At 40.7% G+C, this 61,866-nt stretch overlaps 6 protein-coding genes and 1 non-coding gene across 7 annotated transcripts; 3 read left to right on the forward strand and 4 right to left on the reverse strand.

Annotated features, from left to right (window-relative positions):
* The first annotated feature begins 7,291 nt into the window (after nucleotides 1–7,291).
* Nucleotides 7,292–11,368, forward strand: LOC126697904 (uncharacterized). The gene is made up of 4 exons (XM_050395037.1): nucleotides 7,292–7,593; nucleotides 7,666–8,422; nucleotides 10,343–10,485; nucleotides 11,185–11,368. Exons 1-4 carry the CDS (start codon nucleotides 7,292–7,294, stop codon nucleotides 11,366–11,368), a joined length of 1,386 nt encoding a protein of 461 aa, XP_050250994.1.
* Nucleotides 11,369–18,073: 6,705 nt separating this feature from the next.
* Nucleotides 18,074–18,977, reverse strand: LOC126713429 (late embryogenesis abundant protein At1g64065-like). The gene has a single exon (XM_050413182.1). The coding sequence runs from the start codon at nucleotides 18,877–18,879 to the stop codon at nucleotides 18,235–18,237; it is 645 nt and encodes a 214-aa protein (XP_050269139.1). The 5' UTR covers nucleotides 18,880–18,977; the 3' UTR covers nucleotides 18,074–18,234.
* A 9,311-nt stretch (nucleotides 18,978–28,288) lies between these two features.
* LOC126697916 (late embryogenesis abundant protein At1g64065-like) lies at nucleotides 28,289–34,691 on the reverse strand. Its single transcript, XM_050395048.1, has 3 exons — nucleotides 34,522–34,691; nucleotides 29,190–29,199; nucleotides 28,289–28,693 (listed from the first exon to the last, which is right to left on the reverse strand). Exons 1-3 carry the CDS (start codon nucleotides 34,689–34,691, stop codon nucleotides 28,289–28,291), a joined length of 585 nt encoding a protein of 194 aa, XP_050251005.1.
* A 1,678-nt stretch (nucleotides 34,692–36,369) lies between these two features.
* LOC126716242 (small nucleolar RNA snoR20a) lies at nucleotides 36,370–36,465 on the reverse strand. Its single transcript, XR_007652055.1, has one exon. It is a non-coding gene; the product is annotated as a small nucleolar RNA snoR20a (small nucleolar RNA).
* Nucleotides 36,466–41,440: 4,975 nt separating this feature from the next.
* LOC126697925 (uncharacterized) lies at nucleotides 41,441–42,436 on the forward strand. Its single transcript, XM_050395066.1, has one exon. It carries the CDS (start codon nucleotides 41,441–41,443, stop codon nucleotides 42,434–42,436), a length of 996 nt encoding a protein of 331 aa, XP_050251023.1.
* A 787-nt stretch (nucleotides 42,437–43,223) lies between these two features.
* Nucleotides 43,224–44,143, reverse strand: LOC126713427 (late embryogenesis abundant protein At1g64065-like). Its single transcript, XM_050413180.1, has one exon. The coding sequence runs from the start codon at nucleotides 44,023–44,025 to the stop codon at nucleotides 43,378–43,380; it is 648 nt and encodes a 215-aa protein (XP_050269137.1). The 5' UTR covers nucleotides 44,026–44,143; the 3' UTR covers nucleotides 43,224–43,377.
* A 5,696-nt stretch (nucleotides 44,144–49,839) lies between these two features.
* On the forward strand, nucleotides 49,840–50,457 carry LOC126697937 (uncharacterized). The gene has a single exon (XM_050395074.1). It carries the CDS (start codon nucleotides 49,840–49,842, stop codon nucleotides 50,455–50,457), a length of 618 nt encoding a protein of 205 aa, XP_050251031.1.
* The last annotated feature ends 11,409 nt before the right edge of the window (nucleotides 50,458–61,866 follow it).

Raw genomic sequence — 61,866 nt, forward strand, 5'->3', positions numbered from 1 at the left:
GAACAGTCATGCTAGTTGGAGCACTACAGGACAAAACAGGACAACTGGCCATATGGTTAACTCGCGACTGGATCTCGCGACTTAGTCAAGCCGCGAGCCACCCCTGTTTTGTAAAACCTGACGTTTCACATTCCTCTCCCACTCCAGTATAAATACCCCTTTTACCCACGATTGAAAGAGAGCTTCCAGAGAGAATTTTGAGAGAGAAACCCTAAAGAAAAACCCTAAAGAAAAACCAGATTGCTTCACCCACAATCTCTACCTTAGAGTCTCTTCAAATTCCTCAACTCTCTTCCTCTCCATTGTCAAATCCTTGAGAGGCATTATACCAAACCTGGTTCTCACCATCATCATCACTGTGAGACAGTCGTTTGGATTTCTGGGAAGCAGTTAGGAAGGAACCAATCTTCATTGGTTGATGCTATGGTCTAGTAGCGGAATCCGGGAAGCTAGAAAAGAAAAAAGTTCGGCGCAACCTCGTTGGAGCAAGAAGCTTGGAGGGTTTAGGTGCACTGGGTAGATTAGGCTTGGAGGGTCTATTGCTGTCCTTGTATCCCAACTGTATTTTCTAGTGGATTGTTTACCGCTTGGAGGGCGGCGGAGAGGTTTTACGCCGAGGGCTTCGGTTTCCTCTTCGATAACACATCGCTTGTTGTCTTTGTGTTTGCATCTTCCTTCCTCTCTATCTTTGCCTTTATATTATCTGCTGTGGATTTTATTCTGTTTTGGCTTAGATAGTTTTTAACCAATTTCATATTATAGCATATGTTAAGTTTCCGCACACTAGTTGTTTGACATATTGCTTGAATTGGTTAAGTTGTATTTTGGGGGTCTAAACGTTCAAAGGTGTTTATACACATATTTGAACTTTCAGTAGTTTTTTGTTTTTGAATTTTGTTGAATTACAATTTTAACCCTTTTTTTTTAGGAATAAAGGTTATCTAATTATAAGTATTTGTGAGGTGTGGGGGGTAAGGACCAGAGTTCAAGTCTCTAGGATATAACTTCACACACATATACACTTAAATTAAGTTATAATAGAATTTTTATCTATTATAAAAATAAATAAAAAATCAAATTAGATTGGAGCATTTTTTACATTTTTTGAAATCATAACTAACTTTCTAAATACACTTAATATATATATATATATATATATAATATTAAAATTGTTATCAACTAAATAAAAAATTGCAAATTAGCATAACAATGGTTATGATTGGTGTTGTTTGAACAACATGTTGAATAAACGGCTACATTACTATTTTGTGTTTGGTGAGTGTTGGAAAAAAATAAAAGCAACCGGATGTTTTATCATTTGAGAGAAGAAAGTCCTTAAAATGCAGAGAATATTTAGTATTTGGACATTGCATGAAGTGTTCTAACTATAAAATCCCTTGTCAACATTTTTGTCCTAAAAGCTTAGAGATGAAATCTCCCATGCACACCATCAATGACACATAGTTTGCATAATTTTTAGGACAAAATTTGTAATATCTTTAACATCTTTCAAAACTTAATTATAAATTGAAACTGGCAGTAACTCTAATGGGTATCAAATCAATAATACAATAAAAAAATTAAATTCTTAATTACGTTTTTTCTTTTATATTTAAAATTTGACACACTTGTTTATGAAGTCTACATAGTAAAATACTATATAATATCTTTAACATCGCTTTATTGATAAGAAAGAATTCAAATGTCATCCTAACCGACTATGGGCACCACCATTGATCAATTCATCTCTACAACCGCAGGCAACTAAGCAGAATAATTAGTAGAAACAGCTTGAAAGAATGATGGCACTATCTCTTTTTTCTTTTTTCTTTTTCTCTTTTTTTTTTTTTTTTTTTTTTTTTTTTTGAGGAACCAATGATGGCACTAGCTAGTTGTTGGATTTCGACCCAATTGAATGGCTCCAAATGATCCAAGGGATCCTTTGACCCGTTGTAGGCTTCTATCTGTGGCATACAGAATTTTGGCCGAAGGGGGAACGAAGTGACGAGTGTAGTAAAGGGTGAATTCGTCTAGTGGACCAACTCGTTGAGGTCATTTGACACTCGTCCCCTGAAGGCATTCATCATGAAGTCCATCCGTCCCTTCATCATCTGCATCTTTCTAACCATGTATGGCGATGCCATATCTGCGATGGATGGACGGCTGGTGTCTTGTCGCTCTTGTCTACTCAGGGTGTTGCTATCTTCTGGTCCTTCTTGGTCCCTTCTTTCAACGCTAGTACCCTCTTGCTCCTCCCCATGATTGTTGGGTCCCGCATTCCTTCGGCGTAGTTATTCCTATAGGTCATGGTTTTGCTTTGTAAGACATTCTATAGCCACGACGAGAGTCTGTACTTGTCTTTAAAGGGCAGCAGTGCGTGGTTCATCTCTGTTATTGTTGTTGGTTGCCATCAAGCGAATACCATAAAGCTATTTGTCTGGGAAGTGGTAATATGGCTTGTTTTCTCATTCTCCCCACAGACGTTGCCAACTGATGATGCCAAAAATCATCAGTGAGCTACACAATCCTTACGAGCTCTAAACAGAACTTGCGAAACAGAAATAAAGAAGACCTTGCAGAGAGTACCAGTCAAATTCCCTCCAAAGGTTAAGTTAGAGAGAATTTCTACAACTTTAGAGTGTCAGAGCTAGAAAAATTACGCGTACCTTGATTTGTGAGGGTTTTCGGGTTTTTATAGTAGTATAGAGCCAATCTTAATTTCTTGGTAGAGAGAGTATTTCCTTGTAGGGAAGATCTTCATTAATATTCGCAATTTACAAGATTATTTCCTTACAGAGATTCCTATAATTATGGTGGGGCATGAAGCACAAGACATTTCCATACCAAAATCATTGGAGACAACCCATGCCACATGGGTGCCATGTAGATGCCATAAGGGTGACACGTGGCTTTAACAGACCGTCTCCTTTTTATCCGTTCACTTAAAAGTGTCTATCCATCTCCTCATCTTTCCGTCCGGGTCGCGGATTCGTCTACCAATTTTGTTAGACCAACTATATCGTCTCTTTTGGTCACCTCGTCTTTAAAGTCTAACTCCGTTAGTTCAATCCTTCTACCCTGGGATTTAGCCCTATCAATTCTCTTTTTGTGTGTGGAAAAGAAGTCTAGTCCTTCTTGATTTTGGATATACTAGCCGACTCAAGTCTCCTATATAAGCATAGTGCTACTACAGAAAATTAGAGAGAAAGAGATGAGAGGATGTGAGAAAAAGAGGCCTCCTCTTGGTTTGGTTATTTGATATTTGTAGGTTGCAATTTGGAATAGTGAGAGAGGTTTGTTGCCATATGGTTTTGGTTCTGCAATTTGGTGATTTGCTCTCTCTTGGTGCGTTGCAACTTTTGGATTTAATTTGTGACTCTCTCTTTGGTTTGTGCGCAATTCGTATTTAGTATTTGGTATTTGATATTCGTATTTAGTATTTGTGAACCTATGGTTTTGTATTTGTGAGAGAGAGTTATTTGGGTGTATTTGAGATTTGGGTTTGTGAGAGTGCTTCTATACCAATTTGTATTATCCCAAATTTGTTATAGTGAAATTTGTTCGACGTCACCCGTAGATGTAGGTTATTGTCGAACCACGTAATTTTTGGTGTTTTGTGTTTATTTTCTTTTGCATTAATTTTCTTCGTTCCTATTGTTAGTTTGAAAATCTTTCACTGTTTAAAATATTTTCACAATTAATCTTGATAATTTGAGCTTCCGCTATTTTACAACAACTCTTCGTCACTTCTAGGTTGCTTAGCTGCTGGTGAGAAAGGGAACACCTGCTAGTTCGTTTTCTCAGCCATTTTCTTCTTTGGGAATAGTGAATGGAGAAGTTTTCTCTTGTTTATTGATGCTAATTCTTCTCTGAAAAAGGAGTTTAGGATGCTAGGATTTGTTTGTGGAAATGGAAGCAGAGTAGTGTGAGTTTGGATAGCATTAAATGCACATTTCAGTGCGTTTGGCTTTTTTTAGGGTCTCACGGTATTGTTCATAGGACCACCAAATTTAACAAAATGCACATATTTATGTATTTTTTGGTCCTACAGCACTATTCACACTTTAAAAATTATTTTATATAATATCAATAATAAATTTTCAATTTCTAACAAATAAACAGTATTTATTCAAATAGAAGTTAGTGTGAATTAATAATGTAGCTAACAACCGCGTCTTAGGGTGGTTGAATAGTGACGTCTTGAAGAAGGTCCCTCGTTTTTTAAAGAATCAATATTTTATTTAAAGGAAATGCTGCTATGTGTCCTTTTGCTTACGGTAACGGACTTTTTAAGGTTCTTTTAAGAGTATTTTAATAAGCTTCTAGAGGAAAACGTAGACTTTTGTGTCGTTTATCTCTTTCTTCTGTGGTAACATTATTTTTTTTTTAGAGTAAATCAGTGAATATTAGAGATGAACCAGCAAAACATGTCAAAAGGGACTACAATAAACTAGAGATGAACCCCTCAGAACAACTTTAACCAAGACAGACCCAAGCTAGATACCAAAAAATAGCACAATCAATCAGTGATTTAAAGCACAATCTTTCGGTCTTCTTCAAAATCTGCCGCACAGTCCAGACAGAACCAGCATAAATAATTGCAATTGCTTTGCAGCCTGATGCTATAGACATTAGACAACAGGCCACCATGCCAGTTTACAAAATAGAAACTCTCAAGCCGTTACCTTTCGGACGAGTGATCCCCCAACTACCAAATCTTCCCATTATAAATAGCATCAAAGATAAGGCAAAGTTGCATTTCATAATCCCAGAAGAGATGGTCCCTGTCATCAAGACAATTTATGGCGTTGCCTCACTATTGCAATAACCCTCTCTTTAATGGATGGTGTTGCTTCACTAACGCAAATGAATTAATTAAACATTGTTTAATTGAACATATATACCTTTTAGATGAGACACGTCTCTTTATCATGAGACAAGTCTATCACCGAAAGGTATGAGAGACTATAAATATCTGGCGTCTCATTTATTTCAAGACAATTAATTTCTTTATTTAGGTACGTTAGTGATCACCACCTTAACAGGACTGTCATCATTTAGGGACCAACAAATCCCCCGAGTATGTAGCTCCATTTAGCCTTGTAATCTCTTGTTGTCAGCCTATTTTCGATGGCTAACCACCCTATGAAAGCATTGCTTGGGTATGATCAATTGAACCAGAGTAGTTTCCCCCAATCCATCACATGAGATTTCTCTCTAAGCTCACGTGGCTGCACCGTGTCCACTTTGGCTGGAAAATTGCATATAGTATCATATACGACCTTAAACCCATATTTTGGAATTAAGGGACTAGCGAGATGCCTGTGATCATGCCGAAGAAATATGTTCTTTCCATCACCCAACTTAAATTTAAATCAAATTATGAATTCACGATTTTCTCCGAGATCAGCTGAACACTTAGAAAAACAAATTAAAAAATAAGATAAAGATAAAGAAATTAACAGAATGAGATAATGTGAGGAATGATGGAGCACTTCTTGAAATCCTTGTGGAACTAAAAATTGCCAGTCAGATCTTAAAACCATAGACTGTTAGCGGCTAAAAAATTCAGGCAATGTTATGTTTTTGGAATTGTATTTTGGTAGGAATTTTTTTCTTTATTTTATGTGGGATTGTAAGCACGGAAGCAGAGAATATGACTAAGTGAGGAGTCTATTTATATATGTTGGGTAACTATTATTAAATTGGATTAGAACTTGTATATTTGTTATTTGACATGTCTTATTCCATACCTATATGATAAGGATAAAAAGAGATTGGTCAAGTAAGAGATATGGGTGACGGTACCTACTGTGCCGTCAGCCTTTGTTTAATGACTGACGGCGGGATGAAGTTGTAAAGAGCACCACAGGCCGACGGGATAACAAAGCTGAAGGTTATCCTGAAGCTGACGGTATGAAGACCGAAGGCACAATATAGACTGATGGCACTAATCAAAGAATGCTTGCTAACCACGTTTGCGTGTATAAGTAAATGACTTGCCTTCCACGTTTCGTGAAACCTAAGAGGGATTCCTATATGGAAAGGATCCCGCGAAATACGCCCAAGGAGACTCCTATAAATAAAAGACTTCTACTCCAAGGAAAAGGGATCAAGCCCTACTACTATAAAAACCAAGCACCCTCACGAATCAAGGTACGCATAATTTACCCTCTCTAGCACTCTAGAGTAGTGAGAATAGTTCTAACTTGACCTTCGGAGGGTATTTGGCCGGTACCACACCGGTGCTCTCTGTTAGGTCCTTTCTTTTTACTGTGCAAGTGCTATTTGGAGTGCGTGAGGACCGTGTGACTTACTGGTGGTATTTTCGGCATCATCAGTTGGTGCCGTCTGTGGGAAATCGTGTAGTGTAAAGTCATATTACCGCTTCCCGGATAAAAGTTGCGTGGTGCTCACCCGCTCAATGGCAACCACTAACGACATTCAAGAAGAGGAACCACCCACGACCGCCCTCAAGAAGCAAGTTAAGACTCTCACCGCGGTTGTGGAACACCTCACCAGACAAAATCACGACCTAGAAGAGCAGCAGCGCTAGAAGGACGCAGCACCGGACAACCAAGGAGCTGATCAAGAAGGAACCAGCACTGACAGAAGACACTAAGAGGGACCCCAAGCCAGTAACGCCCTGAGCAAACTGGAGCGGCAAAATGTGAGCCTCCCTTCCCTCGCAGATACAGCTCCGCCACCTATTATCGCAGAGATGCAGGCGATGAAGGAGCAAATGGAGATAATGATGAACGCTCTCAAGGGGCGAGTGTCCAGTGATCTTGACGACCTTGTCAACCGAACAGACTTACCGTTCACCGCCACCATCAACTCCTTCCCCCTATCGAGTAAGTTCCGCATGCCACAGATAGACAGTTTTGACGGGGTCAGGGACCCTCTGGACCACCTAAAGACATTCAAGACCCTGATGCACCTTCAAGGAGTGGCAGACACGATCATGTGTAGGGCCTTCCTTACAACGCTGAAGGGTGCGGCGAGAATTTGGTTCTGTCGACTGATACCAAACTCCATCAGCACCTTCAAAGAACTTAAAGCTCAATTTACTGCGCACTTCATCGGAGGCCATCGGTACAAGAAGTCTACGGCTTGTTTGATGAGTATCAAGCAGCGAGAGGATGAAACTTTAAGAGCCTACATATCTCGTTTCAATAAGGAGGCACTCTCGATCGACGAAGCTAACGATAAGATACTTGTCGCAGCATTCACGAATGCGCTGAAGAAGGGTAAGTTTTTGTTCTCCCTGTATAAAAACGACCCAAAGACCATGTCGGAAGTACTTTATCGGGCCACAAAGTATATGAACGCCGAAGACGCGCTATTGGCGCGAGATAAGAGGCCAAAGAAAAGAGAGAGGCAGGAAGACACTCGGCAAGACCAAGGCCAAAAGAAAGCAAGGACTGGAGACCAAAGAGATGAGAGGCGCCTTAAGCCCCTAGGAGGAAGATTCACGAGCTTCACTCCATTGACTGCTCCGATAGATCAAGTCCTTATGCAAATCAAGGACGAGGAGGCTCTGACGTTCCTGGGAAAGCTGAAGAGCGATCCTAACAAACGTTCTAGGGACAAGTATTGCCGCAACCATGGTCACGATACGGCTGATTGCTATGACCTAAAGCAGCAGATTGAGGCCCTTATCAGACAAGGAAAACTGCAGAAGTTCGTTAGTAAGGAGAAAACGAATCCACCCCCACAAGACCAACACCCCCGATGGGATAATGAGCAACCTAGGCCCCCGATAGGGAACATAAGGATGATCGTAGGAGGAACGGCTGTCGCTGGGTCATCCAAAAAGGCCCGCAAAACCTACTTTCGGATGGTACAAAATGTTCAGATGATGGGAGTTGTGCCGAAGATAGCACGAAGAGAAGGCCCCATAATCGGGTTCTTAGAAGAGGATGCACGACGCTTTCACCATCCATATGATGATGCGCTCGTCGTCAGCCTACGGATAGAAGACTACAACATGCATCGGGTGTTGGTCGACAACGGCAGTTCAGCAGCTATTTTATACTACCCGGCGTTCCAGCAGATGAGGATCGACAGGGAGCGATTAATTTCGACAAATGGCCTGCTCGTGGGCTTCGGAGGGAGCCGGGTATTCCCCCTGAGTACGGTCACATTATCTGTAATGGTAGGAGATTACCCTCAGCAGATAACCAAGGACGTAACATTCTTGGTGGTCGATTGCTCGTCTGCCTACAACGCCATCCTCGGACGACCCATGCTCAATTCATGGAAGGTGGTAACTTCGACTTACCACCTAATGATTAAGTTCCCCACTGACTACGAAGTAGGGGAGCTGTGCAGAAGTCAGATGGCCGCGCACGAATGCTACGTAGCCATGATGGAGATGGAAGATCAGTTTCAGGCTTTGAGTATAGAAGAGCACCGGACGGTGATGGAGCCAATAGAGAAGCTAGAAGAGATACCCCTTGACAGTTCCGATCCTAGCAGAACGACCAAAATTGGAACACTCGCTAAACCCGCAATCCGTCAAGAGCTCATAACCTTCCTCAAAGGCAATTGAGACGTATTCGCTTGGAGTCATGATGATATGCCAAGAATAGACCCTTCAGTCATGGTGCACAGGTTGAATGTATCGCCCGCCTTTCCACCTGTCCGACAGAAGAAGAAAGTGTTCGCCCTCGAACAAAATTGGGTCATAGCAAAAGAAGTCCGAAAGCTACAGGAAGCAAGCTTCATTAGGGAAGTATACTATCCCGATTGGCTGGCGAACGTAGTAATGGTCAAAAAAGCTAGCGGGAAATGGCGGATGTGTGTGGACTTCACCGACCTTAACAAAGCCTGCCCCAAAGATAGCTATCCCCTCCCAAGGGTCGATGTCCTAGTAGACTCAACGGCCCGACACCAGTTGCTGAGCTTTATGGACGCTTTCTCGGGGTACAACCAGATTTGAATGCACGAAGCTGATCAGGAAAAAACTTCATTCGTGACCAGCCAAGGCCTCTTCTGTTACAAAGTGATGCCCTTCGGCCTGAAGAATGCAGGCGCAACGTACCAAAGACTTATGAGCAAAATGTTTGCGCAACAGATTGGGAGGAATGTCCAGGTCTACGTTAACGACATGCTAGTAAAGTGCCGAAGGGAGGAAGACCATCTGGAAGATCTCAAAGAAACATTCAACACTCTTCGCTCCTACAACATGAAGCTCAATCCAGGAAAATGTGCCTTTGGAGTGACGGCGGGAAAATTTCTAGGATTTATGGTGTCCTAAAGGGGAATCGAGGCAAACCCGGACAAAATCCGGGCCATTATGGAGATAGCACCACCATGAAATGTGAAGGAGGTGCAAAGCCTCAACGGAAAAATAGCGGCACTGAATAGATTCGTGTCAAGGGCGGCGGACAAATGTTTGCCCTTCTTCTGCACGCTGAAGAGATCATTTGAGTGGACTACCGAATGCCAGCAAGCATTCGAGGAATTAAAGGCTTATCTCTCCTCCCCACCACTGTTGAGCCCGTCGCAGCCAGGAGAAGAGCTTTTTCTCTATCTAGCCGTCTCCCTCGTAGCCATCAGTGCTACCTTAGTCAGAGAAGAAGAAAAAGTACAAAAGCTCGTGTACTACGCGAGCCGAGCACTTCACGGTGCTAAAGAAAGATACCCGCCTATGGAAAAACTTGCCTTTGCATTAGTTACGGCGGCCCGCAAGCTCAAACCGTACTTTCAAGCTCATACGGTAAACGTCCTAACTGACAAGCCCTTGCGACGGGCGATGAGTAATCCTGAGGCTGCGGGTCGATTGGCGTTATGGGCCATAGAGTTGAGCGAATTTGATATCCAGTACGGCCCACGCACTGCAATCAAGGGAAAGATCGTTGCAAATTTCATAGCAAAATTCACTCATGACGAAGACAAGGGGGCAGAAGAGTCCCCTCATTGGAGCATATATACGGACGGGTCCTCCAACCGACAAGCCGGAGGGGCCGACATCGTGCTACTATCGCCCGAAGGAGATACAATTGAATGTATGGTCCGTCTTGACTTCCCCGCTACCAACAATGAATCAGAGTATGAAGCACTGATAGCAGGACTCGACCTCGCCAAAGCAACAGGAGCCACGAGGGTAGTCATCTATTGCGACTCTCAGGTCATTACTAACCAAATAAATGGAGACTACGAGTGCAAGGGTGAAAGGATGAAAAAGTACCTTGATCAAGTAAGGGCGAGAGTGGATGACCTAGAAGCCAAAATCGTCCAAATTCCCAGAGGAGAAAACGAGCGAGCCGACCTCCTCGCAAAGGCCGCTTCAGCAGAACATATGGTCATCCCTGGTAATGTACTCTCTTTCGTTCAGCTTTCTCCGCTAATAGATCCCAACAACGTGCAGGAAATATGCTCCTACAGTAGTTGGACCGCGCTGTTAGTTTCATACTTGAAAGACGGGGTATTACTAGACGGAAAGGAGGTTGCAAGAAAACTGAAGGTCCAGGCGGCAAGGTTCGTCCTAATAAAAGACGTCTTATACAAAAGAGGCTTCTCCCGACCATATCTGAGATGCTTGGGTACGGAAGAGGCAGACTACGTCATGAGAGAGGTACACGAAAGAATCTGCGGAAACCATTCAAGGTCTAGATCATTGGTACACAAGCTTGTGCGAGCGGGGTATTATTGGCCCACCATGTAGAAGGACGCTGAAGCCTATGTTAGGGCTTGTGACAAATGCCAGAGGTTCAGCAATATTATTAGACAACCAACCGAAGAGCTGACCCCGATAACGGCCTCATGGCCGTTCGCACAATGGGGGTTAGATATTATGGGACCATTCCCTATAGCAGTACAACAGCTGAAGGTCCTGGTGGTGGGCATTGACTATTTTACAAAATGGGTGGAAGCTGAAACTTTGGCCACAATTACAGAGAAGAACGTGCAAAGCTTTGTCTAGAGATGCATCATATGCAGGTTTGGCATTCCTAGAGTCTTTGTCTCGGACAACGGGAGGCCATTCGACAACGACTCCTTCGGAGATTTTTGCTTACAGTTAGGAATAAAGAACCACTACTCCTCCCCCGCCCACCCTCAAGCTAATGACCAGGTCGAAGTCACGAACCGATCCTTACTCAAGATTATCAAGACTCGGCTCGAGGGGGTAAAGGGTATATGGTCAGAAGAATTGCCAAGCATACTATAGGCATACAGGACGACGGCAAGGCCACCCACAGGAGAGATACCGTTCCAACTGACGTACGAAGGCGAAGCAGTCATCCCGGCCGAAGTTAGGCTCACGAACTACAGGGTGCACAACCATGATGAGAACAAAAACGACGAGGCTATGCGACTACAGCTCGACCTAGTGGACGAGATCAGAGCAGCAGCAGAATAAAGGCTCGCTAGGTACCAAGACCGCATGGCAAACACTACAACTCTCGGGTCCGACACAGAGACTTCCAAGTTGGAGACCTTGTTCTTAGAAAGGTCATGGGCGCCGCTAGGGACCCTACCCAAAGGAAACTCAGCCCCAATTGGGAAGGACCTTACCGAGTTACGTCGTGGCAGAGGAAAGGCACTTACCACCTGGAGACGTTGGAAGGACAGAAGCTGCCACACCCATGGAACACCGAGCACCTACAAAAGTATTACCAGTAGGAGCGGCAGCATGAAGACCAACCTTTCGTTTTTACATTTCAGCAAATTTTAGTCTTACTCCTCAGCTTTATCATTTACTTTAGTTTTTTGCAACAATACCTCTTTTTTTGTTTTAAGCCCAAAAGGCAGGATTTGGTTTTAGAATTACTTTTATTTACAAATGGATGACAATAAGAGGAGTTCATTCAAAATTGTTGAAATATCTATTTTAGAAATCTACGGTTTAAAGTCCACAGAAGTGGACAACTAAGTTCACAAAAGTGAACAACAAAAACGACAAGGTCCATAACACACGAACTAAAAAGCTGACAGTCCTAATAGATGAGACTATCATCATATGGACGAGGTCCAAAAACTAACGGGCCTACAAAAGATGACAAGCTCATCAAGCCCATGACAAACCGAAGCTAAAAAGCTTACAGTCCTAATAGATGAGACTGTTATCATATGGACGAGGTCCTAAAACTAACGGGCCTACAAAAGATGACGAGCTCATCAAGCCCATGACAGACCGAAGCTAAAAGGATGACGGTCCTAATAGATGAAACTATCATCATATGGACAAGGTTCAAAAGCCAACGGGCCTACAAAGGTGACAAGTTCATCAAGGCCATGACAAACTAAAATTGAAAAACTGACTGTCTCACCAAACGGATTGGGCCGTTGTAGAACCAACGGACTTACATTAAGTCCATAAAGATGACTGGAAATTAGGAAATTGACGGCCCTAAAAACAGTGCAACTAACGGGCGAAGCCGCAAAGGCTGACAGGCTTCAGGCGACAGAACCAGTACTTGGATTCATCATCCAAGAGGAAACCCGTGAAACTGACAAGATAAGAAGGATATACACATTAGTCGCCAAAAATCTATACCGACGGAGTCTTCCAACCAGTTCAAAAAACTGACGGGTTTGCAAAACAGACTGGAATGCTTACCAAGACTTCGTATGGCTCAATCACTGATTAACAGATATGAAAGCGACGGAAATAACATAAATACAGTTGTATACAGACAAAAGCCCGAGAAAACCAAACGAGCACTTAACAATTGTTTGCAAAATAATTAAAACACAACGATTGTTTGCAAAATAATTGAAATACAAGGTTGAAGTACAAATAAAAGAAAACTAAGGAGCAGGAACGTCAGCAGGGTTCCCGTCAGCTTGCTGATCTTCAACGTTTATGATCACAGCTGGAGTATTGGAAGCAGGAGGAGAAGGGTTAGCAACGGGTTGGGCTAGGACAACAACACCGTCAGACTCAAGAGTAGGAGTAGGCTGAGAGGAGCCATCACCTCCATCATCCATTGTAATTCCGGATAGGTCCAGCTCTGGGAATGCTGACGCGACCTACTTAAGGCAATCGTCAAAACTAGTGCCATAATACTCGGCGCAAGAGTTAATAAACGATTGCGTCGCCTTAAAGTCTCGAACCGCGTCAGCCCCAGCCGTCTGCAGCCTTTGGCCTAGATCTGTCACCTCCTCTTTGAGCTTGTCATTCTGACGGTCAACCTCTACCAGCTTCTCCCTGACTTCCTTCAGCTCTTGGTTCAACGTACGAATGACATCCTTGTACTGAGCTTGTTCATGCATCAGATTTGTATTGTGCTTCCGGACCCGAGTGACGACTCCCTCCTTTGCAACACAACGGTCTTGAAGGGCCGTAACACGCACCAAGGCCTAAGAAAAGAACACAGCCGTCAGTCAAAGTTCATCAAAGCAAAATAAAATCAAATTCGACCAAAAGGTAGCAAGCATACCCTAGTGAGATCAAAAAGGGCTAACGCCCCTAAATCCTCCGTCTCCAACAGGTCACAAGGCTCTATTTCCGTTGTCTTTGTGAAGGACTTAACCTCTCCGACGGCATAGTCCTTATGGGTCAAGAGACGATAAGGGCCCTCGCTGACGGGACCCAATGAGGTCATTGTCCCTTTACCCACACCATGGCTCGGCTTAAGAGGTGATTTCTCCTTTGCAACATCGTCCCCAGGAGTGACGGCGGCCTTTTTGGACGGACGGCCGTCACTCCCGTCGGGCTTCCTCTTTGCTTGCTTACTGACGACCTTAGGGGTTGACGAGGTCTCGCCCCCCGCCTCCTTTGCCCTTTTCTCCTCTTTCTGACGGGCCGCGGCAGCCCTTATCCTCTGTTTGGCAAATTCCATCTCTACAATACAAAGAAAAGTCGTTAGAATAAGAGACGGAGGGGTAAACTGGTGAAACCAATAAGAAATCTACTCACGTCAACGTGAAAATTCCTCCAACCTTCGAGCTTCAGCTGACGGCTCTAGACCCCCACAGTATAAATGAATTGTGTCAAGGGTGATCAAATCCCTACACTTACGTTCCTCCAAAGGGATTTCCAGAACCCGACGGATGAACTCCTCCTATTCGTCGGTTATGTGGGGACGGGTATAAGCTAAAAAGGAAAAAGAGAAGGAATGTTAGTAGCATCACCTCAAAAACAAAATGAACATAGTTGACGGGATTAACCTGAATCCCTAACAAAAGCCCAAGTGTTGTCAAAATAACCGTGGGGCATCGTCGCCCATTCCTCCTGACGGCAAACTCAATCCGTCCCTTCAACAAAAAAATACCTACTTTTCCAGTTCCTATTGGAATCTAGCATATCTGATACCAGCCTCAAATTTTTCTCCCGGGCATTAAAATGGTATGTCCCCTTAGACGAGGCGATATGATGGGGCCTGTAGTAGTAAAAGAATTCGTCTAAAGTAAGCTGACGGTTTCCTCCACTTAGATGGCCCCAGAAGATCTCAGCTCCTATGAAAGTCCTCCAGGCATTTGGGGCAATTTGAGTGACGGATAAGCCCAGGAAGTCAGCCAACTGACGGTGTAGGGCCGTCAATGGTAATCTCAGACTCGTAGCAAACATGGCATCATACATGCCCACGTCAGCGGTTCTTCCTGAGTAACAACTCTTATTCTCCTAAAGGAGACGGATCAGGATATGGTCTGGGATTTGGTAACGAGTGCGCAACTCCCTAAAAACCTTATCACTCATCCTAGGTAAAAATTTGTTGATGGCCCAATCCTCAGGGAGAATGAAAGGACGGTTATCTCCAGGACCATCTAAAGTTCCTTCACTTGGTCCCTCATCCCCGTCACTATCATCTCCGTTGCTATCATCGCCATCAACATTTATATCACCCCCGTCACCTTCACCCTCTCCTCTTCCCTCTTCTACTTCATCCTTATCTCCCTCGGTGTAACTCTCATCACCGTCAGGAGATCGAGCTGACGTCTCTCTCTCTGACGAAGGCGAGAAGTCCTCTAACTCATCGCCGGAATCAAAGGTCTCGTCGTAGCCTGCTCCTTCGCGGATTGACGACTCCTCACACGACACGTCACTTGACATCTGACTACTTACAAGTGACGAATCCAATCTAAGTACCTAGGCTGACGTCCTCACAAAGAAATAGGCAAAAATGAAAAAGAAGAGGAGATGGAACTTACTGATAAGATGACCTTCTGGATAAGAACTGCTTCAAGGATAAGTGACAGATAAGTTGACGGAAGTAAAGGTTGCGTTGACGAAAATAAGGGCGACGATCTCTCTCTCTCAAAGATCAGCAAGAATGAAATAGAGAAAAATGATGAGGAGGTGCTACTTATATATGGGATAGAAGGGCGCGAAAGATGAAGCGACGCCCTTGTCAGAAGCAAAGCCAATAAGAACATGCCACCTGTCCAAAGCATTAAGTGCGCGGTGGCTCGAGGAAACCCTTGTAAATAATTTTCCCGCCTCTTTAAAAATAACACAATTGACAAAAACATGTACTCCATAACCCGTCAGTATAAAAAGTGACGAAGATATGGAGTAGGGGGCAACTGATAAGGATAAAAAGAGATTGGTCAAGTAAGAGATGTGGGTGACGGTACCTACTGGGCCGTCAGCCTTTGTTTAATGACTGACGGCGGGATGAAGTTGTGAAGAGCACCACAGGCCGATGGGATAATAAAGCTGAAGGTCATCCTGAAGCTGACGGTATGAAGACCGAAGGCACAATATAGACTGACGGCACTAGTCAACGAATGCTTGCTAACCATGTTTGCGTGTATAAGTAAATGACTTGTCCTCCACGTTTCGTGAAACCTAAGAGGGATTCCTATATGGAAAGGATCCCACGAAATACGCTCAAAGAGACTCCTATAAGGAAAAGACTTCTACTCCAAGGAAAAGGGGTCAAGCCCTACTACTATAAAAACCAAGCACCCTCACGAACCAAGGTATGCATAATTTACCCTCTCTAGTACTCTAGAGCAGTGAGAATAGTTCTGACTTGACCTTCAGAGGGTATTTGGCCGGTACCACACCGGTGCTCTCTATTAGGTCCTTTCTTTTTGCTGTGCAGGTGCTATTTGGAGCGCGCGAGGACTGTGTGACTTATTGGTGGTATTTTCAGAATGATGGAGCACTTCTTGAAATCCTTGTGGAACTAAAAATTGCCAGTCAAATCTTAAAACCATAGACTGTTGGCGGCTAAAAAATTCAAGCAATGTTATGTTTTTGGAATTGTATTTTGGCAGGAATTTTTTTCTTTATTTTATGTGGGATTGTAAGCACGGAAGCAGAGAATATGACTAAGTGAGCAGTCTATTTATATATGTTGGGTAACTATTATTAAATTGGATTAGAACTTGTATATTTGTTATTTGACATGTCTTATTCCATACCTATAGATTTCCTACTTGTGCAGTGTCTTACATCCTTTTGAAAATGGGACAAAATGAGAGGAAATTTAATGGAAGGGGAGCCGGACCCTACTTGTGGAGCACTAAAGATTAGTGAAACGAGGAAAAAAATTAAAAAAAGTAATCCTGATTTTTCATGTCATCATAATAAATTACTTGCCATTTAGTGTCCGGATAATTGGAGTGATGAAAAAGTGGGAGAATAGAAAATAATGAGATGATGGGAAATTTGGAAGATAGAAAAGATTTAATTTTTTCTCATTTGTGTTTGGTTAGAGAAATGAAAATGTGGAGGGATGAAAAACTATTTTATTTGATTAAAGAGAAAAGTAATATGATAGAAAATAGAATTTGTATAAATTTACTCTCTCATGTCCCTATTAGATTAAAAAAATTGTGCATTATATTTGTATTAAAAAATTGTATATAGATAACTTCATTAATAAAAAAAAAAAAAAAAAAACAGCCAACCAACCAAAACAACAAAGACAAACGTTCAATATATAAATAAATAAAAATAAAGACAAAGACAAACGCGTATAACAGTAAACAACAAAGACAAACATTTCTATAATAATAATAATAATAATAATAATTTAAAAGACAAAAACAAACCTGTACGCATTATACAATTGACTAAGAAGTGTGTGTTTTAGTAGGCAGGATAGAACCCCACACCTAAATCACTCAATTTTTCCACCCTCCACCACATAACCACAAACGTACTATTATCTCTCTACCATTTTCTATCCTCTTTATAATCACTCTAACGAAACAAAGCCTTAGTTTAGTTATTATGTTCAAAACAGAACTTGATCTGGTGTAGCTAGCCTTTGGATTAATAGATCATTGGTTCAATCAACGGGTCACTAGTGGAGAGAACAAAAGAATTCACATAAACCTGTACCTGTTTTCTAAGTTCTAATCCCTTGCCATTTGCCAAAGTCACAATTAACAACGTCGGAGTCTAAGACAAAGAAATCCAACAAGGCTAAGCCTAATCTTGAAGAGATAGTATGCGTTAGTGATGAGCTTGTGACGTCAACCTCACTTGAAATAGAGCTAGACCGTCTCATATGATCATATCTACCATTGACGAGAGTTTTGCATCCCCATTTTTACCGCTGGTGCTATTGAGGAGCTAGCTGATGAAAATTATTTTAACTGAATACTACTTTTAATTATGACTGTTATTAAAATCAATTATTTTTTCTTTTCCTATTATTTTAGAGCATCTGCGAACAAAATCCTATAATTATATTAAATTCTTTCTTTTTGTTTTTAATTTTTCAATGCTAGTGCGCTAATTATATTCGTAGAGTACAAGGCCACCATTCCAATATGTGAGCCCGTGTATTTGTGTGAGTGATAGAGAGGGATTATTCAGCAAAAAAAATAAAAAGATAGAGAGGGATTAAGCTGTCAGTTATTTTTCATGGTGGTCTTGTACTTTACGAATATAGTACTGAATATATCATTCCATATACCAAAAAAAATTTTTTTTTGACAAATTTGGTTTGTTTTGCACCATTAATTTTGACAATATTATCATTATAACATCCCAAAAAAAAACAAAAACGATATTATTTTAAGAGGATTAACAACATTTTTCAAATGAGAATTGAATGAAAAGACTAAAATGATATCCTTAAAAGTTAACGGACAGAAAATAATAAAATTTAAAAATAAAAGAACTAAAATGAGAATTCACCAAATTTAAATTTATAGACGGTAAATTTAAATTTTGCTAAAATATATTCTAATTCTCTCACAGTAAATAAAGGTCAATACAAATATTTCCAAACAACTATAATAATAAGAAGAACAAAACAATTACAATACCATTCAAAAAATAGAATTAAAAGAAATGAAATTAAACAGCTTCTATGTTTACTAGCAAATAATAGATTGGACCGCCTTCGCTGACAAATCAATAGTCATACTGCAGTTCATTTCGGCTGACTTTTTCTTCTTCATTACAAACATCAATTCCACTTTCCCACTAAGTTTGGCATCGCTGTTCAGAGTTAAGACCCCACCACCTAACTCACTTCCAAGATTGGTAGTACTTGGCAGCGCATTTGAATTCACATTTACTGTGACACCAACTTTTTTGGTCGATTGTAGCCCAGCCTTACCCTTAGGAATAGTGACTTGCCCCACTGACACACCCTGGTACATGAACGTGGCAGTGGTGCTATCAAATTTGTAGGGACCAAAGTTAGTGTTCTTAACCCTAACTTGGGTTGTGAAACTCAAGTCAAAGGAAGGTGAAGCTTGGGTACCAACGCTGAAGTTCTGGAACGTGACATCAGTGCCCAATCTGACCTTAGGGGTCTTAACACGCATCACAATGAGTGCAAACACCAAGATGACAATGGTCTGAAACACAGCAAAAGCAGCAATATATATGGCCAACTTGATCCTTTTCTTTCGACGGAGCTCCTCAGATGTTAAAGTGGCAGACTCTTCATCACTTCTGGGTTGCTTAGTTGCTGGTGCCATGGGGTATGCCTGCTGGTTCGTTTTCTCTGCCATTTTCTTCTCTTGGAACAGTGAATACAAAAGCTTTTTCTGTTTCTTTACTCTCTTGCTAGTTAGTTTTTTGAAAGTAGTTTATGGAAATGGTAGCTGATTAGGTGGTTATATATAGTGCCCGGACAAATTGGCTGATGGAGTGAATTAATAATGCAACTAGAGCTTCTTGGAAAATGTGGCAAACGCGCCTCAGCGTGCAATTGCTGACGAGGTGCTCTCTTATTTCAGAACTAGTTAAACGAAATGCTGCTACGCGTTTTGCTAAAAGACTTTCAGCTGCTTGAGAAAAACTAGGATTCTCCGGTATCTTTGACTTTCTATACCAAAATGACTAAAATAACTTCCTTCTAGTTAAGGGTAGTTGATGGAGAAAAGATCACTATGACCTTCCTAAACTCAACTCTCACGCTTGTTTGAAATTATCGCGTAAGGCAAAAATGTACTAGTGGAAATCATGGTTTCGAAGTCTGAATTGCGTGAAATTTGACAACCTGAAGCGAAATGGCATTCTATGCAATAATCATAGCTTTGCCACGCAGTACCCCCGAAAATAGCGAATTTCTTCATTTAGACCCTGAAAACTGCAGTTTTGCCGTTTATAATAATTTTTGTTTCCTTAATAACTTTTTACTCAAAAATCAGAATAAAGTACCGCTTGTTTTGGGACAACCCTTAAAGTTAGTAATTTATGATTTTGCATTTAACTCAACTTTGCCATTTTTCAAAATTTTCGTTATTTTGTCAACTAATCGTGTAATTAGTGTGAATTAGGATTTCAAACGTTTTTCTTAGCATTTATATGTTTTGTAGCTGTTAGAGGCAAATTAGACTATTTTTTCAATAAGCACAGACTTTTGTCAAATTCTTTCTCTGGTAGATTCCAGTTTATATCCTTGTGGATTCAGGAAAAACCCTCGTGAATTCGAGGTTTACACCCAAAAGTTAATAGTTTAATTTCTATTCTATCAAGAAAGTATTGTGTGTGCTTTCATTAGGCTTCCGCGACATCAATAGTTAAGGAGTGAAAATTATAATTAATATTTAATTTTTTTACATTAGGCTTAAGTGTCTTTGAGTGTTGGCAACCCATATACAAAACATGTCTAAAGTATGTCTTGAGATGAAAGTGTTTGGAGTTTCTTAAATTGTGAATGAATATCTCTATTGAAGACTTGAAAGACTGCTCAAGAAGTTAAGTCTGTTGCCTCGACTGCTAGCTTGATTGATCAAACTTCGTTAAAGATCAATACATAGCTCAACTGCAGTCAACCAATTGAACAGTTGGAATTCAATTTCACATGCATGTTTAGTCCATTGGAATTCGCGCCATAGTCACTCAGATCATATTAAAGGCTTGCCAAGGTCATCATGTACTTAGAGAGAATGTGAAGAATTAAGGAGATATTGCTACGACTTGGGTGTGACAAGAAAAATACAAAAATACAGACATATGCTGGCATTTCTAAAGCATCGCTATATAGTCTAGAAAGTGTTGGTATAGATCCAAATGGGCTATCTTGGCGTTTTTATTGTCGGCGCTTTCAACCACTGGCCAATAAGTATGATAATAGCCCAGGGTGAGCTACACCCAAGGTTGTCAAAATCGGGATTCTACGTAGGATCGTGGGAGGGAGGTGGCATCGTGGATCATAAGATCTTACATTATTTGCGAAAAAAAACATATTGGTATATTAAATAATCACATAAATTATACATTCATTCATAAAAAACCAAAAATGTGCATCCATTTGATGTAATTACCTACATTCATTTGTAAGCATCATTTAAAGAGACCTAAAACCTCAAAACGCGACACTATTAGGATGTTAATTTTCATTTTAGTCCAACTGAGCCTTCTGTCAAGTTAAAGAAGATTATAAAAAATTAGGATCGTTTGGGATCATCAAAATTGTACTATCTTATCGATCTCAAATGATCTCAAAGATCCTTAAAAGATACAGATTGTTTTGGGCAGGTGGGATAGAAAATCATAGGATCGTAGGATTTAGATCGAGATTTTGACAACCATGGCTACACTAGTAGTTTGAAAAATGTCAGTTTAGGTCCCAGTGGTTTTGTAACCCTATAGCGGCGCTTTTTCGAAACTGAAAACCGTTGTTGTAGGTTGAACCTATACCAACGGTTTTAAACCACCGCTATAGGCATTTTTATATTTTTCTAATATAGCTTTTAGCAATGGTTTTACAACCCTATAAAGATGCTTTTTAGAAATTGAAAATCACCGTAGTAGGTTAAACCTATACCAGCAGTTTTAAACCGCCACTATAAGCATTTTTATATTTTTCTAATATAGCCTTTACTGACGATTTCAAAACCGCTACTATTGGTCTTTTTTCTTTTTCTTTTTCCCTAGGCACATAAATTTTCTCTGTTTTTTGCTTTCACAACCTGTTTATAGCTAAATAAAATAACATGCTAAATACAAGAGTTGATCTAGTTTAAACAATAATTTTTTATGCACGCAATATACATTACCAAATTAAGATTAGGATAACAAAATAAAAGTTTTTACTATAATAACAATTATGCCCAAAAGAATACACTCCAAATGTCTAGAATGTTATAATAAAGTTTCCAACTTTGATATATATCAATGTTTGAAACTTTAAAATATATTGAGTATAACAAAAAAACCCATCAACTACATATTTCCTAATGCGGATCCCCCCGATGATAAATTTACAGCAACTAGAGAATGGTCATCCGCATCATCACCATCCTGAAATATAATAAACCCACAACAATAAGTTTATTTAACAACAATGTTACTAAAGAATAACACAATAAGACTAATCCATTACCACTTGAATTCAGGAATTGTTTAACTCCATCAACATATTCTTGAGAATTCCTCCTATTGTCCATCAAACTCTTATCCATTGATATAATAATATAAGCTTAATAATTGCACCACATTAGCTAGCTAAATATTATTAGAAGTATTCTATAGTGTTAGAAATAATGGCTACATGATAAAACTTATCATTTTTTACCAATTTTTTTTTTTTTTTTTGACAATTACTAATTTATCATATTGCATTAAAATGAAGTTGTCAGTTTTAAGATTAACAAACGTTATTTTAAGAACAGTTAGTCTTGTCAAACCTTGTAAAAAAAAAAAAAAATCTATTACCAATTATGTTATCTCTCTACAATCTCCCGTTTAATTAGAAGCAATTTCCATCTATATTTTAGTACTAATTTAATAGTGAAACCCACAATTGCAAAACAGTGAAACACACAACTTTAACCAAAATTAAACCAAAAAAAAAACCCACACAATCAACTAACAATGAAACAAATATATACACATAATCCTAACCAAACTTCAACCAAAATCAAAACTAAAAAATCACAAATTTAACTAAAAATATATACACTAATTTAACTACAAAATAGAAAAGAGAGGGAGAGAGACTTACCTAGCTTTGGGTAGAAACTGAGGTTTTGGGTAGTATTTTTGGAATTGAGATTTTGGAGGAGAGGCGGTTAGATTTGAGTAAGAAAAGAGGAGGAGGGAAGTGGCCATGGTGGTGGGGAAAGGGAGACCCAAAAGGGTGTGGAGGAGATGGGTGAAGTAGAAGGAGAAGGGGAAGTGGGGGAAAGGAAGAAGACCTACCATGTCATTTTCGACAACCATGGCATGGATGGTAGTTGGCGGCAGCGTGGACAATGGAGGTTGGTGGTGGGATGAGAGAGAGAGAGAAAGAGAGAAAGAAAGGGGTGGATGCCAGAAATTATGTAAACATATATATATATATATATATATATAAAGTGGGAAGCTAAAAAAAGAAGTGAGGATTAAAATTTTTAAGTCTGAATAGGTTAAACCTATTGTGGTGAAAATTTGACCTATTCCAGTGGTTTTAAATTGCCGTAATAGGCATTTACTATGTCAAAACCTATTGCAGCGGTTTTAAAACTGTCGTAATAGGTCTATAAAATTCTAAGTAAAGTCCCAATTTAATGAGCTATTACGGAGGTTATAATATTGCCTATAGTGGGTGTCTAACGCCTTCCCATCCCCATATCTAAACTCTGAGCACATGCTCTAGTAAAATATCTGTCCTTCCACGAAAGTGCGCTATATTCATAGTTCCTAAAACTAAATTAGGTATTGACTTCATTTACACCATCCGCCATGGTCCACCCTAGGCCAAGGCGTACTTCTCAACGAAAGTCAAGGGGATAACCCACATTGTGGATGATTGCCCCCATAAGCGGGGGTTGGAAACAGCCGTAATAATTCAACCTGTTGTGGTTGTTTCATAAAGCGCCACCGTAGCCTACCTATAGTGGCAGTTTTAAAGCGCCCGATTTAAACTACTGTAATAAGTCAACCTATTGTGGTAGTTACTAAAAGTGCCATAGTAGGTCACCTATAATGGGAGTTTTCAAAATCAGGGGGAAAAAACACTACTATAAAACCAATTTTTTTGTGGTGGAATTTTGTATCAAGCATCATCTTCAACATCATATTGAAGAACATTAAAGTGCTTAAAGTGAAGCTGTTGCAAGAACCGACTTCAATCAAGGTGTGTGGTAACGGAGCGAGTTATACTATAGGTAGCAATGTTTCGGTCAATATATTCTTATATTGTAAACTTGCATTCTATTTAGTAAATCATTATGTTGGGTTGTGATTGATTAACCCCTCAAAAGTTTTTCTTATTGGAATTTTCCTTTGTAATCATATCACGTGTGTTCTTTATTTTCTGGTGCATTTAACATTAGTGATATGGTTGTGCTCATTACTTACAAAACTAGAATGCATTAAATAACTTATTTAAATAATCAAGTTAATGAATTTGGATTAAAGAGAAATCAACTAGAATCTAGGTTTTCCTAACATTTTTACTTATTAAAAAAAAAGTAAATAGCAATTATTTTCACATTAATCCAAAACGCCCCTCACACTCATTGTAGACAACCACCGTATACCCATGGTATAATAGTGCAATAATTTCTTGAGACATTGTTCAAATTGTCAGAAATTCAAATATTTAAGTATGGCAAGTGTTTGTGAAAATGTTCAACCAATAAGTTTTAGTAGTAAAAGTAAGCAACACGAATGTTACTATCCTTCTCTGCCTCCATTGACAATTACGTTCACAGATGAGAGTTTTGAAATAAGGCTTCTCAATTTTGTAAACTATTGTGTAACTCCATGCATATGCACGGATACAATTAAAAATAGTTATAATTACACTGTTCAAATTTTAAATTTTTTTGAAAAGATGTTCAAATTATACATGGTATTAGCTTACATTTTTTAAAAACTATATATTCATTTCTAAAATATATAATTTATAAAAAGGCATAAATTAGGTACAATACTTAGGTGTTGTTTCTTAGGCTCTCCTCCTAAGATTCAGCTATGTAGTTGTATTTAACTAAAAATACACTTCCATCAATGAGAAGAAAACCACATGACAGAATTTTAAGAGAGAAACCTAAGAAAAAATACCTAAATTTTGTCTATTCTAATATATATATATATATATATATATATATGATTTAGAATTTCATTGGATTTAGACTTTTTCAAGGTTTTTGCACACAATAATTCACTTGCCACAAAAATTAAAAAATTAGATGGACACGTAGCGAAAAATTGAACTCTAATTGAAATCCAATTTATAATCTATTAGATTTCGACTCTTCGATTTTTACACTCAATAATTCACTTAGTACTAAAATTAAAAACTAGATGAGATACGTGGCCTAAAATTGGAAATTCAATTGAAATCTAATTGGATATTTTTTGAATTTTGACTTTTAATATATATATATATATATATATATATGGTTGGGACAGTTGTGTGTGATAGGCCCACCATTAATCACTTTTTCATTTATTAAAAATCACTCACCACATCAATACTTTGTAAAAAAAAAAAAATTGTAAAATAACTTGTATCTCTACAAAAATTAAAAATTAGATGAGATATGTGGCCTAAAATTGAAAATCCAACTGAAATCTAATTGGATTTTCTTTGAATTTGAACTTTTAATATATATATATATATATATATATACATATGTATGGTTAGGACAATTTTGTGTGATAGGCTCACCATTAATATCACTTTTTCATTTATTAGTAAAAATCACTCACCACATTAATACTTTGTAAAATAACTTGTATCTCTAGCATTATTCATGAAATAATAATGCAACTAGAGCTTCCTGGAAAACGTGGCAAAGTTAAAAAAGATATATAGGGTCCATTTGGATTGAGCTTATTTTTGCTGAAACTAAAAAACTGTAACAAAATAATTTTTAAATGTGTGAATAGTACTGGGAGACTCATTTTTAATTTTTTTCTGAATAAAGTGGCTGTAGGTCCCATGAACAGTGCGTGAACAGTAACATTTGTCTCATGAACAGTAAATTTTGTCTCCTCCTTGAAACGCGTGAAAGCAAAAAAAAAAAAAAAAAAAAAAAAAAAAAGGAGAAAAACGCAATGCAGGATTCAGCAGAAACGCTGAATCCAAATGGCATCATAGTACCCGTTTAGATTCAACTTAATACTGCATTTACGTTTTGTAATTACGTTTTCAGTCTCTTTTTTTTTTTCTTCTTTTTCTTTCTGCGCGTAGTAAAATCATGTGATTTACTGTACAGGAAAAAAAACACTGTTCACATACTGTTTACGCACTCTTCACGGGTCCCACGACACTTTTCACACATTTAAAAATTATTTTGCTACAGTGTTTTCAGTTTTCAGTTTTTAATTTCAGAAACAATAAGTTCAATCCAAACGGACTCATATATTTAGCCCACAAACGCTGATCAGCGTGAGATTGTTGACTTCTAGTTCTAGATGCTTTCTTGTTTTATTAGGAGAATTATTGAAACTTGAAAGGAAATGCCACTAATGTAATAATGTTACGCCTTTTGAACTTTTGGTTAACGGCTAGCTTCTATAGGAAGCATAGACTCCGCTTATTAATATAGGAAGCGTAGACTTATTATATAGTATACTAGGATTCTAGAACGAGGTCATCGCTCTGGGGATTAGGATCCAGTGCGGGAATTGCACTGGATTGCAATTTACTCTAATTTTTTACAATTTTTACCTTTTCAATTTTTAATTTTTACTTTTTACCTTTTTTTAATTTTTTTTTAACTTTTTTGAATTAAAAATTGCACCTGATCTCAATCCGTCACTCTGGAGTTATAAACCATGATATACTGCACATTTTGGAGGCCTTCTAGGACCCTTGGTTGAGAGAGAGAAAGAGAGAGAAATCCATCTAAGCAGTTTTTTTATTAATTATTTTTTCAGTATAACTATTTATTGACATAAAATTTTGGGGCATTTTTTAGCGGTCACAAGAAATGGCCTAACCAAAGAGTCGATCCTTACTAAACTCACATCTTCATCATGATCGAGCTTAATGGCGGCCTTATCCTTGTCCAATGATCTTCTTCGGTATTAATTGCAAGCGAGGATGGCAATGGTGATCAGGTTATTGAAAAGCAGTGAGGTCATTGGCAATGGTGAGATGTTTTCGCCATGATGGTTGATGGAGATTGACCACAAGAAGGATCCCTAACCTCGGTGTTTGACGTTGACAATGAGAACGCCATTTCTATACTGGGGATTTTGACTCAGATCTTGGTGGCCTCAAATGGTATTAATGGTGACTTGAGCTTGCCAATAGTGTCAAGGTTTGGAAAGGGAGTGATGAGAGAGAGTGAGACACACACACATAACCCACAAGAGATAAAGGAGAACTGGCACAAAGGGGGAGTGAACAAGAGTAAAAAGGAGAGAGGATGATAAATTTGGGAGAATAAAAAAAAAGAAACGATAAAGATGTGGCTGAGTTTTTTATTTTATTTTTTGAAGTGGATAGCTTAAAAAAAAAAGGGTGGACTTTTTAACTTTTAGTTAAATTTTGGATGAAAATTTAGTGATGCTTAAGATGCTCTAACTGACTAACACTCAATTAGGCTGCACTATTATTAAATTTAGGGTGAAATTCATCACGAGAGATTAGCATGTTGTTATATACTCTGCTAGTCCTAATTATTTTCCAAATTTGTCAAATCTGGTTTGTTTTTATTGGTGGTATCGTAATCTGGGAGTATAGTACTTAATGCATAAATCATTCCATAGAAAAAAAATATATATATATTCTCATATAGTAAATCGTGGTCAATACAAGTATTCCCACAAAATGATAATAATTATAAGAAGAAAAAATTACAAATCCATCAAAAGAATAGAATTAAAAGTGTAAGGTTGAATTTATTCAACCATCTAATTGGCTTTATTCCGTGCCAAATTTGCTTGTAATTCAGCATTTAGTAACCCTGTATTTAGGTGGGTTTGTTGTAAGGGTAGTGAGTGAGATAGAGTGAAGTTTGCTCAAGAGTGTGTAAGAAAACAGAGACTCGCGGCTGGGACTCGCGGGTGGACTCGCGGCTGCAAGCCGCCAGAAGCAGTACACGTGCCAAGCATGCTGGAAGATGAACAGTCATGCTAGCTGGAGCACTATAGGACAAAACAGGACAACTGGCCATATGGTTAACTCGCGACTGGATCTCGCTACTTGGTCAAGCCGCGAGGTCAAGCCGCGAGCCACCCCTGTTTTGTAAAACCTGACGTTTCACATTTCTCTCCCACTCCAGTATAAATACCCCTTTTACCCACGATTGAAAGAGAGCTTCCAGAGAGAATTTTGAGAGAGAAACCCTAAAGAAAAACAAGATTGTTTCACCCACAATCTATACCTTAGAGTCTCTTCAAATTCCCCTACTCTCTTCCTCTCCATTGTCAAATCCTTGAGAGGCATTATACCAAACCTGGTTCTCACCATTATCATCTCTGTGAGACAGTTGTTTGGATTTCTGGGAAGCAGTTAGGAAGGAGCCAATCTTCATTGGTTGATGCTACGGTCTAGTAGCGGAATCCGGGAAACTAGAAAAGAAAAAGGTTAGGCGCAACCTCGTTGGAGCAAGAAGCTTGGAGGGCTTAGGTGCACTGGGTAGATTAGGCTTGGAGGGTCTATTGCTGTCCTTGTATCCCAACTGTATTTTCTAGTGGATTGATTACCGCTTGGAGGGCGGCGGAAAGGTTTTTCGCCGAGGACTTCGGTTTCCTCTTCGATAACACATCGCGTGTTGTCTTTGTGTTTGCATCTTCCTTCCTCTCTATTTTTGCCTTTATATTTATCTGCTGTGGATTTTATTTTGTTATGGCTTAGATAGTTTATAACCAATTTCATATTATAGCATGTGTTAAGTTTCCGCACACTAGTTGTTTGACATATTGCTTGTATTGGTTAAGTTGTATTTTGGGGGTCTAAACGTTCAAAGGTGTTTTGTACACGTTTTTTTAACTTTCAAAAAGAAATGAAGCAAAACAACTTTATGTTCACTCGCAAATCATAGATTGGATCGCCTTTGATGACAAATCGATAGTCATGGAGCAGTTCATTTCGACAGATTTCTTCTTCTTCATCACAAACATCAATTCCACTTTCCCACTAAGCTTGGCCTGGCCGTTCAGAGCTAACACCCCAGCACCTAACTCAATTCCAAGAACAGTAGTGCTTGACAGGGCATTTGAATTCACATTAACTGTGACAGTAACTTTTTTTGTCGAGCGGAGCCCAGCCTTACCTTTAGGTATAGTGACTTGCCCTATTGTCACACCCTGGTACATGAACGTGGCAATGTTGCTATCATATTTGTAAGGACCAAAGTTTGTATTCTTAATTCCAACTTGGGTTGTGAAGCTTAAGTCAAAGTAAGGTGATGCTTGGCTCTTTTTCGGTTTCTCTTGTGATAGGGTTTGAGCGGCACTCTCTCTAGAACTTGTAGAATAGTGCGTCCCTTTCTCTATTTAGGTGTTTGTGTATCCTCAGCTTTCCCATCTCACCGGGGTAGTGGTAGGGTGGTCCTGGGTTGTTTTATCCCTTTAGGTTCTGTGATTTTGTGGTTTCCCATATGGAGGATGTGGAAAGTATGTGGAAGAAAATTTCTTTGTCGGAGGAAGAGGAGCACGGTCTTGAGGTGCCCAAGTTATCTGGGGTTTCAAGGTCGCTTTTAGCTGGAAAATTTCTAATGCACTGTACAATTAACAAGGAGGCGGTGATCAGGACCTTCAGGCCGTTGTGGCATACGCGAAAACCTTTTCGAACCCATGAGATGGGTGAAAATAAATTGGTTTTTGAATTTGAGAATGATGTAGATTTGGAAAGGGTCATGGAGTACGAACCATGGACCTTTGACAAGCATTTGGTTCTTTTCCAAAGGATTGAAGATTCCACAACCATCTCTTCCCTCTCCTTTACTGAGTGTGCCTTTTGGATCTAGATACATAACCTCCCCATCAAAAGTATGACTCCTGAACTTGGGATGTCCATAGGTAAATCCTTAGGCAGGGTTATTTGTGTTTCTGCAGCTAATGAGAATGCTTCGATCGGTCGCTCCCTACGCGTTCGTGTTTCCATAGACGTGACTAAGCCTTTGAGCAGGGGGAGGAAGCTATGAGATAAAGGCGTTGGGGTTGGTTGGGCGTCCTTCCGCTATGAAAGACTCCCTAATTTTTGCTACTGGTGTGGTAGCTTGTTGCACGAGGACAGGGAGTGTGAGTTGTGGCTTAGCAACAAGAAAAAGACTTCATTGGAGAAAGGTCAGTTTGAGCCATGGATGAGAGCTGAAGTGGATCTTGCTGGCCGTAAACCATGGAACTCTACATCGGTGCCGGAGCGTGGGGATGTTTCGCCCCCTCACCAAAATAAAGCTCCACCGATTTCGAAAAGACCGACCCATCAACCTTCTGGCTCGACAGTCGAGGTTGCACTTACCGAGACTCCCCATCCCGATAAGGTTAGCCCGGTTGTGGTGCCTGAAAGTAGTGTACATGCAAAGCCTCTGCAGGGTAACCTGGAAAGTTTTGAAAGGACATTACAGTTGATTGACAGAGAATTGGGATTGGCTACTGATCCTGTGGCCCCATGTGTGAATCACTCTGAGGCTGTAATTAATGCGGAAAAAATCCCTCCCACGAACTCTCCCGCACGCAAAGATGCCAAGCATAGACCCTCTGCTTGCCTTGTTTTGGATCGTGGTTTTAGGCCGAAACAGGAAGATGGGCCGAGTCCCACTTTTGCATTTTCCCCTGGTTGTACAAGGCCCCCACTTCAGGACATCTCTAATGTTATTGGGCCTAAGAATAAGCCGAAGTCTCCAAGCCAAGGTACGTGGACTCGATTGGTTAGGCAGCCCACTACTAATCCTTTAGATGAGAATATGGGTGTTTTAAGTAGGATGAGGCCTGCACCTGAAGACCCAGAACCTCATGCAAAAAAACGTAAAGCGTCCCTCCCAGTTGATTCTAATGAAGCAAACTCTCTTTTGGCGTTGGCTGGTGCTCAGCCACGCCAGTCACCATGAATTGCCTGAGTTGGAATTGCCGCGGGCTTGGGATCCGGCGGTGAGTTCGAGAGCTTTCTGATCTTGTGAGAGCTAAAGGCCCCAACCTGGTTTTCCTGATGGAAACCAAAAAAAATAATTCGTACATGGAGAAGCTTCATTGCCGTCTGAAGTTTGATAACATGTTCCTTGTCCCTAGAAGAAATCTTAGTGGCGGTCTAGCCCTGTTTTGGATGAATGAGCTTGACCTTCATATTCGCACCTTCTTCCCTCATCACATTAATGCAGTGGTAAATTCAAGGATTGATGACGCCTGGCGGTTTACAAGATTCTACGGAGCCCCGAAGACAGTCAACCGGGAAGATTCTTGGTCCCCGCTTCGCCATCTCAGCTCCCAAACTAGTCTCCCCTGGGTTTGTATTGGTGATTTTAACGAAATCACAAGGCTGGAAGAGAAGTCTGGGGGGCCCTTAAGATCAGATAAGCAGATGCAAGCCTTTAGAGATTGTCTTGATTTTTGTGGTTTCAAAGACATTGGGTTTTCTGGGTTGCCTTTCACCTAGTGTAATAATAGGTTTGATGGTCCACTGGTTTGGGTCAGGTTAGACAGAGCTGTGGCTTCAGCCGAATGGTTGCTCATGTTCCCTTCTATTCGGTTACACCATCTATCTGGTTTTTCTTCCGACCATAAACCCATTTGGCTCTGCTCCGATGATGTGCATTGTCGTTTCTACCGCCCTCAAAGGCCTTTCCGTTTCAAAGAGATGTGGACAAAGGATGAGAGGTGTGAAGGAGTTGTCCATGTTGCCTGGGATTTGTGCCTAGTCGGAGACCTTATGAGTCAAGTTCTGCAGAAGGTTAGTAATTGTCAAACTCAACTGCATTCATGGAATAAAAATGTGTTTGGCAATATTAAGGGGTCCCTAATTCGCAAAAGAAAGTTGTTGGCTAAGGCGGAATCAAAAGCTATTTCTGGCCAGGGCATCAACCAGGTCAAAGTCCTCAGAGAGGAAATTAATAACTTGCTGGATTTAGAAGAGTGCATGTGGTATCAGAGAGCCAAAACTGATTAGCTCAGATATGGCAATCAAAATTCGAAATATTTTCACTGCCGGGCAACTGGGAGGAACAAGAAAAATTTCATTTCTAGTCTTGAAGATGACCACAGTATTTGGGTGGAGGGTGAGAACAATGTTGGTGAGCTGCTTAATGGTTTCTATTCATCTTTTTTTCCTCGTCTTATCCTACTGAGTTTAATGAAGTCCTCGAAGGTGTGGAGTCCCGGGTTACCCAGGAAATGAATGCGGACCTGCTCCGCCCATTTATTGCCTCAGAAGTCCAGGCTGCTCTTGGGCAAATGAAAGCTAATATAGCCCCTGGCCCAGATGGGCTTCCCCCCTTTTTCTACAAACAATACTGGTCAAAAATTGGCCCTGATGTCTCTGATGCTGTCCTGGGTGTGCTGAATTCAGGTAACCTCCCAAATGCCCTAAACCACACTTTCCTTACTCTTATTCCAAAAATTAAAAATCCAAGGCGTGTAACGGATTTTAGGCCTATTAGTCTGTGTAATATTCTGTATAAACTTATTGCGAAGGTGCTTGCTAACCGCCTGAAAAAGTTTCTTCCTCAGCTGATTTCAGAATCTCAGAGCACCTTCTTAACAGGCCGCCTCATAACTGACAATATTCTGATTGCTCATGAGACTCTCCATTACCTAAAGGCCAAGCGTTCTGGTAAGCTAGGGTTGATTGCTTTGAAGCTTGATATGAGCAAAGCCTACGACCGGGTAGAATGGGATTTCTTGGAAAAAATCATGGTTAAAATGGGCTTTAGCAATAGGTGGATTGCTCTTATTTCTATGTGCATAAGATCTGTATCCTATTCTATTCTGCTAAATGGGCAACCTCAGGGACTTATTTCTCCTCAAAGGGGCCTTCGCCAAGGCGATCCTCTGTCACCATACCTATTTTTGTTAGTCACTGAAGGGCTGCATGGCCTCTTGAAAAAAGCGGAAGATGAGGGCAGGTTGAGAGGCGTCTCCCTTTGCCCGGCTGGCCCCCGGATTTCTCACTTGCTTTTTGCTGATAATAGCCTAATTTTCTGTCGTGCCTCCATTTCTGACTACAGGACTATCCAAGAAATTCTTCTGAAGTATGAAAGGGCTTCTGGTCAAAATATTAATCGGGGAAAAACCAACCTGTTTTTCAGCTCCAACACGCTCGCCCAGATTCAGGCTGAGATTATAACTCTATTGGCAATTCCCGCTGTCCAGCGATACGAGCAATATCTTGGTCTTCCTTCCTTGGTTGGCCGAGCAAAAAAGAAATCTTTCAGTATGATTAACGAAAGGATATGGAAGAAGCTAAAGGGTTGGAAAGAAAAATTATTGTCCCAAGCGGGTAGGAAGATTTTAATTAAGGCGGTGATCCAGGCAATTCCCACTTATACCATGTCATGCTTCAAAATGCCAAAAGGTCTTATCTATGAAATTGAATGCTTGATCAGAAAATTTTGGTGGGGCTACCGTGGTGAGCAGAAAAGAATTCACTGGGTCAATTGGGAGAATTTATGCCTTCCAAAAATTGAGGGAGGGATGGGTTTTAGGGAACTCAGCAAATTTAATGACTCTCTCCTTGCTAAGCAAGTGTGGCGCCTAAAGAACAATGAAGATTCTTTGTTTCATAGGGTCTTCAAGGCTAAATTTTTTCCAAACTGCTCAATTATGGAGGCAAATAGCTCAAGCAAAGGGTCCTATGCATGGAAGAGCATAGCTCAAGCTCAACGGGTTATTGATTTGGGCTCTGTTTGGCGTGTTGGTGATGGTAAGTCCATAAAAATCAGGGGTGATAAATGGTTACCAAGCTTGCACAGCAGCTGTATTGTGTCCCCTCTCTCGTCCTTTTGCCCTATCTCAACTGTAAGTGCCTTGATTGACGAAGAATCTCACCCCTGGAACTTGGACCTGATTAAGAATGAATTCCTAGCCCATGAAGCTAAAATCATCTTGGGCATCCCTTTGAGCATTCACAATAGCACTGATAAACAGGTTTGGCTTCCGTCCAACCATGGTGTGTTCTCCACCCGTAGTGCCTATAAGCTCTTAACTTCGACAGTGAGACTAGCCCTCCTTAATTGTTCGGACTCAGCAAGGTGTAGCCAAATGTGGAAAGGTATTTGGTCCCTTCAAGTCCCTCACAAGGTCAAGCACCTGTTGTGGAAGGCAGCCAATGAGGCAATCCCTACTCTATTCAATCTATGGAAAAGGCATGTGGTCCAATCGGTTTCCTGTCCTGGCTGTAAATTTGATTGTGAGGATACTATTCATGCTCTGTGGAGCTGCCCTGCTCTAAGGATTATCTGGGATGCTGATGGCCTAAGTAAAAATCTACTCAAGTATAAGCTCTCAAAATTTGCGGACCTCCTTGAGTTGATTTTCTCGGTTCGGGGTAGTGCCAACATGGACCTTCTTGCAGTGATTTTCTGGCTGATTTGGGAAAAAAGAAATGCAGATCGCTTGCGAAATAGCTCTTTTGGCTATCAAGATATCAGACCCAAGGCCATTCGGTTTCTTCATGATTTCTCGGCTGCTCAGGTTCCGAAAAATCCCCATTCCCCTGCCATGTCCGTTAGGTGAGTCCGGTGGATCCCTCCCATCTCCCCGTGTTACAAAGTGAACTACGACGGAGCAATATTCAAGGAAATTGGGGCGGCGGGTTTGGGTGTGGTCATCCGAGATGCGGAAGGTAATGTGATTGGTGCGCTTTCAGAGAGAATTCCCCTCCCCCTTGCTGTAGCCACGGTTGAAGCTCTTGCCTGTAGAAGAGCTGCCCTGTTTGCTAAGGAACTGAGTATTTTTTATGCTACTTTTGAGGTTGACTCTGAAATTGTAACAAAGGCTCTATGTGGTGGTGATACGAATCATCCTGAGTTCGGCCTTGTCATTTCGGACTCCCTGTTTCTTGCTCGCAGCTTCTGATCTTGTAACTTTGTTCATGTAAAACGTTTAGGCAATTTAGTTGCCCATTATCTTGCTAGATTGTCTAAGTCTGGTAATGAGCTTCAGGTCTGGATAGAATCCGTTCCTAACGAAATAGCTCCTCTTGTTTCTAATGATGTTTTGTAGTCTCTATTTTCTATCAATATAGCAGACCTTCGAGTCTGGTTTCTCAACAAAAAAAAAAAAAGTAAGGTGATGCTTGGGTTCCAGTGTTGAAGTTCTGGAACGTGATATTAGTACCCAACCTGACCTTAGGGGTCTTAACACGCATCACAATGAGTGCAAATACCAAGATGACAATGGTCTGAAACACAGCAAAAGCAGAAATATGTATGGCCAACTTGATCCTTTTCTTTCGCCTGAGCTCATCTGATGTCAAAGTGCCATACTCTGCCATTTTCTTCTCTCGGAACAGCATATGCAAAAGCTTGTTTCTATTTCTTTATGCTACTTCCTTCTTTGAAAGGTGTTAATTGGGATGCTTGGAGTAGTTTGTACAAATGGAAGCAGAGTGGGTGCTTATATATCGATACAAGGCTCGAACAATTTTTCTGATGGAATGAATTAATAATGAAACTAGAGCTTACTGTGTGTCAAAGGGTCCAATTTTTCTTTCAAATTTTCTGCCTGTGATGGCACTAAGCCCACTGACTTAGTCTCAGCCAACACACCACACACACGCACTGTAGGAACACTATGAATAGAATTATCAAGAGAATGCACACACACACAGCACACACAGTATTTACAGGGCACCAACCCCAACCTTCATTACTCAATATCAAGTACAAAGGAAGCCTGAGAATCCACACGAATTTCTCAAAGCAAAACAATACACTCTCTCTGCTGTTGACAACCCCAACAGCCTAGGATAATATACAGAATAAACTGCCATGGCAGTTACTACCAAGTAACTGCCCCTTTTCCTGGACTTGCTGCCACATGTAATCTGACTTAGGACACCTTCACTGCTGCTGCCTTACACGTTTCCAGCCTTTGTACTGCATGTCTGAAGCACCCACAATGCTAGGAAACGTTGGTAACTGCCACCAACTGCTGCTGCACACACAGCACATGCCAGCCCAATACTCAGCATCTCATCATGGGTCTTCTGCCCATGTTCCAGCAGCCTACATGTGATGCCCATCACATTTTAGAAGCCTTGGCCCTCTACCCAAGCCCTTCCTTATCAGCATCACAGCCCACATATCATGTCCATCAACAGCACACTAAGTAACTGCCATCAGCCCACTCACATCAGTCCATACATTCAGCCAGCACCAACCAGCCCAATGTCTTGCACAGCATATCATCAACATCAGCAGCCCAGCACTGCCTTGCACACAAGCCACCAAGCCCACATACAAAGCAACCAATAACCAAGCCATCATGCCATGCACTACCACGTAGGGTCAGCACCACCTGCTGCTGCCCATCATCAACAAACCGTTGCTACCCACCATGGCCCTCCTCTGCCATGGCCTTGGGGCATCATGTGGAGCAAGGTGCCTCCACATGCTGCCCCTCATCATGCTCATCAAACTGATCCCAGTAGGGGGACTGGGCTTGTCCCCCTCAAAGAGCACTTAGGAGCTTCATTAGATAGGCATGAGGAGCCATTGGTGTCTTGAGAAAACATTGAGCCATGTGACTGGCCTGATGTTGTCCAAGCACTCCACTTCCTCATGCCATCATCAGCAACCTGCAAAGCTCCTAACACTGTGTGTGGTAACTATTAGAGAAGCCATCAAACGCGGCTGATCAGAGTCAGCGTGAGATTTTTGACGTGTAGAATCTAGATAGCCTCTCGTTTCGGGAAGACTGGCAGACTGTTTTGAATGAAAATGCTGTAATTCGTTTTGCTAAAGGACTTTTGAAGTTTTGGGGCATCATTCTATAGGAGTATTTTATTACTAATGCATAGTATATATTTTAATATATATAAAAAAAAGAGATTATTTTATTAAGCTTAGAGGAAAACGTAGGCTTTTTGTCGCCATATTCCTTGGTTACCATGTGGGAAATCAAATGATACTCTTCAACAATAATAATAATAAATAAATAAATAAATAAAAGCCTCTCAGACCGTCCTAGTTCATGAATTTCGACACAGAAGCAAGTTTATTATCAACTTGCATTTCAGTCAACCATTAAAGATCTTCATCATTGGCTTCAACAATAAACATGAGCCAAATGTGAAAAATAATAATAACAATATAGTCTCAAAACTTGCCATGACATCATTCTTACTTAATTATGATTGAATATAGTTTTTTTCTAGAGAAAAATATGATTGAATATAGTTATAAAGATCAGACTGAAGGTTAATAAATCACGGGTAGAACTGTAGGTTTAATTATAATTTAAAATAAAGATTAGGAGTATTTCTTATAATTTTTGTATAGCGTAAACATAGAAAGTTCAACAATTTATTTATTTTTATGATCGCATTGTAATGTTAACACTTAACAATATTGTGATAGGCATGACATGAGGGACCAAGAAAGCCGTACAAGTATCCCCCTTAATTAGGTCAATAAGTCTGAAATTGTTTATTCTCACAAAATGTAAATTGTTTAAAGTGGTGCCTTAAGATGGCTTATCAAAAAAAGTGGTGCCTTAAGACATTTTGATTTAGTGCTATATTCTTTGTCATTTCTAGTGTTATTGTCAGGACTCCTAAATGGGAGCCTGTCCTTGACCCCAAGCAAATGGGATTAGATTTTAAGACATTTAATTTGGTTTAGTGGATCTTTTCAACTGTTAGATAATTGTGATAGGTAAAATCTTGTTATATACATCATTCTTAATAGACTTGATTGCTTGAACGTTGTTTCTAGGTTCCAAGGTATATGGTGATGGTCCTAATAACTTGATTGGCCGTGCCTTTTGTGTTGTCCACTTGAGGTAACTATTAAGAGATCCCAGTGAAAGTGTACCTTTAAAAGGCACTTTTGATGAAACTTAGGAATAGAAATCAATCATTTTGGCCAATTTTTTAACATAATTTTGCAAATTACAGTTAATTTGTCAGCAATTTTGCTTGAGCAAATTAACTTTTCAATACACATAAAACATATTAGATAGAATGTTTGCCTGTACTTTGAGTTATTTGCACATGTGATCGTTTCACTTGAGGGAACTGCATCAAAATTCTCAAAATTAGTCTCCTTCATAATTCCTTCTTCACTCTTCCACTTTCATCGAATTTTTCATTACAGGAAATTAGTCTCCTTCATAATTCCTTCTTCACTCTTCCACTTTCATCGAATTTTTCATTACAGGAATTGATAGTTAAAAAAAAATTGGACCATCATTCATATCATGACTTCTAAAAAAATATAATGTTGTATTGTTCTTGTTATTTATCGATTTATAAAAAATGCAATATGTTAATATATATATATATATATATATATATATATATATATATATTTATAAAAGGAGAAATGCGTGATTTATCATCTTGTAAAATATGAGCATATTTTATTTAATAATTTGGATAATCGATTTCATGAATTTATTGGATTATTTGGAAATTCTAAAAATTTTAAATCTTAACTTATCTTGATCGGAAAATTAACGTAATTCACAATTCCACATTGGATTATAGGACCATGTTGAACCAATGATTACCTAGCCTAATACTTGAGTCATGATGGTACCTAGTGATTATCTAGCCCTAGTCAACTCTCGACCTTCTGTGTGGTCTTTCTCTACCACCTCTATGTGTTTTTTCTCCACCTTCTGTGTGGTTCTTCTCCACCTCCAGTGTGTGGAATTTCTCTCCTCACTCTCATTGTGGGTCCTTTCCAACTTAACCTGAATTTTCCCATCAATCTATCCCCAAATCTGAGTATTTATACCCACATATTCATACCCAAATTTTGTGAGTTTGCTCAGGGAGGCGACTATCTTTGCTCCTCCGTGGGTCTGGTTTGTTGTCTCTGTACAGCGGGTTGTTTTGCCTTTTGTGGGTCTTGGTTGCTGGAATAGCCCTAAATCCACAACCAATGAGTGGGTCGGCGTCCCTTTTGTCTGGGAATCAACTTCAGCAAGCTATGATTCTCCTTGCATGGAATTGTCGTGGCCTTGCCCAAGCTGAGTCGAAAAGATCTCTCAAAGCCATTGTAAATAAGGTATGTCCTGACTTTCTATTTTTGTCTAAAGTTAAAATTATTTCAAATAGAGTCAAATCTCTCCTTTATTCATTGGGTTTCTATAAGTTAGAATGTGTTGAACCAAGAGATATTAAAGGAGGCATCATTTTGGGATGGAAAAATGGTGTAGATTTGGAAATTGTGATGTCAAATGATAATATGATAAATGGCCTTGTATTCTCGGATCCAATAAATGAACCATGGCTATTGTCAATGATTTATGGGCCAAGTGCAAGGTAGGGAAACAAGCCTTTTTGGAAGATCTTCAAAAGGTTGGTGAGTCATTTGCTGGGGCATGGCTGTGTATGGGAGATTTTAACAACTTGTTGGGGCCAAGTGATAAGAAAGGTGGGAAACCAATTTCTTCATCTTCTACTGGGGGATTAAAAGGATTGGTAGATTCTGCAAGTTTAATTGATGTAAAATTTGTAGGGGCACCTTACACTTGGTCCAACAAACACCCAGGCCTTGCCAACATAAAAGAAAGACTTGATAGAGCTCTAGTTAATACTAGGTGGACTGAAATTTTCCCAAGAGCGCTGCTGAAGCATTTTCCCTCAAATTCCTCTGACCATATCCCAATTGTTCTTTTCACTGAAGGAGAAGAGGGTAGTAGACCAAGACCATTCAAATTTGAAGAAATATGGACAAGGAGGAGGCAAGTAATCTTGCGGTGGAGAATGCTTGGAGGCTCAATGTCCTTGGTTCCCCAATGTTTAGATTATACAAGAAGATCAAACAAGCTAAACTAGAGCTAAAACAATGGAATAGATCCTGCTTTGGCAATGTACAATCCAAAATCAAGGAGGCATGGAAGAATTTAGACCAAATTGAATGCTTAGACCCAAATCCACAAAACTTGGAAAAGGAAGCAAATTTGTGTATGGAAATCCAAGAATTGTTGAAAAGGGAGGAAATATTATGACGTCAAAAATCCAGAATCAAATCACTTACAAGCTCTGATCTCAATACAAGATTCTTCTATCTAAGTACAGTGATAAGGCGAAGAAGAAATTCCATTGATTTTATGAAGAAAGAAAATGGAGAGTGGATTTCAGGTTGGGAGGAGATTGGTCAATGCTTTCAAACCTTCTTTAATAACCTGTTCTCTTCTTCAACCCCAGATATTCCTTATGATCTAAGTAATTTAATTCCAAGGTGCATCACCCCAGAAGATAATGAAATGTTGCTAGCCATGCTTTCAATGGAAGAGATCAAAACAACAGTATTTTCGATGGATTCTCATAAAGCTCCTGGGTCTAATGGAATGTCCCCCCTTTTCTTCAAACACTACTGGCACTTGATAGGTGGTGATGTTGTGGATGCAGTTTTAAGCTTCTTCCAAGGTGGTTGTATGTTAAGAGAAATAAATCATACCTTTATCACCCTAATCCCCAAGCATGAGGGGGTTGCCATGGTTAACCAATTCAGGCCGATTTCGCTTTGTAATGTGTTATATAAGATTATTTCAAAATTCTTAGCAAATAGATTGAGACCACTCCTCCACAAGATGATATCTCCCTGGCAAGCTGCCTTCATTCAAGGTAGAAAAATACAAGATAATAGCATAATAGCCCATGAAATCATTCATGCTATGAGAAAGAAAAAAGGTAAGGAAAAGTGGATGGCAATTAAACTTGATATGGAAAAGGCTTATGATAGACTGGAATGGCCTTTTATTCTCAATGTCTTAAGAAATTTTGGATTTGATGAGAGATGGATAAATTGGATTTCAGAATGTATTTCAACTACCTCTTTTTCTATACTCATAAATGGCTCCCCATATGGATTCTTCCAACCACAAAGAGGTCTAAGACAAGGGGACCCTCTTTCCCTATTCCTATTTATCGTAGCAGCAGAAGTGCTATCCAAACTCTTGCAAAAAGCTGAAGAGAGTAAAAAGCTAAAAGGTATCAAGCTTGCTAAGGGATGCCAACCAATATCTCATCTCCAATTTGCAGATGATTTGTTCATTTTCGGGAGAGCAGATGAAGAGAACATAAGGTCCATTAAAGAATGTTTATCCACTTATTCTTCTTGGTCAGGGCAGAAGATAAATACCCACAAATCTACCATGGTTTTCAGCAAAAACCTAACTAGTTGGCATTCTAAACATTTGCTAGCTGGGAGTATGGGTTTGAAAATTGAAGGGTCAAAAGGAAAATATTTGGGGCTGCCAATGCTGATAGGAAGGTCAAAGAAAGGTACATTTCAAGAGGTGGTGGAAAGAGTGGAGAAGAAGTACCAAGGTTGGGAAGTTAAGATCCTCTCACAGGCTGCTAGAACCTCCCTAATTCGCACAGTTACCTCAGCCATGCCATCATATGTTATGTCCTCTCTTAGGCTCCCAAAAGAAACAACAAAGAAGCTTGATGCTTTAAATAGGAAATTTTGGTGGGGTTCAAAGGAGAATGGTTCCAGCTGCTGCATCCTGAAGAACTGGGATTCTATTTGCAAACCCAAGTCCATGGGAGGTCTTGGCCTTAGAAAAAGTGAAGATTTCAACTAGGCTCTACTAGCCAAACTAGCTTGGGAGGTCCAAAAAAATGAGGATAAGCACTGGGTAAAAATATTTAAAAGAAAATATCTAAGGGGTGGAAGTTTTTCCAATACAAGGCCACCTATACAAGCATCTTGGATTTGCAAGAGCTTATTTAGTTGTAACAAGCTCATTAAGAAAGACATGTGCTATAAAGTGGGAGATGGAAGAAGTATTAACATATGGGATGACCCTTAGGTCCCTAAAGAACTAGATTTTAGGCCAAAACTCAAGGTTGGGGTGGCTACAAACAACTTGCTAGTAGCAGTGCTCATCCACCATGACTCAAGACAATGGGATAGGGAGAAAATTTTTGATTTATTTAAGACTCAGTCTGCTATAAGGATCCTCAATATCCACATTCTTGCTTCCTTAAAGTGTGACACCTTATGCTGGGGACTAAGTCTATCAGGTGAGTTTACACTAAAATCAGCATATATGTTAAAAATGCAACAAAGCAACACCTCACTAGGGCCAATGCATGAAGAGCATTGGAAGATGTTGTGGAAGAGTAAAATGCATGAGAGGCTTAAGCTTCTTCTCTGGAGAATAGTTTGCAAATCTCTTCCGGTCCAGGAGATTCTTAGTAAAAGATTTCCAATTCCTAACATAAGTTGTCCAGTTTGTGGGGAAGAGGTTGAAACTGTTGAACATGTCTTTATACACTGCCCCATCACAGTTCAAGCTTGGGCTAACTCAGTTTGGCCCTTAAACATGGATGTTTTCAAAGATATGAATATTGATCAGTGGATAAAGATTATAATAAATCCAATTGAAAAGTTAAAGATCCAAGGCAAGGAAGCAAAGGAGTTTTCTCTTTTCGCAGTGGTTCTCTGTGACCAAGTTTGGAAGAATAGAAACCAAATAGTGTGGGGAAACCAACCAGTAGACTCAATCAAGCTCTCCATCCAAATAAATAAGGTATTTATTCAACACAAGCAAGCTTGGCAATCTATTCTTGGGGAAAAAGAGAACTCTCCCTCATGGAAGCCCCCTCCTCTTGGATGGATCAAATGTAACTTTGATGCAACAGTGAAGCCTGATAAGGTGGTGCTAGCAGTGGTTTGCAGAGACAGCAATGGATCCATTGTAGCAACAGATTCTCAAGAAGAATGCCTAAGTGAGCCCTTATGGGTGAAATCTAAAGCAGCTCTCTTAGCAGCTAGTTTGGCTCGTAAAGAAGTTGTTGCTAGAGTTGTGATAGAAGGAGATGCCCAATCAGTGATAAAGGCTATCCTAAACCCATCTACAACTCCTCACTGGTCCATCAATGCTATTATAGAGGATATCCGGCTGACTCTAAACTCTTTTGAATGTTGGAATGCCTCTTTTGTTTTTAGAGATTCTAACTGTGTAGCTCATTCCCTTGCCCAATGGGCTTACTTTTGTAATAGTTTTGGATCCCCTCCTCTCTGTTGTTTCTGGCTTGGTGGAAGGAGGTGAAGGCTAATTCTCTCCCCTTCCCTTGCTTCTGTTTGTTTCTGCTTTCTTTTTTTGTGTTAATATATTGTCTTATTCAGCAAAAAAAAAGATTATCTAGCCTAATACTTCAGCCTTTTGATATCACCTCGTCTATGTGATGATTATTGAACTCCGTCTTCCTGTGGTTATTGTGTCTTTGTGACGTCAGTTCCATCTAGCTATGTGATGACTTATCATGTGGCATTGGGTTTTCTTTTCCTGTTTATAATTAGTCATGTTATGGCTCACAATGCATACTATGCAATTTCATAATGAATTATTTTGAGAAACTCTGTGCAACATTATTTCAATTATTGTTGTCATATTATTAATAAAAATGACAATGTAGAGTTTAATCGTCAATTCCCCAATTATAACATGTTTTGTAAATGTCTATTATCATGAAACATACATTTGTCTTACCCCATTATTATCTATACTACTTATTGGTTATTGGGCTTAGATTCACTCAAGTTATTCACCAATCATTTCAGTTTAGTTAGTTATACATCAAGCTTTTTGCCTCCTTTGTCAATTGTGATTGGAACATTATACTAAATTGAGAGATTCACTCTATAAATGGCTTGCGATTCATTTTTTGAATCATATTCACTCTATAAATATGATTCACTCTAACGATGATTTTGTTATCACTCATTTGATAATTTGGATCTCTCGTGGAGATATATCATCAATCTTGAAAGTATATATTTCGAAGGTATATGATTTATAGCTCCTATCATTTATAAATATTTATAAAGCTCTGGTGTTTTATACAAAGGAAAAAAGAAAGAAAAAATGTATTCTCTAATAGTAAATTGTGACAATGCCAGCACTCCCACAAATCATAAATTTATAATAAGAACAACAAATCCAGCAAATCAAAAGAAAAAGAAAATAGAATTTAACAAAAAGAAACATGTTTACTCGCAACTCATAGATTGGATCGCCTTTGTTGACACTTCAATGGTCATCGTGCAATTCATTTCGGCGGACTTCTTCTTCTTCATCACAAACATCAATTCCACTTTCCCGCTAAGCTTGGCCTGGCTGTTCAGAGTTAATACACCAGCACCTAACTCACTTCCAAGACCAGCAGTGCTTGACAGGGTATTTGAATCCACATTAACTATGACACCAACTTTTTTGGTCGAACGCAGCCCAGCTTTACCCTTAGGAATAGTGACTTGCCCCACTGTCACACCCTGGTACATGAACGTGGCAATGGTGCTATCAAATTTGTAGGGACCAAAGTTTGTGTTCTTAACTCCAACTTGGGTTGTGAAGCTCAAGTCAAAGGAAGGTGATGCTTGGGTACCAGCGCTGAAGTTCTGGAACGTGACATCAGTGCCCAATCTGACCTTAGGGGTCTTAACACGCATCACAGTGAGTGCAAACACCAAGATGACAATGGTCTGAAACACAGCAAAAGCAGCAATATATATGGCCAACTTGATCCTTTTCTTTCGCTTGAGCTCCTCTGATCTTAAAGTGCCAGACTCTTCATCACTTCTGGACTGCCTAGTTGCTGGTGCCAATGGGTACTCCTGCTGGTTCATTTTCTCTGCCATTTTTCTGCTCTGCGACTTGTGAATACAAATGTTCTTTTCTGTTTCTTTGTGCCAGTTCTTTGTGTAAAAGGAGAACGTTAGGATGCTTGGAGTGGTTTATGGAAATGGCAGCAAATAGGTACTTTTTATATATGTCTGATCTCTGATGAGTGATTAATAATTCAACAAGAGCTTCCTGGAAAATCTGACTAAGTTAAAGATATATTTATTCAGGAAACGTGTCTCAGCGTGGGATTGTTGACTTCTCTAGATGGTCTCTCCCTTCAGGAACAAGATGAATGAATTTTGTATTGAAAGCAAAGACTTGTTACGCTTCTAGAGGTATTCGTAGACTTTGAGGTCACTAATGGGATTTTTGGTGTACGACGAGGGGTGGAGCTAGGGAGGGGGCTAGGGGGGCTATGGCCGCTCCAATTTTTGGAAAATTTCCATTAACAGTGGAAAAAAATGATAAATAATCCAAAATTTTACAAAAAAATTGACTTCCTGCCCCCCAAGATATTTTAGGAAATAAATACTAGATTATTAATTTATTATTCCTAAAAGGAAAATGCTAACGAGTGCTCTTGGGACGCTAGTTAATAATCTATTTAAAGAAAGTTTTTATGGAAAATGAAAAAAAAGTAATTAATATTTTGATAGTTTTTTTCATTTCCCATAAAAGTGGTATCAAAACTTTCTTGAAATGGATTATTAAAGAGTGCTCTAAGGGCACTTGTTAGCATGACCCTTCCCAAATTTCAACTTTTAAAACTGGTTTAATTTAGAAAACACTCAGAACAAATTTGGAAAAAAATTCCAAAAAAATATGCATTTGACCCTTCAAAATTAGGACTCTATTCACTGTAAACCAACACTCCTCCAAAATCCAAATACACAAGAAAATCCTTATATACCTCTCATAGCTGCTGTTTACTAAAAAAAAAAAAAAACCTTACACCGCCGCCTCTTGTCGTTAGCTCAATTCTGCCGCTGGTCCTTGCCATCCAATGAGCTCCAGTCAATACTTGGAAATCTGCAAATGAGGATGCAAATCTAGCCTCCACTGGGCTCCTTTGGTATCTCTTCTATGTGTTTGTGTTATATGTTTTACTTTTACACTCTAGCGGTTTCCAACACCTTCTTTTCTTTGATTAAAAGCATCTAATTGTTTGCGACTTGCTTGTACTAGTAACTTAGGGTATGTTTGGATTCCGCTTAATTTGCTGAAATTGAAAAATTATTGCTGAAAGTACTGTAGATAAAAATAAAAATTAGTTAAAATCGTATAGTAGAACTCATAAATAGTGTTAAAAAGTGCAGTGAGATCTATAAATAGTAGCAAAAATTAACTAAATAGTTAAATAATTTTCATTTTTTATCCTAACCCAAACGCATACTTAGGTTATTTTATTTTATATTAAATTATTCTATTTTATCAATATATATATATATATATATATAAAACCGATATATATATATAAAACCGAAGCCTTAAACCTCTCCACAATTTTCCATGTCATCGTTTTTTAAAATTTTTTAATTTGATTTTTTTTTTAATATATATACTCTCCTTTGTCAAACCAAATACTCTTCCCTTCTCTCTCACACTTAGTTCTTTGAAGCAAACCCGATATAATTCTAAAACTAAAGCAATAGTGCAAGGATAGAACCTCTCCTTTCAACAAAACCAAAGCCAACACCTCTCTTTTCAACATTACTTACCAAACACAGAACCTCTACACTCCCTCAAACGCAGATCCAAGCTATTTCACAGAAAGCTTGCAAGGGCATGACCACGGGAGCCTATGTTTTCAATCTCCGACCCGACCCCCATATTAGAGCATTCTCTCTCGGTATCTCTGTATTAAAATATGAATAATCTCTTTTCCTATTGTCTTCAATTAGGTTTTTCTGTCAATTTAAAGATTTCGTTTTTAATTAGGTTTTTCTGTCAATTTAGGGATTTCAATTCCTAACCCCTTTTTCTCTCTATTCTTTTTTGTTGAAGTCAAGGAAACACTCATATAAAATCAAACTCTACAGGTTTTGTAAGAAAGTGATAGTATTGAATCCCAACCGTCAAAATCTGACAACAATCCTATAGGTTTTGCTTTACCTTCAAGATTTGCTTTATTTTGATACCTATCAAAAAAAAAAAAAGTTTTGCTTTATTTTGCTTTCTAGGTTTTTTAGCACATCTGATTTAGCTTAGCACGAGTTAGTGGAACATGTAAATTTGAATTTAGATATGAGCCATTTTTGTGGCTTGGAAGGCTTCATTGATCAAGGGAGGAACCCCAATGCACTCAAAGCAATATCCACACCCAATCCACCTGTTAACTCTTTGATTAGCTGGGAAATATATTTATTATTATCATTAGGGTTTATAAAATCAGTCATTCCAAAAGCTGTTCCCTTGGTTTTTTTTTCTCTCATTTGCATCAATGCCAATTATCTTTGTTGCCCCTTGCACTCTCGCCCCCTGTATGGCCTACAATTTTCAAGGACATAATTTTAAACTTCCTTCATCTGCCATTCGAATGTTAAAAAAATCAATAAACCAGATTTGAAAGAGATTTTACTTTTGCATGTCAATGATATACGTCTTAACACAACTGCAGGTATTGTTTTATCAAATTTTATTGTTTCTCTTTCTCCTAATCTCCTATTAAGTTATGCATTAAACTATGAACTTTGATAGTTTTAGTGATGTGTAATTAAGCATTGAAATTGATTCAGAGATTTAATTGATTTTTAAAAATTATGTGTCTTGTTTTATTCAAGTCCAATTTCTTTGTCATATTTGTTCCCTTTAAGAACAAAGAATGGTTTTGGGAACTATTAATAGCATATTGATACTAATTAATTCATCTAAGAACATATACTTTGTACCTTACAGATGTCAATTGAATTAATAAATATGGTTTTATGTCTATGGAAGCTTCAGAATGGCTTTTCCGATTAGTTTACTACTTTGTTAATGGAACAAAATGAAAGCATTCTTGTGCTTCATTTTGAAACCCTATATGTTTTCCATGTTTTCTTTATTTCAGAATTTCTTTCTTTTTTGGTTTTCAAGAAACATTGGTCTCTTCTCACAAAAGCCTGCAACAGGAAGTCTTCCCTGCACAGATTCTAATATGTTCTTCTCTTTTCTTTTTGAAATTTCTTTTTGGAATTTGTTTGCTCAATTAATCCAATTTATAAATCTCTTAACACATTATTATTCTCAACTTTATTCCCATCATCTACAAGGTTTTTGGTTCGAATTTGTTGTTGATTCAAACCCTCTATGTAAATCAAAAGAAAATGCAAATTGTTTGATGAATTACATTAGTTTTTTGTTCTTTTTCCACAATTTGATTTTGTACAATGTCCATTTTTCAGGTTTAATAAGTGGACATATATACTCAATGCTTACTCAAATTTTCATATGCATTGTACAAAAAAGGTATAATATACTCTCTTCTATTTTTGCACTGTATCTTCAAGACCATGGGTTCTCCCAGTGGCTACTCTATTTTATGAAATTAAGATAAAAAACAGAAAAATAAATTACATAATATGACAATAATTAAAGAAAAGAAGCTATTGAAGATCAATATTAAACTCAAGTTCTCACTTGAGGTGAAGCTACAACCTACATTTAGAGTTCAAAATGCTTTATTGTGCACAAAGGCCTTAAGAATTGGATTTGTTAGGACTAAGGAGGGGTTATTTAAAATATGATGATATGACCTTCTTGGCTAATTAGCATTAGCAAGAGGACTATTTTCTTCATATTCAAGTTGTCCCTTCTTAGGCTCACACCATGAAATTTCTATCCAAAAAACTGTATGTTTTAGTTTTACCTAAGAATGATATGATATTCTTTTTCATTTCCATCAAATTTGATAATAGTTTTCCCTCTCATCATATCTTCAATCTCTAGGAGAATACATCTCTTTCAAATTTACAATAGATTATAATATGCAGGGTTTAGAGAATGTATAACAACTTCTTTATTGCATCTGTACGGCACCGAGACCCCAAAGCCCATACCGGCATTAAGCCCAAGCCCATACAGGTCCTGGGCCCAGGCCCTCACCGGTTCTGGATGCAGGCCCAACGGAAAGGTCCAATTGCCCTACGCCCTTCTTGAAACTGCCTTAACGTGAAAACAAGTTTTGGGGTCTGAGTTCCAACAGACGATCGGTTTAACTTTCCTGGGCAAGCGAATCGGCCATGTTCGAGAAAGTCATGATATACACGGGAAACTCATGAGATGCATGGGAAACTGAGTTGCCGAACATAATCCATCAAGCAGGAACCAAGTTCCAAGGTCATAAATGCTGCACCGCCCTCTCACCTAAACATCCACTTTAACCAGATAATATTGGACCCTAGGTAGCACTAACGGTGGCTGTAATCATAATCTCCCCACTAACCTTGGCTATAAATAGAAGAAATTAGGGAGAAGAAGGGGTTCAGAAAAATCGAGAGAAAACCATCAAGTGAGAAAGAATAAACTGAGTGTGGCTTTGAGTCTCTCTGCCGAGAACAACCCAAAGTAGGAAATCCTCAAACCCACTACAAATAAATTGTGAGCCCAAGTAATTTAAGGCCCAGAAGTCTCGTACTTGGTTCTTACAATTGGCGCCCACCGTGGGGCTCTCCTACGAAGCTGTGGTTCGATTGAGACTCAAACAAGGGAGATGTCTGAAGAGCGTTCAGGAGGGCGTGCTCCGAGCAGTTCTATAGGATCTTCTTGGGGATCGACGTGGAGGGAGAGAAGGCAGAAATGGCAGGAGGATAGGGAGCATCCAAGAGGAGAGGAAAGGTCCGAATTGGGAGAAGGATCGGCCCAAACACACCGGACGATTTCAGGCGTCTCGGCGCATCGGCAATATGATGATAGAGACCGAGAGCTGAAGCGGTTATGCAGGTTGGTAATGGATTTAGAGCTGGAAGCAAGGGATCGGCGCCACGAAAGGAACCGCAACCCCCAACAAAGGAGAAATCGGGGCGAGGAGGGCTCCAGCCGATCTGGTATGCAACAATACCGAGATCGATCACGCTCTCAAGAGTCACATCGGCACTCCCGGGAGGCACGTCATCAACGAGACCGTTCCCGATCGCATGGATATGATGACCGAGGATCAGAGTCGCCGGAGGAGCGGCAGCACCACAATGCCGCGATGGACGCCATGAGCAGAGCCTTGCGGATGGCAGCCCGGTCTCCATTCTCCGATGAGATTGAACGGGCCCCCATGCCGAGCAGATTCACGCGACCGCCATTCAATTCCTATGAGGGGAGGACAGACGCCGTGGAGCATGTCAGTCATTACATCCACATGATGTCTTTGCATGCGCACAATGATGCACTGATGTGTAAAGTGTTCCCCTCTAGCCTCGGTTCAACGGCCCTGAGATGGTTCAATGGGTTACGGAAAGGCTCCATACACAGCTTTACCGAGCTGATACAAGAATTCGGCAGTAGATTTGTGACATGTAGCCGAGTGCAACAGCCGGTTGACGCGCTACTTTCCATGAAGATGAGGGTCGGGGAAACCCTTCGGAGTTATGCCAGCCGATACTGGGAACTCTACAACGAGATTGGGGGAGGGAATGAGAAAATTGCGGCAAGCACCTTCAGGATGGGGCTCCCCGAAGACTCTGAGTTACGGGAGTCGTTGACAAAAAGACCCCCCGAGGATATGAGGCAACTGATGAGGCGCATAGAGGAGTACAAACGCCTGGAGGACGACCGGCTGCAGAGCGGGGGGGAAAGCCCCATTAATTGGGAGATCTCGGCAAGGCGTTTTGCCGACAAAACCAAAGAGAGACTTCAGAATGCAAGAACCAGAGGTGCAAATTGAAGGGGTAAATGTGGCATTTAAGGAGCCCGTGCACAAAATCTTGGAGCGGATCAAGAACGAGCCATTTTTCAGATGGCCAAACAAAATGGGGGGCGACCCATCTCGGAGGAACCAAAACCTGTACTGCACCTACCACAGAGACAAGGGACACACCACCGAGCAGTGTCGGGTACTAAAGGATCACCTCAGGCAGCTGGTAAAGGCAGGGTACCTGAAAGACTTCATTGCAGACTCCGCTCACCAAGAAGCCGGACTGGGCGTCCAACAGAAAAGGAACCCCCTCCCGCCTCCACTGGGGGTAATCGAAGTCATCCATGCTGCACCAAGAGGGACGGTAGCAACAAAAAGGGTATTGACAGTGGCTTGCACGGGGGGAGGGCCAGCCGAGAAGAAGAAGAAAGTTGGACGGCTTAAAATCTCGTTCGGGGAAGACGATTTGGAAGGAACAGTCCAACCCCATGACGACACTTTGGTGGTCACGGCCCGGATAGGCGGGTTCCTGGTGAAGAGGGTAATGATTGATCAAGGGAGCGGGGCAGACGTCATGTACCCAGACCTTTTCGAAGGGCTCGGAGTTATGACACGCCGCTAGTCTCATTTGACGGGAGAGTCGTAATTCCCGAAGGTCAAATCTCTCTCCCAGTGAATATGGAAGGAAAGGGAGTTATAGTTACCTTCATAGTAGTCCGATCATTCTCGCCGTACACCGCAATCCTGGGGAGGCCGTGGATTCACGCAATGGAGGCTGTCCCGTCCACCCTCCACGTAAAAGTAAAATTTCCAACCGAGTATGGAATTGCCGAGGTAAGGGGGAACCAACAAGTGGCGAGACAATACCTTATCACCGCGGCCACATGGAAAAGTGAACAACCCGGACAAGCTGAGCGGGTCGATAAAGAAGATTCATAGCAATTACAGAGGCCCCGAGGGGAAGCGGGGGCGGACGTGGCCGAAGAGGTATTGAAAGTTAGGATTCTTCCAGATACTGACAAGTATTTTCAGATAGGCACAAGCATGAATGACCGGGAAAGGGTAGAGATGTTGTTGTTCCTTTTGCAGAATGTAGATGTTTTTGCATGGAACCCGTACGAAGTGCCCGGAGTAGACCCCGAGTTCATTGTCCACAGGCTCAACGTGGACCCATCATTTCCCCCGAAGAAGCAGAAACCAAGAAGAGCATCAAAAGAGCACATCGATGCAGTAAACCTGGAGGTCCAGTGGCTGAAGGAAGCCGGGGTCATAAAAGAAATATTCTTCCCGAGATGGCTAGCAAACACTGTCGTAGTGAAGAAGAAGAACGGTAAATGGAGGGTTTGTGTAGACTTCACAGATTTGAACAGAGCGTGTCCCAAGGACCCATTCCCAATGCCCAAGATTGATCCGCTGGTAGATGCCACGTACGGGCACCCGAGGATGAGCTTCCTGGACGCCTTCCAAGGCTACCACCAGATTGCCTTGGCGCCCGAGGACCGAGAAAAGACAGCATTAATATGCCGTTTGGATTAAAGAATGCCGGGGCCACCTACTAGCGTATGATGACAAGGATGTTCTGAGAAAAAATAGGATGCACGGTTGAAGTTTATATCGACGACATGGTGGTAAAAAGCAGAAAAAGAGTCGCAGCATACTAAAGATCTTCAGGGAGTATTCGAGATACTACGACGGCACAAATTGCGCCTGAATGCCGAAAAGTGCACTTTCGGAGTGGGGGCTGGCAAGTTCCTGGGTTATCTGATCTCCACTCGGGGAATAGAGACTAATCTCGACCAAATAGAGGCCGTTAATCGCCTCAAACCACCGAGCAATCCTAAGGAGGTGCAAGTGCTCACTGGAATGTTAGCCGCCCTGAACCGATTCATCTCCAAGTTTGCCGATTGCTGCCGGCCATTCTATCAACTTCTGAAGAAGTGGAAGGGGTTTCGATGGGACGAAAGATGTGACGAGGCTTTTCGAGAGCTGAAGGAATACTTGGCAAAGGCGCTGAGGTTGACGGCCCCGGAGCCTGGAGAGGATTTGTTTATGTACCTCTCAGTTACCGAGCATGCCGTAAGTGCTGTGTTGCTAAGGGACCAAGGAGTACAAATGCCAGTGTATTACGTAAGCAAAACCTTGGTAGATGCTGAAACAAGGTACTTGCCTCTGGAGAAGTTAGTTTTGGCCCTGGTGCACGCCACGAGGAAGTTGCCACATTACTTCCAAGCTCACACGGTGTTCGTTCTCACCGAGTATCCTTTACAGTCACTGTTGAAGAGATCGGACTTCACGGGCCGAATTGCCAAATGGGGGACTCGGTTGGGATCGTTTGACATAAGATACCGACCTAGGAGCTCGGTGAAGGGACAAGTCCTCGCAGATTTCATCGCAGAATTCACACCTAAGAACGATGGCAAAGTAATCTGTAGTGCAGAAATTCGCCCGTGGAGGGTATTTGTGGACAGCGCCTCAAATGCTATGGGGGCCGGAGCTGGCATTGTCATAATTACCCCTGAGGGCATACGATTGGAACACTCCTTCAGGTTGGGATTCAAAGCCTCAAACAATGAAGCCGAGTATGAGGCCCTACTGGCCGGCTTGAGGGCCGTATTGCATCTGGGTGCAAAAGATGTAGAAGTTTACTCGGACTCTAGGCTGGTTGTGTATCAGATCACAGGAGACTTCGAGGCTCGGGACTCTCGAATGAAGGCTTATCTGAGTATGGCCAAGCAGATCATCAGCCAATTCAGAACAGTAAAAGTATCCCAGGTAGCTCGATCGCAAAATAAGCACGCCAATTCCCTTGCCACGTTAGCCTCATCGGCTACGAAGGACACGCCTCGGTTAGTCACAATAGAACTTATAAGGGAGCCAAGTATCAGTGTGAAGAGTGTCCCCGGCCAAGCCAGAGTAGAGGTTGCGCAGGCAGCAGTGACTAATCCGTGTTGGATGAAGCCGATCATAGATTTTCTTGCCGAGGATATAGTTCCGGAGGATGAGGAAGAGGCCAAGAAGATTCGTCGGGTTGCTCCCCAGTACTGGTTGTCCTCGGACCGCAAATTGTACCGAAGGTCCTTTACTGGCCCTTACCTTTTGTGCTTGCATCCCGAGAAAGTCAGGGAGCTTCTGGCTGAGCTGCATGAGGGGGTGTGTGGCGGACACGTTAGGGGACGATCTTTGGCACACAGAGTGATGACCCAAGGGTTTTGGTGGCCTCAGATGCAAAAGGATACCGCTGAATATGTTCGGAGCTGCGAACAGTGTCAAAAGCACGCCCCTCTAATCCATCAGCCTGCAGGGCGTCTGAATCCTGTTAGCAGCCCCTGGTCGTTCGCACAGTGGGGGTTTGACATTCTCGGACCGTTCCCCCGAGCAACGGCGAACCGCCGTTTTGTATTGGTGGCAGTAGATTACTTCACGAAGTGGGCGGAAGCTGAGGCCCTGGCCAATATCCGGGATACTGACGTGAAAAAGTTCGTATGGAAAAACATTATTACAAGGTTTGGGGTGCCAGATGCGCTAGTAACGGACAACGGGCTACAATTCGACAGCAATGCCTTTCGGGCCTTCTGCAGCGAACTCAGCATCAGGAACAAATATTCAACCCCGGCTTACCCACAAAGCAACGGTCAAGCTGAGGCAGTAAACAAGACTATTCTGAATGAGCTCAAAAGGAGGTTGGACGGGGCGAAAGGAAGATGGGCAGATGAACTACCCAGTGTATTGTGGGCTTATCGCACGACCCCCAGGAGATCCACGGGGGAAACCCCATTTTCTCTAATGTACGGAGCGGAAGCGGTGATACCGACCGAGGTGAGCTTATGCAGCACAAGGATCGCCGGGTTTGACCCCGTCCAGAACGCCGACCTGATGATGGAGCGTTTGGATTGGTTAGAAGAATGCAGAGAGGCCGCGTCCATACGGCTCGCCGAGTATCAGCAAAAACTGGCTGAAAGATACAACCGAAATGTAAAGGGGAGGGAATTCAGCGCCGGGGAGCTAGTACTTAGGAAGGTTGTGGGAAACATGCGAGATATAGCTGCAGGGAAGCTTGCTCAGACCTGGGAGGGGCCATACAGAGTTACAGTCATTGCGGGTGCAGTGGCCTACTACTTGGAAGACCTCGACGAGAGGTCGCTTCCCCGGCCATGGAACGCCAACAACTTAAAGAAATTCTACGCATAATTACCCGTGTAAGCCACAACTTGTATTTCGTTAAAATCAAGATTATGATGAACTTATTTGTATATGCCGTTTTCGCGACTATGTACCAAGAGAATTACAAATAATATCTCTAAGGACAGAAACCTAACCCTCGGCTCGATCATATTCGTCGAGCAGGTGGAAACCTTACAAATAATCTCTAAGGACAGAAACCTGACCCTCGGCTCGATCATATTCACCGAGCAGGTGGAAACCTTACAAATAATCTCTAAGGACAGAAACCTGACCCTCGGCTCGATCATATTCGCCAAGCAGGTGGAAACCTTACAAATAATCTCTAAGGACAGAAACCTGACCCTCGGCTCGATCATATTCGCCGAGCAGGTAGAAACCTTACAAATAAATCTCTAAGGTCAGAAGCCTGACACTAGACTCGGTCAAAATCTTTAAGGACAAAGACCTGGTACTTGGCTCGATTAGAACCAACGAACGGGTTTAGACCTTATAACTAAAAACACAAAGGACAAAAGCATGACTCTCAGTTAAGCTAAATGACCCAAAGCACTGGCATAATTCCCGTGAAACAAACCAATTGACAAAAATTCATGCAACTGATTAAAATAAAAGTCAAACGGAAAGCATGTTACTCGTCAAATAGGTAAAAGTAATTGTTCATGCACCACATCCCGGTGCGTTAGGAAAATAAACCTTTGAAATTAGGAAATTGATAAAAACAAAGTAAAAATACAAAAAAGCTATAAAGGAAATCAGTTGGAAGGTCGGGCAGGATCAGTCACTTCTGCTTGGACGGTCAGGGGGAAGGGCGGGTCTTCACCAAGAAGCTCCTACACAGTCGGGATGCTGGTGACTTCCACTTCCTCGGGCTCAGCGTGAGCATCAATTTGTTCAACCAGCTCCCTCATACTGGCCGTTTCCTCCTCGTCAGTAGCGGCTGGGGCTTCCTGGACGGCAGGGACAGGGCTCGGAAACGGAATTTGGCCGGGGTCCCTCAGATGCGAATCTTCAGGAGCTCCCATTGTTTGGAGAGCGGCGAACCACCCGGCCTCAAAACCCATATGCCGAGCCCGAGCCACTACCGGCTCTGCTGAATTTTCGGCATCAGCGAAGCCCTCGTTGTACCACTTTTGCTCCGCAGCCTCCAAGGCTGCCCTGAGGTCGGCTATCTCATCGGCGTTGGCGGTATTAAGGCTGATGGCTTCGGCTAACTTGACCTCCGTCTCATTCTGCTTCGCCAGGATCTCCACACACCTCTTCTCGGCCAATGCCCGGTTCTTCTCAACAGCAGCAGCCTTTTTCTCGGCAGACTCGACAGCTTTAAGCTTCTCCTTCGCTGTTTTGGCCGCCGACTCTCGCGCACCCTTCTCGCGCTCCACTTCCTCGGCCAGATCCCGTGTCCGGCTGGCTACTATGTGAGCCAGTTGAGCAGCCTGGCAAACCCAAAAATTAATAAAAAGGCAGAAAAAGATACATGGAAAGAAAACGAAGAAGTTAAGTAATTACCGCAATGGCGTGCCACTCTAACCGGCGCCCCACAGACTCCTCGGATCCCTCCTCAAAGGCATGCACGTCATCGGGAAGAAGGAGACCTTCGGCCAAAGTTTGGGCAATACGGCCGCCCTCTCCCTTCTCCCACATCCGAACACATGCGGTTGAGGGCAGTGGTTTGCCGTCCAACAGAAACTTTGGCTTCCATGCTGGAGCCACCTGAGAGGAGGACGCAACCCCTGTGCCAGCTTGGGTCGGTGGCTCACGGATAACAATTCCTCCTGCTGGTTGGGGAGGAGTCTGGACTGCGGCATCCCCCGGACCCGTGGAAGGTTGATCGGACACTTTCTGCTTCTTACGGGCCCGTCCGGACTGCGAAGGGGGTGGAGGCTGAGACACTTGACCCCAACCCTGCGCAGGCGGGGGCTGATTGGGCTGCCGGGCACCAGGCACAAACCGGTCGATGGTCATGACTCTCCTAGACACCATCCTTGCACCGGGTTGGATAGCTTCAGCTAGCAAGGCAGCCGCTTCTATCACTTGCTGTTGAGGCTCGGCGGGTGGATTCTCGGGATTGGGCTGCTCTTGGGCTTGGTCTCCTTGCTGTATGGCTTCGTGGGCTATCTCTCTAAGGCGCTGAGATACCCGTTCTGCGGACTCGTCTCGCAAGGGAGCTAGCTCGTCCGAGGCAGTGAACCGTCGACCAATTCTCTTGCCTCCCCGGTTGTAAGTTTCGGAGGCAAAAGTTTACGTACCGGACGTCTATATATGATAGCAGGGGGCTGTCAACTAATAATGCCTGCTTGAAGGTCTGCCAAGTAGAGTAAACTAGCTCTACTCCGAGGATCAAATGCGAGGCCCGAAGTTGTCCGTCCCAATGCACGTATATCTCGGAACGGAGGACGAAGTTCAGATCCTTGACGTGGACGGGTTTGAGGTCCGGAACGAACACCTTGCCGTCTGCAAAAGAGCAAGTATCGCATTAGTATCTAACAATAAGAAAAAGAGAAGCACAGGAAAGCAGTTATATCAAGGGAATAGTACGAACCCACTTCACGCCGTGAAAGGGGGCAAGGGACGTCCCCGGCAAACCAATTGCCGCGCACCCTAACAAACTCCCCGACGGAGTTCCTGTTCAAGTCAGGTAGGCATGATATCAGTCGTACCCGATTATCTCTTCTCTTTAAGTAATAGTTGGTGGATTTGTTCCCACAGAGGCTATACATGTGGTTAATGTCATGGTGGTTTAACTGTAAGTTAAAAGTATGGTTCAACTTACTGACGCAGCTAACTACCCGGTAAAAGTTGGGGGGAAGCTGGTCAGGACACAGCCCGTAGTACGTGAGTGCGTTTATCAAGAGGGGATCCACGGGGAACCTAACCCCTCCTTCTAAAATTGACATCAAAGGGAAAAAGGCTGTGCCCCGCCCTCGGTGGAGTTCAATATCACTCTCATGGCAGTAGGCCACATCCACGTCATCGGGGACATTAAATTTACTCCTAAAGGTGGCTAAAGCAGCCGGGGATTCTAGAAGGTAAGAGTAACCCATCTATAGTGACTAAAACTACAAAAGGGGAACTTGAAGAAATAAAGCTGAAGGAACTGGAAGGGGAAGAAAAACTTACTTTGGGTTCTAAGGAGGAAAGGAGCACTGGGCAAGCGAGTAAGCGCACAGTGATTTGGTCAGCAGAGAGTAAGCGCAAAAAATCAGAGGCGAAGGAAAAATGAAATGATGTTCAGAGGGGGACTATTTATAGAGCCAGAAGGAAAGGCGGGAGGAGAAACATTTAATCAAGCAATAAATGGGCACGATTTACGAGCGGCCCATCGAATGCCAAACGTAAGTGATTTGCGCGCCGCTTCGGTTCACGAACCGACAGGCAATAATGGCGACTACATCTGGCGCCGCGAAACGGCGCGTCTTTTGAGATGAATATTAATGAGAAGCCGTAGTCACGAGTCCCAGGCTATAAGATTCCCAAGGTCAAAAGTCCCAGACAACTCCTTGATTCTTCTCGGTGACCGAGTATGAATCAAGGGGGGGCTAATAATGTACGGCACCGAGACCCCAAAGCCCATACCGGCATTAAGCCCAAGGCCATACAGGTCCTGGGCCCAGGCCCTCACCGGTTCTGGATGCAGGCCCAGCGGAAAGGTCCAATTACCCTACGCCCTTCTTGAAACTGCCTTAACATGAAAACAAGTTTTGGGGTCTGAGTTCCAACAGACGATCGGTTTAACTTTCCTGGGCAAGCGAATTGGCCGTGTCCGGGAAAGTCATGATATGCACGGGAAACTCATGAGATGCACGGGAAACTGAGTTGCCGAACATAATCCATCAAGCAGGAACCAAGTTCCAAGGTCATAAATGCTGCACCGCCCTCTCACCTAAACATCCACTTTAACCAGATAATATTGGACCCTAGGTAGCACTAACGGTGGCTGTAATCATAATCTCCCCACTAACCTTGGCTATAAATAGAAGAAATTAGGGAGAAGAAGGGGTTCAGAAAAATCGAGAGAAAACCATCAAGTGAGAAAGAATAAACTGAGTGTGGCTTTGAGTCTCTCTGCCGAGAACGACCCAAAGTAGGAAATCCTCAAACCCACTACAAATAAATTGTGAGCCCAAGTAATTTAAGGCCCAGAAGTCTCGTACTTGGTTCTTACAGCATCTTATGAATTTTAAGGAGAAAGATGGCTTTTAATTTTGATTGGTGATGAACTGGACTAATTATACTACTCACCAATGGCATGGAATCTTTGAGGTTAGTTTTTACTTTGGAATATTTATTCTGTTTATTCTCTTTTTAAAAAAAGGAATATCACATCGATGTTTCCCCTTTTTTGATTGAGAGAGTTTAGCTTAAGGTTGGCTAACTTTTATTCTTTTGATAGTTAAGCTGAAAAGGGTTGCATTGGTGAGCTTCTTTTGTATTTCTCTTGCCTTTCAAAGGGCACGAGATTGAGGATGTATACTTTTATAATGCCTGGTCTACATGAGATGGAGTTTCTACTAATGAACAATTAGATGCTTGCAGTGCACACAAGACTGAGACGGGGCTGATGAATAACATTATATGTAATAACATTGTGACCTTAGTTCACCAAGTTCAAGGTCCTCAATGTTTTTCTTTTAATATGTTTTTTTATTTATTTAAATGGATGTAGTTTATATAAAGATATGTTAAGTATTCTTGTGTTTGCATGTTGTGCTCCCTTTCTACTGTTTACTAATTGCACCATATATGACTTTTCAAATGATACTCCTAAATGTGATTTTTTAAGCAACTTGATGATGAAAAGAACAAGGAATAAACAACTAGGATTACCAAGATTTTGCAAACAGGCTGAATAATAGAAGGGATTATTTTAAATAAAAAAAATGATAGAGACCTTAAAGTTCATGAAAGAAAGGATGCAATTGATAATAGACATAGGATGCCTACCAATAGTTTGAGGTTGTTAACTAAAGGTACAAATAAGTTATACAAAGTTAGATGTTGTTTTTAACTTTGTACTTGGGTAGAACAAAGCAATCGTATTTCTCATATTGGTGTAGTGTTTTAAGAGATTTGAACTTCTATAAATACTCATGTATTATTTAACATTCTTAAAAATAAATAAATAACACTATTTTAGAACTTAGTTATTAATTTTCTCGTACATCGCATGGGTTAGCAACTAGTTTATATAATATTAAAAGTCTTGGGATACAATTTGTATCATAATTTTTATTACAGCTCTAAATTTATCACGTGTGGTATGTAGAGAAAATATAGTTAGTTCGTGTGAAAGTGACATTACGTCACTTATTATCAACTACTTCATCAAGTATTGGTAAACGTTTTAGTGGTAGAAAATCTTTAGTTATATTTCACAATAGTTTACTATAAAGATATTGAGACCATCCCCTGTACTCTTTAAAAAAAATATTAAAGGATATATACTTAGATTAAAATTTTTAGTAATATTTATGTTTTCAAAGTATTAATAATAGATTATGAGAAAATTTTAGTACCATGAAAGATTGTTAAAAAAAATAATTCAAAATTAATTATTAATGATTTGGAACTATGAAAGAATGTAAGGTACAACTTTACATAGTTAAGGGTTAGAATTGAGAGTTTTATTATAACTAGTTTGGCACCCCTAATAAAAATTCATGGCTTCACCATTGTGTACTGTAGGGAATTAACCCAAAATTCCCTAACCTATGAGAAACAAAATAGAGAAAACACACGCTAAAGGAAAAATAATCACACGTACAAGACAGTATTTACGTGATTTGGCAATTTGCCTCCGTACACAAAGTTGCAAGGATTTCACTATTATCATGGAAAAATATAAAGTGTAGCAATACAGTTTTTCTCATTCTAAAAAACGACAACCACAAACCCTAATCACCAAAAACGTTTTCTACATCCTAAGCACAGGATTCACAATGGGCTATAAAACGGGCCAAAAAATATTCACGGCTTGGGCCTGTTGGCCCAAACCTTCGCTCTATGAACTAAACCTCAAAAAATCTCCCGTTAAAAAACCACGCAACATTATTCGGATCAGGTCGGGTCAGGTCATCAATCGGATCAAACATAATTAGGCTCCACAAAACCCAACAAATCTCCCACTTGGAGACTAGTTCAATCACCGACATCAACTGCAATCCTCCAAAAACAATCCCTCATCCCTGCAATTCATCCTCCTATCCTCAAGCTAGAAGACCAACTGAAACTACACATAGCTTTAGCTTCTCAATAGTAACATCCTTAGTCGACATGTCTACCAAGTTCTTAGATCCACAAATCTTCTCAAGTATTATCAGCTTATCTTCAATAAGGTAATGGATAAAGTGGTATTTTGTCTGTATATGCTTCGACTTTGAATGAAAAGCCAAATTTTTGGCAAGAAAAATTGCACTCTAACTTTCATTGTGTAGAATGCCCATCTCCTACTTCTTACCCAATTCATCTAAAAAGCCATGTAGCCAAATCATCTTCTTTCTAGTTTCAGTTGCTACAATATACTCAGCTTTTATAGTAGACAAAGTAAACAATCTTTTGTAGATTTGAGGCCCATGGACTAACCCTCAAAAAATCTCCCATTAAAAAACCACGCAACATTATTCGGATCGGGTCAGGTCGTCAACTAGATCAAATATAACTAGGCTCCACAAAACCCAACATGTACAACATTATTATGCATTAACTTTTTGTATGATTATACAGCACCATTGAAGTTTAGCGACTCTAGTTGCTGAGGATCCCACATTTTGGACATTTTTTCTTTTCTATTTGCTTATCATTCGTAAATTTATTCATATATGATCGGGCTTATAACTGATGCTTATCAACCTAATAGTATGATCCAAGGCAAAACTGGTGATTTTTGAGATTACCATTATAAATACGTGTCTAACTTCTTAACTAGTCTATTAGATGCTTCATTTCAGAAGGAATTGATCAACCCACTAGTATTGGTTGAGAATTGAGATAGTTTTACCTTCGTTCTTGTCACAATTGCAGTTTTTACAGGACCGGATATCTCATAGAGCGGTTGTATGCATTCACCCATGTGAGCTAGCGGCGGCATACACACATTTCATAATATAGTTATTATTTTTCGAAAACACCCATGTATGCATTCACCCACTAAAGAGTTATTCTAGCTTTTTTTCAAACACGCATGTGTTTTACATGTTGAAACCCACCATTCAAATGAGTGGAGGAAATATAACATTACTGTACTTCCAGAATATTGTACAATTTTTCAATTATGAGGGATTGTTATACTAATTTTTATTATTATGATAACTAGTATGAAACTAATGTTTATGCATAAGAATAATGAATTGTAGTAGTGTCATTGATGTTAGTTTGAGTTATTAAATATACAGGATATTAGTTCGACGAGGACATTTGAATATACTAAAATGATTTTTCCTTGTAATTTTAATGATATTGGTTACACCAAATTTCTCATTGCACTGTTGTTATATATATATATATATATATAATTTTGAAAATCATTATTGAACACTACATATAAATATCAATTCACTATCATTGTTCGTGAAATTCTACTAAATACAACACATAATAAAAGAATAAAATGATTCAATAATATCTCCTAAATTGAATGGGGATATGATAGATGCATAGAATCGTTTAGTTTAATTTTATTTTTTTACAATCTTCACATACAAAATATCTAAATATAAACGGTATAAAAAATATAGTCATTAGTTTAGAAATAAATAAATAACAGTAAAAATCTAAACAATTTAATTTGTATGAAAAGCTAACAAAGGCAAAATCTAATTTTGATTCTAATCCAATTTTCTCTAAGTTTTGGTTA

The sequence above is a fragment of the Quercus robur genome, chromosome 2, assembly GCF_932294415.1.
Source record: "Quercus robur chromosome 2, dhQueRobu3.1, whole genome shotgun sequence".
Classification (NCBI taxonomy): domain Eukaryota; kingdom Viridiplantae; phylum Streptophyta; class Magnoliopsida; order Fagales; family Fagaceae; genus Quercus; species Quercus robur.

Coding starts and splice junctions, on each gene's coding strand:
- LOC126697904 (XM_050395037.1), top strand. CDS start 7,292: ATGTCGGAAGTACTTTATCGGGCCACAAAGTATATGAACGCCGAAGAC. Junction 7,594..7,665: donor AACAAACGTTCTAGGGACAA/GTATTGCCGCAA, acceptor GGCCCTTATCAG/ACAAGGAAAACTGCAGAAGT. Junction 10,486..11,184: donor CTGAAGGTCCAGGCGGCAAG/GTTCGTCCTAAT, acceptor ATAGGCATACAG/GACGACGGCAAGGCCACCCA.
- LOC126713429 (XM_050413182.1), bottom strand. CDS start 18,879: ATGGCAGAGAAAACGAACCAGCAGGCATACCCCATGGCACCAGCAACT.
- LOC126697916 (XM_050395048.1), bottom strand. CDS start 34,691: ATGGCAGAGTATGGCACTTTGACATCAGATGAGCTCAGGCGAAAGAAA.
- LOC126697925 (XM_050395066.1), top strand. CDS start 41,441: ATGCAACAAAGCAACACCTCACTAGGGCCAATGCATGAAGAGCATTGG.
- LOC126713427 (XM_050413180.1), bottom strand. CDS start 44,025: ATGGCAGAGAAAATGAACCAGCAGGAGTACCCATTGGCACCAGCAACT.
- LOC126697937 (XM_050395074.1), top strand. CDS start 49,840: ATGCAAGAACCAGAGGTGCAAATTGAAGGGGTAAATGTGGCATTTAAG.